We start from the raw sequence: 72,089 nt of genomic DNA, 5'->3' as shown, positions 1-72,089 counted from the left end.
TCCAAACAAAGATGAACTGTAAGTGGGGAACACCAAATTTTAAGTATTAGTATCAAAAAGGAATAGATAACATCTTCTTAATATTTTTATCTTAATTGCATGTTTAAATGATGAGATTCTGGACATATTAGTTTCCGTAAATATATTATTAATTTAATGTAATGTAATTTGATATCATTAATAAATGAGTTTAAGTAATTCAATTTAATATTAAATTATTTCAATTAGTGTCATCTATTTTTCCTGTTATTAACATAAATACTAGCACTGTTAAAATTATATATGAGCCTTGCATTATTTTTCTGTTGTTCAGTTGCCAAGTTGTGTCCAACTCCTTGCAACCCCATGGACTGCAGCATGCCAGGCTTCTCTGTCCCTCACTATCTCCTGGAGTGTGCCCAAGTGTGTGTCCATTACATCAGTGATGCCATCCAAAAGATGCCATCCTTACAAATGAGCAAACTGAGTTTCAAAGAGGTTACAAAGTTCACCCATTGTCTATTCAGTTTGTAAATGGCAGAGTCAGGATTAGGAGACTGGTTCCCTGCTGTTCCCATCCCACTTTCCTGCCTCTCCAGCGGGTTTAGAATCTGTTTCAACTTGATGCTGCAATTTCTTTTTAGTGCCTCCTTTGTCCCAAAGACCATACTAGACCTAAAAGAATATCCAAAGAGGAATTATTTTTCTGTTAGATGGCACTTATTTAGATTTTGGATCTCTTGAAAGTAAACCCAATATTTTATTCCTTTTTTGTGTGACCCAAAATGATTTTCACATAGTAGCTTCTCCATGATACATGCTGCATAAATACTTGACAAATAAGTTATTTTATTAAGAATATTTAGTATTGTACAAATACGCAAACGAGCTAAAATAGCAAATTTGCATTCAGCAATTTTTACCAACTCTATTTATGGTTACAAAAATAGTATTTTTCATCTGATAGATTTTCTAGTTGCCTTAAAATTAGCACTATTAATATATGTTAAAAATTAACTGTAATAGAGGTAGAGGGAAAGATGTTATGTTAAACAGTCTTGTACTATTTGGTCCAGTGGAATTCTTCCTTCGGGGACACAGCTTTTTCCTGCAAAAGTGAAAGAAAGTGAAGTCGCTCAGACATGTCCGACTCTTTGCGGCCCCATGGACTGTAACCTATGAGGCGCCTCCGTCCATGGGCTTCTCCAGGCAAGAATACTGGAGTGGGTTGCCATTTCCTTCTTCAAAATACCTACTTACTAATGAAACATTTAAGGCTGTGTGGAAGGAAATCCATTAGGCAGTGCTTCTCTTTTACTGTCTGAAAAGTACTCTGAATGTCCAAAAGAGGGAAAGCAGACTCATGAGTTGGGAAATGGAGTATTTAAGACCTAGCCTAGGGTTCTGCCCAAGCGCATCTTGCTCGGATTTCCTTTAACATCCACTATTTTGTCTTAAAAATTCAAGAGAATATTATATTCTATTTCATAATTTGTTTTAGCATAGAAGTATTGCTCTATAGTTCACATCCTCAAGTAAAATAGATACTCTGTGCTTTTGTCTGAGGCCACATGTGCCCTTGATGTACTGATCCACCCAGGGGCGCTGGTACTGCAAAGAGGCAAGTGTGGAATTAGGACTCATGTTCCAAGCCTTGAAGTTTTAGGGAACCCTTATATGGCTGTAATGACAGTGGTTGAACAGTGAGCTGGGTAGCAGCTGTGGGAAAAAGATGAAGTGGTTCTCCTAGTTGATGTGGAGATGGAGAGTGAAGAGAAACAAGAATAAAAAAACTGTTAACACAAATACAGAGATCAGCTCAAAGCCTGTGTTTATTGACAAGATAAATTGATAGATCAATCTTGTATCTAACCATCCTTCATTTTCTTCTGGCTTCAGGCTGCCTTTCGAATGTGTGTGTGTGTGTGTGCGTGCACACGCGTGCTCATCACACACCCTTTAAAGCAACACTTGGAATCTTTTTGTCTATATAAAAGTTGGGGGAAGAGGATTATTTTTCTAGACCATTCTTTCTCTTGCCTAAATCTGTTAAGAGATACCCTGACCCATCCTTCTTCTTTAGGTCACTGGCAATTTAGATACAGTGTATTATTTAATTCTCATTTCAGCCTTGTAAGGTAGAGATTGGTCATTACCATTTCATAGATGGGCAAACTGAGTTTCAGAGAGGTTACAAAGTTCACCCATAGTCTATTCAGTTTGTAAACAGCAGAGTCAGGATTAAGAGACTGGCTCCCTGCTGTTCCCATCCACTCTCCTGCCTCTCCAGTGGGGTTTAGAGTCTGTTTCAACTTAAAGTTACAATTTCTTTTTAGTGCCTCCTTTGTCCCAGAGACCATGCTAGACTTAAAAGAATATACAAAAATGAATAAAGATATGTTCCCTGCTGACTCCCAGGCCAGCAACATTTCCCTCCCTGACACTCAAAGCAGCATGTAAGGAGGATAGTAACTCTTAAATTACTTTCTGGGGGCAATTCATCCTGAGTAGCCCAGAGTTAAACATTTCTTATTTAACATTAGCAGATGGTGAATGAGGCAACAATGTCTGCACTAGAAACAAAACACAAGTAATAAAAAGAATTGGCACTTGAGTAGAAAAGATGAACCACCATCCCTGCAGGTCCTTTGTCTCAATCATTCAGCAGAAGGAAAAAACTCACTTCATAAATCAGTCGAAGCTGGTCTCATTCTGCCATTCACAAACATGGAATTACTTGCTTCGGCTGATAAATGGAAGTCTTTGCCAGAGCACTGTCACTGGGGCTGATATAACTTACGGTGCAATTATTACTTATGTCCTAGAGAGGACTTATTTATTTTAGCTTATATCATCTTTTCATTCTTGAAATGTGTTCTTTATGTATTTGCTTTTGAAAACTGGAGTAGATGCCAGTATAGAAAGAAGCTTTTCTATTACTGTAACTGAAATATAATTTTGAAAGTGAGTGATAGGAAATAATGTGTTGATTTTCTGCATTTTATCACAAGGAGCCAAAGGAAAACAGCAACTGCATTTTTAAAAAATGCAGGCTAATCTGAAATTATGGTTGGACTCTAACCAGTGCTAAATCCAGAGTGTGGAGTATACAAACCCTAAATTTGTTGGCCCACAGCAGATTGGTTCATTACATTTTAGTGGTTCGAGTCCAAAGAAGATAGGCACTATTTACGTTCTTGTAAAAATATACATATATATACGTATATATGTACACTTGTACAGCACGTATGTACATGTGCTGTGTATGTGTTTGCTCAGTCGTGTCTGATTCTTTGTGATCCCATGGACTAGCCTACCTGGCCTCTGTCCATGGGTACATGGAATTTTCCAGGCAAGAATACTGGAGCGGGTTGCCATTTCCTACTCCAGGGGATCTTCCTGAGCCACAGATTGAACCTGTGTCTCCTGTGTTGCATTCTTTACACATGTGCTGACTGGGAAACTCATACATGTGCCCACATACCACAAAAGCTTGTTTGGAAAAACAGATTCTATCTTAATCCTCTTAAAAATGTAAAAAACTGAGTCTCCAGTTTTTGCTCTGTGTATCCTACAATTTCAATGAAAACCTCTGGGGAAAAAAAGCTGAATTGCAGAAATAGTATGTAACCTGGTAATTGGGCACCACTCCAAGGCATTTTTTAAAGGTTCCCAAGAGTTTTGGTGAAAATGGAAAATTAATCTCTAAACCATTCGATTTTATTTTCCATTAATTTTTATATTTTTAACATGTGTGCTCTGAATCTTCTTCCTCCTAGATTATGACATGTCTAATTTTTAAAATGAAATCAGAACTGTAAGTTTCTCCGGGTCACCATTCTATTTTTTTGATATGCAGCCTGGGATTGTCCAATGGACATCTGACTCTCAAAGTCAACAGTAAATTATCTAAATGAGCACCCAATAGCTGTACCCATCTGGCTTGTAGCCAAGATGGCAGATTTGTGATCTTTTGAAACTAGAAGAATTTTCTGATGCTTTTTCACAGAGTATATCCTACACGTTCCCATGTTTCTTTTCTAATTGATAAGTAAATACAATGCTTCAGTAAAATCCAGGCTATATCACCTTCTTCCCATTTTAAAATTATGTTATGGTTTGGAAAATCATATTTGTAGCAATTTCTCCCCATTTCCCTACACTTATAACTACCATCCTTCCACCTACCATCAGCCAAGATATAATTTCTTGACTTTGTTGTTCATTTGTCTTTTTTTTACCACTTACCTCTTAAAGAAGGTAATATCTGATAATTTTGATAGATTTTAGGTAGTAACTCAAAAAATAGAAGGAGGAAGTCACATTTTATTTGTAACCTACATTAAACTATGTCACATGCACATTGTGGATTCATAGAAATAGACTTGTCCTTTGGCCTTCTTTTGCCTTATTTTTTTTCATCCTTCTTAATTTCACCAAGTGAAATATTATGCAAGCAACAACTGAAAAAGAGAAGGCTAGACACAGATCAAGACAACTGTGTGCTTTCTTGTTACTGTATACTCTCTGTCATGTTTGTTGGTGTTGATTTCAACTTTAAAATCTGGCAAATTTAATAAAATCTCTTTTCTCTCATTTGCCAAACTCTCTCACTCCATTGCTGTTCTGAAGACTCTCCTCTCCAATCTTATACTTTATCTCTCTCTCCATCTAGTTCAGTGAAGCTCTTCCCCCTGCATTCCTCCTTTCTTTCCTTTCACCTCCCAGATTCTATAACTAGTTCTAATTATTTAACTTGCTATACATTGTGAAAGTCTAGAATAGGCTAGTAAAAAAGAAAACTCCAGGGTGGAATGGGGAGATAAAACTGAATAGCAAAGATAAAATGCTTTTAGTGTGTAGGGTAGAAGGAGCATGCGGCAAGGTTGGGCGCATCTGCATATTAATTTTTCACCTATTGCAACAAAATTGAGATGTTCAATTTTCTTTTATTCCTGTAGACTTCTCCAATCCCAAACTTTGTATTATTTAAAATTCTAGAATACAAAGCTATAGCCTCCAACCTTCTAAAAAGGAATTAATTTACAGAATTTGAACAGAAATACTGCATACTAATATATATCGTATATTTGTACAAATTCTTTGCATTATTATGGGTCATGTGGCTTAAAGCTCAGCATTCAGAAAATGAAGATCATGGCATCTAGTCCCATCACTTCATGGGAAATAGATGGGGAAACAGTGGAAACAGTGTCAGACTTTATCTTTTTGGGCTCCAAAATCACTGCAGATGGTGACTGCAGCCATGAAATTAAAAGACGCTTACTCCTTGGAAGAAAAATTATGACCAACCTATATAGCATATTGAAAAGCAGAGACATTACTTTGCCAACAAAGGTCCGTCTAGTCAAGGCTATGGTTTTTCCTGTGGTCATGTATGGATGTGAGAGTTGGACTGTGAAGAAGGCTGAGCGCCAAAGAATTGATGCTTTTGAACTGTGGTGTTGGAGAAGACTCTTGAGAGTCCCTTGGACTGCGAGGAGATCCAACCAGTCCATTCTGAAGGAGATCAGCCCTGGGATTTCTTTGGAAGGAATGATGCTAAAGCTGAAACTCCAGTACTTTGGCTACCTCATGCGAAGAGTTGACTCATTGGAAAAGACTCTGATGCTGGGAGGGATTGGGGGCAGGAGGAAAAGGGGACAACAGAGGATGAGATGGCTGGATGGCATCACCGACTTGATGGATATGAGTGTGAGTGAACTCCAGGAACTGTTGATGGACAGGGAGGCCTGGCGTGCTGTGATTCATGGGGTCGCAAAGAGTCGGACATGACTGAGTGACTGAACTGAACTGAATAAGATGAATTCACAAGAAGTGGATATACCCATTCTGTGGACATAACTTGAAAGGTAAGCTTTTTAGAAAGCAAACATTTTCTTTACAATATATGTAGCATCTTCGGGTACTAAATATTCTGATAAATATTGTATAATGTAAGTTATGATGAACCCACACTTCTTAATAACCCTGTTCAGGCCAAAATTAAATATTTTTTTCTTAAGTGAAAGTCACTCAGTCGTGTCCGACTCTTTGCAACCCCATGGACTGTCCATGGAATTCTCTAGACCAGAATACTGGAGTGAGTAGCCTTTCCCTTCTCCAGGGGATCTTCACAAACCAGGGATCGAACCCAGGTCTCCTGCATTGCAGACAGATTCTTTACCAGCTGAGTCACAAGGGAAGCCATAGGTTAAAAATCTTCTGAAAATGAAGTCAATATCTCTCTTTCAGGATGTAAACATTTTTGAATCTATGCTTGGAGAAAATGTAGTTACACACAAAGAAATGAAGCCTAATCCATTTTTTAAAACTATGGAAAATTTACAAATTTTGTTAATTCTGAAATTCTGTCAATTGAAAACTGTACCATTACATCACATACACACATACAACTAAGATTAACACATCAGTTTTGGTTTTATTTTATACATTTTGAGAAGTTTCTTTGAAACTTAGAAATATATTAAAAAAAATCATACTTCAGTCTGTATACATGGGTTTGACATATATACACTATAGCTCAGTTGCTAAAGAATCTGCCTGCAATGCAGGAGACTCCGGTTCAATTCCTGGATTGGGAAGATCCGCTGGGGAAGGGATAGGCTACCCACTCCAGTATTCTTGGGCTTCCCTTGTGGCTCACCTGGTAAAGAATCCACTTACTCCAGTATTCTGGCCTGGAGAATTCCATGGACTATAGTCCATGGGTTCACAAAGAGTTGGACATGACTAAGCAACTTTCACTTCATTTCACAATGAGAACTTACTTTATAGCACAGGGAACTCTACTCAGTGCTCTGTGGTGACCTAATTCGAGGTTCATCCAAGGAAGATTAGATATATGTATATTCAGAGCTGAAACAGTTTTGCTATACAGCAGAAACTAATACAACATTGTAAAGCAACTATACCCCAATAAAATATTTTTTTTTAAGAAAATAAAAGCAAAGTAAAGTTGGTTGAGACAATCTTAAAATATGTTCACAACCAGACTCTGGCTCTTTAGGGTCAATGTTGCCTCAGAACTGCTGGGGTCATGATTTTTTCAGTCACTGTCACTCACTGGATCATCCAGGGTGTTGATCACACAGCATTTCTTATCAAAGTGCTCCCATATTGTCTCTGGGATTTTCTTTGAAACAGCCAATTCTAATATGCAAGTTTTGATGCCTGTGTTTTCTTGCTTGTACCAGAAGGTGTCAACAGAATATTTCCAGATAATAACTAGGACTCATATTCTTTCCTCAAATGAACCTTAAGTGGTTTGTTGACTGACATATTGAAGGGTTACGATTGTCCAGTTGCATCATGAGGGATAACAGCTGAGTTCAAACATACTCAGGTAATGATGACTACTTTGCATTTTACCCAGCTGACAGCAATTGTGAGGCACTCTGATTTTATAGATGTAAAATATGAAAAACTTCATCTCAGAACTGATGAGAAATGATAGACGTTTTCCTAGATGCCAGACATCATATTAGATTGATTATTCCACAAGAAGGAATTGATGAACTAATCACTCATTTTACCGTTATGTATCATTAAATATAGCCATATTTTAAAGTTCATTGACCATGATATTTTCAGTCACCTTACTTTCTTGTTGATTCCAGATCTTAGGGGAATTATGGGATATTGGAATCTTCTGTGCTAAAATTTCAGGCCTGTACCTTAATTAAGAGGAGACGTAAGCACCGATTAATAGACAATGCACAGGTCCATCCCCCAGAAGCTGATTTTTAACCTTGGGTTACAGGCAACTTATTAGCAGGGTGAAAGGCATGGATTTTGAAGACTAACCATCTTGGGTTCAAATCTTGGCTATGTAAGCAATAACTGGAAAACCTTGAGAGAGTCTTAATTTCTCTTCCTTTTCTTCATAAAGAGATATATTAAGTTATTTGCAGGATTATTTTAAACATTAGAATTATTAAAACCTGGTGAGTATTTAACAAAGGATTGCGTGCATGTGTGCTCACTCAGTCATGTCCGATTCTTTTGCAACCCTTGGACTGTAACTCACCAGGCTCCTCTATCCATGGGATTTCCCAGGCATGAATACTGGGGTGGGTTGCCATTCCCTTCTCCAGGGAGTCTTTTCCCCCCCTGAGATTGAGCCTGTGTCTCCTGAAATGGCAGGCAGATTCTTTGCCACTGAGCCACCTGGGAAGCCCTTAATAAAGGGTTAGCTGTTGTTGTATGAGGTCTATCCTTATCTGGGTATCAGGATGATGCTTTCAACTGTCATTTTGGTGTATTTAGTTCAGTCTCTTTGTTAACTTTTACTTCAAGTGATGTTTGACTTGTGATTTCATAAAGACTAAAACATTTAAACAGACTGGGGTAAACTATGTAAAGTTTTGAAAATGACTTATACCCAAATATACACATATGCAGGAACTTCAAATGGTGCTATGGATCAATTATGACATAGTTTTGGCACACTGACTTCCAGTTTCTTTTCATCAGACTGGGATGGTTGAACGCTTAGCCGAGAATGACAATGGCTGTATTTCATATCTGGTCTTGCCATGAACTCCCTTCCCTCAGTATCTGACTCAGTAGCATCTTCTGCTCCACTGTAGTGACTCTGCATGGATACCTGTCAATCTCTCTGATGGAGGGGCCATCATTTCCTTCTATCATTGGCTATGTACTAATGGCTGAAGGTTTTCATTTTCTGGTGTTCCAAGCATGGTTCTTGAACTTGCCATGACTTATCACCTATGTTTCTATTGTGCTAATTCTTCTAGCTCAATCCATTGTTGCATAGATTATTTTATGTATACACGGTCTATCAACTTCTCCTTAAAATGAATGCTGCAAATTGCCTTCAGCCACTCAGTGACAGAGGTTCTTTATAAGACTATCTCTTTTTGCAATTTTTGCACAGATATTTTTTCTTCTATGTTTGCTTCTTTCTTCCCACTCTTAGAAGTCCCCCTCGGCAGCTGCAGCGAGGGTCAAAATCAGCTTGTCTCTTTGGGTTTTCTCTTCAAGTTCACATGCACTTGAATTACATTTATAGAGAGGCTCTCTTTGAATAATGTCACATTGCTGAAATAGTTGTCTCCACACGTCCCAGGGGAAAGAATAGTGCCCATTAACTATTAATTCAATTACCTCTAATCATGAAGCAAGATTTCATAGTGAAAGGAGAATGGGGATTGGACTTATATAATCTGGGTTTGAGTTTTTACTTTGCCACTTGCTAAGGGCACACCCTTGGATATTTCACATATTCAGACATATCTCTGAATCTCAGTCTTCTCATTTAAAAAATGGAGATCATCTTACCTTGCCAGGATAATGTGAATACTAAATAAGATGGTATCTGTAAAGTGCTTGACACTATGAAGTCCTCAATAAAAATTGTTATTATGAGGTTTGCCAGCATCTTGTCTGATGAACAACCTGGCACTGAGACGTCCCCTTTGGAAGTTATTTCACTGCTCTAGGAAGGATGAGCTTTATGGATTTTTCCTTGGCTGGTGGGCTACAGAAGATTACTTTTAATACTGTGAATGATGCAACCATAGTACGTATATTTTTTTAAAAAGTAAAATCCTACTAAATCTCAATAATTTACTTCTCTGTGTTTGTAATTTAAAAAAAAATTTAGTCAGGGGGTACTTCTGAAATATTGGTCAGAATCCATGAAGACTAGCCTTTTACACATGGGCTAGACCACAAGTGTCAGATTCCTTCGCATCACTAACGCTAGCTCTTCTGATTAAAAGAGACTTAATTTTCATTGCCTCTCTTTAAAGCACAGCATGCTGCCAACACAGGATTCCTTTACAACCCACTTGAGCTTGAGATCTCCACCCTGAAGAGAGTGTTCACTCATGGAGCTGTGAAAAAAGATGAACAGAAATAGGTGAATATTTACATTTTCTCTTACTTTCTCCTTATAAAGATGGAAGAAATATGTCAGCAAAAAAAAAAAATTTTTCCTTTGAAGGATAAAACATTACATTAGATACATGAAAATGTTGGTACTTTATTTAGGAATTCATATTATACTCCAGTGCCTGTCAAGCATTATTCAAGCAGTTGTTTATTCTGTCAAGAATTCATAACATTGACCCTCCTCGTCATAGCATATAAAGATTGTGGCAAAAACAGGGTTTATGGTAGCAGGAGATTCACTTTTTAGAACTAATTTTGCTGATACATAATTGCTGGTATAAATGTTGGCACTTTCTTAACTAAAGGTGTGATAACAAGTGTTGCTTTAATGAAAACAAATGAGATTAATGATCTTTTCCAGGTTTTTATCTGGCAGTCACTGTGAGATTGAAATTCCTTTTTCTTTGCCTCAAACAGGGTTATTTTTACCCCCCAGTCTAAATAAAGTAATACAGAATTTACCTGCTTGGTATTTTTAGAATATTTCAAATGGTCTCAGAAGCACCATGGTATAAATTCGTGTTTAGAAGAACTATGCAAATGTAAAGTAATTTTAACAAAAAGGTTTTGAAAATTCAATGGAATTAAAGGCATAGATTTTGTAAAATGAGCATTATTTAATGTAAATAATAAATTGTTTTAAAAATACCCTTATTCCTTTCTCTAAATATACTGTACATTGCAGCCAGAATAATTCAGAATTTTAATGTCAAAGCATTGTTATTTTAGAAATGTATCTTGACTGACAAGTCTTTTTTTTTTTTATTAACAGAGGATGTAGATCATAAAATGACAGTGTGCAGCTCATGTCATAGTTTAATTAAATAATAGCACTTTGTATATTATACTGTTGCTTATTTTCAGTAATTCATGTATTACTGCAGCTAATTCCAGCGTTAGATATTGGCTTCCAATTAAGCAGTACAATCCGTCTACCTAAAAGATTTATTTAACTAGCATTTTAATCAAATAATGAAGATATCATAATGAAGGGATTTTTCTCCTGTGCTAAGAAATGATACAGTCCCTTGGTTTCTTTCAAAAACATATCATGAGATTATACATATTTTCATTACTGTATTCAAGAATATTGTTGAGTAAATATTTGCACTACTGTGTTGCCGTTTTAGGATTTCCTGGGGTGTTCATAGTCTCACAAGGTAAATAATTAAATGATCTGCCTTCTTGGGTAGCACAAAGCCATTCTTGATATAGGTTTGATTATTTCACTTGTCTCTTTGATAATCCATAACTGTCTTCTGTAATTATTTTCATTATCCAGCCAAGCAAAGATAAAAGATGGAACACGCTTCTTTTGCTTACTCCCAAGGAAACTCCATTATCCTTGAAAGGCCACGTGACTGCAGAAAGCCCAATCTGGGTGAAAGAAGCAATCCACAAGGACAAGCTGAGTGTGAGTCGAAAATGAAGTTGTTACCAGACAGCAAACTGTGGTCCACACTTCTTATGAATATTTGAATGAGTAACTAAAAACAGCTCAGTAAACTCTAAGCAACTGTGACAGCTGAAACTGCCTTGAAACCAGGAGTCCTCCAGGACCGTGATGAAAAGATCACCCGTTACCTTATGCCTCATCCTGCCAGGAGTCTGTAGAGGAACAGTATCAGATCTATTTTACTCAAATAGAAGTTATAAAAAAAATCTGATTTATCTCTGCACTTTCAGAACCCAAACAGTTTCAAAATCTCTTGAGTTATTTTGAATTCATTAAAATGCAATGATTTTTTTTAATGCAATGATTTCTAACAATTTTTTCAAGGCAAGAGAATGGCCATGTTTTTGCAGACCCTGAAATATTGATGTTGCTGTTGTTTTGACTCGTAGAAAATTGGCCCTACTCAATCTTTCATGAATATTTTTTAGCTTCTTCCATGTGAATAAAGCTAAGCACCGAAGAATTGATGCTTTTGAACTGTGGTGTTGGAGAAGACTCTTGAGAGTCCCTTGGACTGCAAGGAGATCCAACCAGTCCATTCTGAAGGAGATCAGCCCTGGGATTTCCTTGAAAGGAATGATGCTAAAGCTGAAACTCCAGTACTTTGGCCACCTCATGTGAAGAGTTGACTCATTGGAAAAGACTCTGATGCTGGGAGGGATTGGGGGCAGGAGGAAAAGGGGACAACAGAGGATGAGGTGGCTGGATGGCATCACCAACCCGATGGACGTGAGTTTGAGTGAACTCTGGGAGTTGGTGATGGACAGGGAGGCCTGGCGTGCTGCGATTCATGGGGTTGCCAAAAGTCGGACATGACTGAGCGACTGAACTGAACTGATGTGGGAAGAAAGACAACGAGGACAGTCCCTAAAGCCAGAGTTCTTGGAATAATTCTTCCAGAAGCTCTAATAAAAAGGGTAACCTGGTACCTGGCCTGACTTATCTATGCCCATTTATTGTTTTGTTTTCAAAAAAAGTGGGATAAATAGCTGCTTTTGTTGAAGTAGAAGATTCAGAAACGATTTGTCACACAGAAGACTTCTAGAAAATATTTTTAGAGGATACATTTCTAAAGAAAACCAAAAATGTATTCACTTTTACTTGACCTCCTTGGGTAGGTAGACCAAAGATGACTACTTCAATAATCATATTGAATTTACTGAGAAATATAGTAGTCTGTAATTTTTAAGTTGGTGTCTTTATCTGGAAGACGAGAGTCAGTTATTTAGTTCCTCTAAGTGTGTATAGTAACTTCTACTAAATCCACTAAGTTTTGTGCATTTTGATAAATAGTGTAAATAAAACAGAACCCTCTTATAGTCCATAACTTCCTAGTAGAGGAAGAAACTGTACTATGTGGATCTAATGTTGAAATTGCCTCTCCGATCTAATAATTGTGTGTGTGGTAAGTCACTTCAGTTGTGTGCAACTCTTTGTGACCCTATGGAGTGTAGCCCGCCAGGCTCTCATGTCCATTGTATTCTCCAGGCAAGAATACTGGAGTGGGTTGCCATTTCCTTCTCCAGAGGATCTTCTCCACCCAGGGGTGGAACCCAGATCTTTTGCATTTCAGGAGGATTCTTTACTGACTGAGACACCAGGGAAATCCTAACCAGTATGCTGTGTATGCTGTGCTAAGTCGCTTCCGTCATGTCTGACTCTGTAAGACCCTATGGACTGTAGCCTGCCAGGCTGCTCTGTCCATGGGATTCCCCAGGCAAGAATATTGGAGTGGGTTGCCATGCCTTCCTCCTGGGGATCTTTCTAACCCAGGGATCAAACCTGTGTCTTTTATGTCTCCTGCATTGTCAGTCATGTTCTTTATTACTAGCGTCACCTGGGAAGCCCTCGAACTGAGGGGGAATCTCAGTGAGGTTGCCATTCATTGAGTGGTTATTTATAAAACTTCCGTGAAACATGAAGTTTCAGTCAGAAAGCCTCTTCAGAAAGTTTCAGAGGATAGTGGGCATTGCCTTAATTCCTGAGAAGTTTGAGAGTCTTTTCAACAACAGTGGGGACCACAGTGACTGCTCAAGAGGTGACTGCTGGGACCTCTCTTCTCATTGTTGAAACTGAGAACTGTTTCCTTCTCAAGCTTTAACTTATAATTTCAACTCCTTGGAATATCTATCTGAACAATGATCGCCAGACCATGGCTGATTGCTACCTCCTTTCTCTTTGGTCATGTACGAATTTAACATTGGTATTAGGTAGTGCCAGATTTTCAGTTTTGCAGTAAGAATACCAAGAGACATACAAAGTGCCATTCTGGTTTGTGCTCATACAGTGAAGAGGAGAGCCTTTGAAAAGAAAGAAAGTGGACAGAAGGAATAGTGGCAACACCCGCATTAGAAACCCAGTCCCTTGCGGTGAATAGAATCAGAGTTACTATGAAGCAACACGAGGAGATAGAGACCCATTTTGATATTCAGATTTGTCAGACCTAAAGCCATTTGCAAAATCTCCCTAAACCCAATGGAATGGCAGGAAGGATGCTGAATCAGAGGTCAGAGGTACTGCTAGCTACGTGGCCTTCAGAAGGTCACTCGTGGCATCTGGGCTCTCAGCGGTGCAGTGTAGTAAGACTGAGTTGCCAATTGCAAAGGCAGTTCTGGGAACAGATGAGCATCGCTTTTAGAGTCAGAAGATCTGGGTTCGCTTTGCCAGTCTATCACTTACCAGATGTGTGAGCTTCCTAAACCATGTGAACTTCCATTGAGGAGAAGCTTCCTTTGAGCTTCCTGTACCCCTCTGGCAGGGTAAGAACAGAAGAGGTGATGGACACGGAGAATCTGCAATGCAGTTGCTCTGATAAACGTTTGTTCCCTCCCTTTCTTTACTTTGAAGTCTTTCTTCCACAGTTTTAAATTCTGCCAAGGAGTCATCAACTCAGATCAAGTTTCTCCTGCAGTATATTTGAATAGAAGTGGGATTAGGTTTGTAATTGCTGCTGTCTCTGGAGTGTATGTTACACATGGGGCATGTGAAAGATTTAAAATTTAGTGTTAGGGGTGTATGGGAAATATGAAGAGGAGTAGATGGTGAAGAAAAACAGGGCCAGTTTGTATCACCAGATATGATATCTTTAATACTTCCAACTCTTTTGTTTTGTGATGTAAGCCTTTCATATCAAGTGTAATATTTTAATTTCAAAGGTCATAACTGGATCAGTTTAAAAATGAAAGTCATCTCCAAAGAGTTATATAATTAGGCAATGAATATTCATTGACATGTACTCATTTTTCCTGCATTATTGTTGGTTTTCAAGATAAATGAAACAAACAAAATCCTATAATCAAGTGGTCTTAAAAGTGACCTTGGAAGACAAGAGACTAGACAAGAAATAAGATTGCACTCCACCAGGAGTGCAATCAGCGTCTAGCAGAAGTAGATGCTTAGAAATTTTACTTGAATGTATGGAAAAAAGTTGCCCCCTGAAAAGCAATCTTTATTTTAAGTCCTGTTAAAATGATTCTCAAGTATAAGACTCAGAAATCCTACTTTTAGATACTTGACCTGAAGAAATACCATCATAGTAAAACTGGTGAGGTTTGTTTGTTTATAGCAGCTTTTTCTCTAAGAATGAGTAATTGGAAATGACCCACTTTTCTCTCCATAGGAAAATAAATAACAGTATATACATATTATGAAATATAATATTACCATTAAAAACAAAGCAAATCTATCTCTGCTGCTATGGAAAGTTGTCTATGATTTATTGTTAGATGAAAAAAGCTAATTATTGAGCAATATGCTTAGTGTGTATCCATTTTGAGAAAAAAAAGTATTTTTTCATGTATATATATATATATGTATGGATGTATCATACATATATGTGCATTAAGCTAACAGAAATCTGTTTGAAGTGATATATGTGTAGCTATTTACAGAGACCTAGGGCTTTCCTGGTTGGAGAAGGCAATGGCACCCCACTCCAGTACTCTTGTCTGGAAAATCCCATGGACGGAGGAGCCTGGTAGGCTGCAGTCCATGGAGTCGCTAGGAGTCAGACACGACTGAGTGACTTCACTTTCACTTTTCACTTTCATGCATTGGAGAAGGAAATGGCAACCCACTCCAGTGTTCTTGCCTGGAGAATCCCAGGGACAGGGGAGCCTGGTTGGTGGCCATCTCTTGGGTTGCACAGAGTCGGACACGACTGAAGCGACTTAGCAGCAGCAGCAGCAGCCAGCAGCAGCAGGGCTTTCCTGGTAGCTCAGTTGGTAAAGAATCTGCCTGCAATGCAGGAGACCCAGGTTCGATTCATGGGTTGGAAAGATCCACTGGAGAAGGGATACGCTTCCCTCTCAAGTATTCTTGGGCTTCCCTTCTGGCTCAGCTGGTAAAGAATCCGCCTGCAATATGGGAGACCTGAGTTTGATCCCTAGATTGGGAAGATCCCCTGGAAAAGGGAATGGATACCCGCTCCAGTATTCTGGCCTGGTCAGACACGACTGAGCGACTTTCACTTTCACTTCTGGAGTTAGATATTTTAATTCTAATTCTGTCGTGGTGTAACCTGTTATTTTAAATTTAATATGTTTGCAATTAAAAAAATAAAACTACAATGTGAGTCTAAGGTTTGAAATAACTTGGAAAATTGACACATTCTTTCTGATTCTTTATTTTTCCCCTAGCAACTTGACACTGATACGCTTTAAAAGGGCTTCCCAGGTGGTGCTAGCGGGAAAGAACACATCTGCCAGTGCAGGAGACATAAGAGACACGGGTTTAGCCCCTGGATGGGGAAGATCCTCTGGAGGAGGGCACAACAACCCATTCCAGTATTCTTGCCTGGAGAATCCCATGGACAGAGAAGCCTGAGGGGCTACAATCCATAGAGTAACAAAGAGACTGACACGAAGGAAGCGACTTAGCACGCACATGCTTTAAAAATCTAAGGCCCATATGTATAAAGAATTTGTTCTTTGTGTTGTCTCTTATGTTTTCTGCCCTGAGTCTAATTTTGACTCATCCACTAGCTATCTGTGTAACTCAGAAAATTTGTTTCACCCCCAGCATCCTCATCTAAAAAATCAAAGATATAGAAATAAACGAAAAAGTTGGGCAGAGGGATTTCCTTCCAGCTCTGAGATACTCGGCTTCTGCTGAAACTAAATACATTTCATGGTCCTATGCAGAGTAATACTTTTTTTTCTCCCACATACTTCGTCTTTTACAGTAAACCCACAACTTTATTGAGGAAATGACTAGCAATTCATAAAACTTAATTTGGCCCTAAGTTTTTGTTCTGAACATCCTGAATCTCCTACTGTGGGCCAGAGAGATCTTCAGAACTTCACAGATCTTTTCATAAGGAAGGTTTTGAGGTCTGACCTTCTGTTTAGGAAATGGTGGCCAAGTGCGTCCCCAAATTCAGTGACAAGTACTGAGTGTCCACTCTGCTCTTCCGTGGGAGGTTGCATTTGAACCTTGCTGTCCCTACCCTACCCCACAGTGAGGGCCTGGATGTGGGTGGCAAAATTTGTGGGATATTGTGTCATAAACCCTGTTCATTTTATAGTTCAACTGGTCCATAGCATATATTAGTAGCAAGCTGGCCTTTCAAGAGGATGCATTCCAAATAAAGGCCACCATGAATTGTTTGACACCACTGAAGTGTTTTTTTTTTGTGTGTGTGTGTGCTTTTTCTGACCAGAGCGAGATCATGAATTATTTTTCTTCTCTGAAGAACCAAGTAAATGCTACATGACTCTTAGGATTATTCACTGTATGCAGGAGTGTGAGAGGCACAGAAGGCATTGTGTTTGACCTTGAAAGCATAAATTTGTATTGAAGGAGACAGAATGAAAACAAAATACATCTACAAAAGTAGAACACAATATGCCATTAAAAAAAAAAAAAAAAAAACAAACACCCAGCCAAGCTAAGTGTTCTGAATGGAGAGATATGGAACTATCTACCAAGGAAGAATTGAAGTGACTTCTTGAGGGCTTTAGAGAAGGCTTTCCCTGGAAACATAAAAGAGAAAAATCAGATTTTTTATTATATCACTATTATAACAGAATTTCTGAGATATGTTTTATAAAAGTATCTTAGACCACATTCAGGGCTTCCCTGATAGCTCAATTGGTAAAGAATCTGCCTGCAATGCAGAACACCCTGGTTCAATTCTTGGGTCAGAAGATCTGCTGGAGAAGGGATAGGCTACCCAATCCAGTATTCTTGGGCTTCCCTTGTGGCTCAGTTGATAAAGAATCTGCCTGCAATATGGGAGACGTGGGTTGGATCCCTGGGTTCAAAAGATCCCCTGGAGAAGGGAAAGGCTACCCACTCCAGTGTTCCGGCCTGGAGAATTCCATGTACCGTATAGTCCATGGGGTCGCAAAGAGTCAGACACGACTGAGCAACTTTCACTTAGACCACATTGGACTGATTTGTACTTATCAAGCTACAATAATGTTATTGCTTGTATATTTACAGAATATTAATATTAAATATGAGCTTTATGCAGGTGAACTAATTTGCTTCAGTCCTGTCTGACTGTGTGACTGTAGCCTGACAGGCTTCTCTGTCCATGGGATTCTCTAGGCAAGAATACTGGAGTGGGTGACCATGTGCATCTCCTGCATTGGCAGGCAAATTCTTTACCACCAGCACCACCTGGAAAGCTCATATAGGGGCACAGATAGCCAGAAATTGAAGTGGTGTTCTTCATGGCATTTGTTCCTCTAGTAGGGTCTGCACAAGGCCATTTGTTAGAATAAAGAAAGAGAAAGTGTTAGTTGCTGAGTCGTGTCCCACTGTTTGTGAACCCATGGACTGTAGTCCAACCCCATATAATGTAGCCTGCCAGGCTCCTCTGTCCATAGAATTCTCCAGGCAAGAATACTGGAGTGAGTTGCCATTTCCTTCTCCAGGGGATGTTCCTGACCCAGGGATTGAACCAGATTCTCCTGTATGCAGGAAGATTCTTTACCATCAGAATAAAGAAAGAAAATGCTGATATTTAAAAATGCATTTTAGTTTTATCTTTTACATTTTTATACTTTTATATTTGTTTTATAATACTCATGACACTTTATTAAGTATTACAAGTATATACTTTATAAGTAAATAAACATTCATGGTTGGGACTGCCTACTTAGACATTTGAATTCTTGAAATATGTATTTGCAAAATTCTACTTTAATTCAGTTATTTTGTACATTTTGGTGAATAGTTTCATTGACATCTACAGAAATACATTAGCCAAAGAACCTAGAAATTAATACTTTTGAGAAAAATAACTCCTACTTTAGTTTATGTTATAAACTGTAGTGTTTCTAAATAAGAAATCCTACTAAAAGCAGTTCTAGTGATTCTTCTGAATGTCTTACATAGTCAAATTCTTCAGTCTGAAAATATTGGTAGAAAGATCAGTGCTTAATAGATAAGTGGTATTCTTTTCAAATACTTCTGGCTTTTGAGCTAAGCCATTGGGATTTCCATGTGGGTGGAGTTCTGAATGTAAGAGATTTCTCCTTTATTTTTATGGTTTGAATATGATGCTTTTGGGGTTTGTACTTAAGTGGCAGTAAAGTAACTGTGGAGGGATGAGCAACCTAAAACTTTCTTGACATCGCACTGTTACAAACACTGTGGAATCCACTCTGTATTGTTCCTCTCCCACTCCATGTAGAGTGGGGTTTCCGTGTCATTAGCCTCATCTGTGTTATTCTTTGTCAGGTTCCCTTCCTCATCCTGCAGCAAGTGGGTGACTCTTAATTGAATTCCCACCTAATTTCAAGCAGTTTCTTGAGCACCAGTATGACATTTAGTTTCAATTAAGAGATTCTCTACAGATTGTGTGGCTCAAGGAAGAGGTGACGATTTCTGTCTTCTTTCAAGGATATTCATAAACAAGAAAGAGTAAGCAGGTATATGGGAAAACTGTTGCAGTTATAATGTGGCATATCCTTCTGATTTAAAAAATGAATTTTTCTCCATGAATTAAAAATAATCATGGTGTGAGATATACTTATTATCAGTATTAGGATTCTGATAGACAGAGAGAGAGAGAGAGATTTACTTTAAAGAATTGGCTTACACAATTATGAAGGCTATCAAGTTTGAAATCATAAGGGAAAATTGGCAGGCTGAAGACCAAGAAAAAGGTGATTTTCAGTTGAGTCTGAAAGCAGTCTCTTGGCAGAATTTCCTTTTCTTTTTTGGAGGTCAGTTGTTTTTCCTATTAAGGTCTTCAACTGATGGGGTTAGGCCCACACATATCAAGGAGGGTAAGCTGCTTTAATCAAAGTCTATGATTTAAGTGTTAATCTCATCATAAAAATATATCTTCACAGAAACATGCAGAATAGTGCCTGATCAAATATCCGGGTTGGAGAAGGACATGGCAACCCACTCCAGTATACTTGCCTGGAGAATTCCATGGACAAAGGAGCGTGGCAGAAAACAGTCTATGAGGTTGCAAAGAGTCAGATAAGACTGAGCAGATAGCACAAATATCTGGGTACCATGGCCTAGTCAAGTTGACACATAAAATTAACTATCACAATATGCTAGCAAAGTCTTGTGCTACTTGATGAATTATTCCTGTACTGTACAGATTTTACAAAATGCCTTCTTATGCACCCCTCTGAGCCAGAAATAATTATAGTTCAGTGATATCACACTCAGCTAAAGCATTGTGGTTATTTCCTTTTGAAAGAAGTCAGAAATAAGCTTTGATTACTGAAGACATGAACTCACTGTCAGTTGTTAGCCAGGTTCTGTTAGAAGAGACAAAAGGGGGAGTGTCTGATATGGATTGGTATGTTGGATGCCCGCTCATCTGAGTCAAGAAAACAACAGCAGGTGACACGAGGCTACGCGTGTCTCTCCTAGGCTGCTCTCCAGCGAACAAAGTAATCATTTGCACTTTTACCAGATCTATGTCTTTCCAAAGCAATTCATTTTTTAAAAATGTTAGTCCTTTTTAAATTGGAAAACACTTGACTACTCTGAGAAATTAATGTTATTAAACATCATAGCTGGTACTTCCAAAATATCTTCAAGAGTTCAACTTCAAAACTGTATCTCTCAAAGAGTTCACATTTCTTTTCTTTACATTAGACTTGCCTGTAGATCAGAATTAGCGAAAGAATATTCCCTCTATTTTTCTTTAACATTCAGGTCAGTTCAGTTCAATTCAGTCGCTCAGTCGTGTCCGACTCTTTGTGACCCCATGAATCACAGCACCCCAGGCCTCCCTGAACATCACCAACTCCCGGAGTTCACTCAAACTCAGGTCCATCGAGTCCATGATGCCATCCAGCCATCTCATCCTCTGTCGTCCCCTTTTCCTCCTGCCCCTAATCCCTCCCAGCATCAGAGTCTTTTCCAGTGAGTCAACTCTTTAACATTACTAGACTGTAGTGTCTTTTGGCTTCAAGTTCATATTGCTAATGCACTTGGAAATGCCAGATTCTGTTTCATTCTTCCTCCAAGAGTAAGACAAGCTCCCAGTCCCTTCAGTGGTCACCTCCTTTGGTATATATTGGAATACAGATCTGTTGATCTCTTGCTCTTCCTGAATCACTTCTTGGCAGCTGTTCATCCGCACCTCATGCTCTATCTCATGATTCACAGCTCTGCCGGGTACACTGCACAGTTCTATCCACTGCTTTTCATAGCCTGCAACTCCTGGCAGTTTCCTTGTGGAGGGATGCTTCCTTCTTGGGGCCAGGAGAGGGGATATATGGGGCAGAACCTACTTGCCCTTACTGCTTATTTCTTTGCTCCCACGCTCCACTATGCACAGATGGTTCTAGGGATCTCTCATATACTGTTCAGCAGGGGGAAATCAAAAGGATTGAACACACAAGTGGGAAATCGAGGCCTTTTCAAACCAAAGCCAGCCTATGAGTCTACCATGGTTCTTGGTTTTCTGTCTCCCTCCGGGATCAGAGTTGTTTTCCTCTGGAAGTAAGCCTTCCCTAACCATCCATCTTTTGGAAATTACTAACCAAAGATTTGTCTCACTTCAGGATTTCCTCCCTCATCAGTCTATTTCCTCAAGTTAGAAATAATACATTTAATATAATGTCTGAGAGACTCCAGGAGAACTGGATTCATGATCTTTGATACTCTGATTTATGCCCCACAGTACAGGTGGCTTCAGACATTTAAATTTTGTCTCTTTAAGAGTTTCCCACCAAAAAAAAAATTAATCTAATTTCCTTCAACCTGAGAAAACTTATTTCAGCTTCTACAATTTATTTGCTAATTCCCCCATTAAACTGAATAGTATTTGTCTCAAAATTTATATGTGAATGTTATCTTTTTACTTGAATTATAGGTATTTGACTTTACAGATAGTGAAGGACTCATCTATTTTTATCTCTGAAGTCTTTTGTCTTAAATTTTGAAAATTATTTTTATGACATATTAATTTCTTTGATTTAATTGAAAGGTTTAATAAAAAGAATAAGTATTTTAAAAAGTTTCCCAACAGCATGAGTTGCAGACTAGTCTTCTAGTTCTTCTGGCATCTAGTGGGTAACCGTTGGCAAGCACACACACACACACACGTGCACACATGCCCATCGAGGACAAACAATTCTCATAGATGGTGAGATCTAAATATATACGGAAGTGACATTTTTCTAGTTGTTCCATACTCCAGCTCTGCCCATAAATGATGCCAAATTTTTACATATGATGCAGAAATAGATACAGTCACTCTTTATTTTCAATTTCACACCATGCCCGTTGGCTTCCCAAGTCTAGGGACTGACTGAAAGTTAGTGACCGTAACTGAGCCATTTGCCTCTTGACATCTCTTAGCACAAAAGATCCAGCTTGAAGTTGCTCTGTGTCTAAGTGGGGCCAAGTCAGTAATTTAAAAATACATCGTTATTCCATTGTAGCTACATGAAGAAATATAATATGAGACTATATGATTGTCTGATATTAAAATGCCATAATGCTAATGGTGAAACTTAGGATGCTTTTCACTTAGAAAGCAAAATGAGAGGTTGTACTGAGATCCTCACAATTTTGTCTGAAATGGCTTAGGTTTTCAGAGTTTCCTTATATAGGGAAATTAATAAAATATTTTACTAACTGGTAGCTATTTCCCTAAGGGAGGGAATTATATTTGTTCAGGGAAGTACCTTGATAAACTCTTTGTAAGTGGAAGGTTAGATATTTAGGAAAAGATTAGAAGAAGGCAATAAAGACAGCAAAATTTTTCTTCCAATTTGTGATACATATATACAATGGAATACCACTCAGTCATAAAGGGAATGAATTTGAGTCAGTTGTCGTGAAGTAGATGAGCCTAGAGCCTGTTATACAGAGTGAAGTAAGTCAGAGAGGAAAAGCAAGTATCATATATTAATGCATATATATGGAATCTAGAAAAATGATACTGATGAACCTACTTGCAAGGCAGGAATAGAGAGGCAGGTATAGAAAATGGACTTGTGGATACAAGAGGGGAAGGAGAGGGTGGCAGGAATTGAGGAGTAGCATGAAACATGTACATTACCATATGTAAAATAGATAGCTAGTAGAAAGCTGCTCTATAACACAAGGAGCTCAGCCCTGGTGCTCTGTGATGACCTAGATAGATGGGATGAAGGTGGGGTGGGAAGGAGTTTCAGAGGAAGGGGACATATGTATACTTATAGCTGACTCACCTTATTGTATGGTAGAAAACAACACAACATTTTAAAGCAATTATCCACCAATTATGGCTGATTCATGTTGATGTTTGACAGAAACCAACACAATAAAAATGTAAAAAAATGTAAGAAAAAAATATAAAAGATAAAAAGACTTTTATTCAAAGAAATGAATTGGTGGGAAGAGACAATAATGGAGAGTAGAGGAGATATAATGATGTAGGAAGGAAAAGTAGGGGTTACTGTGCCAAGTTACGAATATTTGGATCTCCAGATGATAGCAATTATTAAAGGACTTATTAAAGAAAAAAGTAATGTCCAATTTTAAATAGTCTGTTGAAAATTTCAGTAGTATTTTTCATTCTTCCTCAGTAAATTTCTATCTCTAAGAGCTGCCTTGTATGAGTCAGATGGAGTGTGGTGGATTGAGAGGATAAGAGTACAGTAAAGAGATGTCACCAAGAAAATGGAAAGAGGCAGTCAATGGAAGCTGGAAACTGGAACCAGAAGTGACTAAGGAATACTGGAAATCTCTAGAATTTCTCCTTGCTTGCTCCTTGGAAGAAAAACTATGACCAACCTAGACAGCATGTTAAAAAGCAGAGACATTACTTTGCCAACAAAGGTCCATCTAATCAAAGCTATGGTTTTTCCAGTAGTCATGTATGGATGTGAGAGTTGGACCATGAAGGCTGACTGCCAGATAATTGATGCTTTTGAACTTTGGTGTTGGAGAACTCTCTTGAGAGTCCCTTGGACTGCAAGGAGATCCAACCAGTCCATCCTAAAGGAAATCAGTCCTGAATTTCACTGGAAGGACTGATGCTGAAGCTGAAACTCCAATACTTTGGCCACCTGATGCAAAGAACTCACTCATTTGAAAACACCCTGCTACTGGGAAAGATTGAAGGTGGGAAGGGAATGAAAGAGTCATTTCCTGGGCAGGTTGATAAGAAGTCTAAGGGTCCCCAAGGAGAGAAGGATCTAGAATTCTCAAGGAGGAAGAAAGGACAAACTTTTTTTTCCTCTTCATTCCTTAGGATTATATAACAATAATGTACCCCGCCTGAGGACAGTCTCTGGATTAAACCCTCTGGTTAATCCTGTTATCTTAAAATGTAAATTATTGGAGTAGGTCTGGTGAGGTCTTTACAACCTCTAGACATTCTTTTGATTCATTGGAGAGTGTATAACTCCATTGCTAACACTAGCAAGTGGGTACTCTTTCTACCCTCTTCTGATGTCTATGTCCGAAGCTTTCTCTATCTCCTTTATACTTTAATAAAACTTTATTACACAAAAGCTCTGAGTGATCAAGCCTCATTTCTGGTCCTGGATTGAATTCTTCTCCTCCGGAGGCCAAGAATCCTGGCGTCTCTGCGTGGTTCAGCAACAACCTTTCAGGAAGGGGATGACAGAGGATGAGATGGTTGGATAGCATCACTGACTTAATGGAGATGAATCTGAGTAAACTCCGGGAGTTGGTGATGGAAAGGGAAGTGTACGGTGCTGTAATCCATGGGGTCGCAAAGAGTCGGACATGACTGAGTGACTGAACTGAACTGAACTACAATTTCTAAATATTCCCAGTGAAGACTTCAAATTTTCTATAGGATGTATGATGGTGGTTGAAAATCATCTTACATAGATTTAAACTGGCAGGAGACCCAGCATGATACCTGGGTCTGCTGCCCAAGGATTGCATTTTTATAACTTGGAATAAATGCTTCAGGAGCACTAATTTAAAAATGTTAAGCTTTGGGAACAATTTGGGACAAAAAAGATGGTTTGAGTCAATGACTTAGGTGTACGTTTTGTCTAAGGTTCATTTGGTTGAAATGCATAAAGATGTGTCTAAGTAATCATAAGTCATTCTTTTCCAAAAATTCTCACCAAATTACCATTAATTACAGTATAGAGTGGTTTTCCCTGGTGGCTTAGTGGTATCTGCCAATGCAGGAGACATAGATTTGATCCCTGGTTTGGGAAGATCCCCTGGAGAAGGGAATGGCAACTAACTCCAGTATTCTTGCCTGGAAAATCCCATTGACAGAGGAGACTGGAGGGCTACAGTCCCTGGGTTGCAGAAGAGTTGGAGATGACTGAGCAACTACATGACAACAGTATAGAATAAAGGTACTCCCTCAGGAATCTGGAGCTCAGCCTCTGAGAGACCACTGCATTTCCTTTCTCTTCCCCAAGCCTTGAAGTTTCATGTTCAATCATGCACAGTCTTTAGACATCTGTATAAGGTGTCTGTATACTGTATAACACACTTTTTAGTTTTCATATTAAAATTCCTCCACTCCTGCACATGGCATTTACGGCAGAACCAACACTCTGACAATTTCCCACTCTTTTTTCTCCTATTATCAGAGCAATAACTAAATGGAAATAGTTCCTAAGGTCTTCTTTAATCTTAGTTCTCGGGAAGAAAAATGAAGTAAAATATGGCTCACATGTTTTTTAAAGATTGTTGATGGATTCTCAGAAGCACCTTAGAAATATCTTTTTACCTTAGGTATAAAAGTCCAGCTCTTCATATTAAACAACTTACCTATGAGGTGCAGAATAAAAATGACCCAGGAAATGGTCCTAGTACTATAGTTTTCAATTCTTCAAGTAAACATAATATGTATATCACATTCACAGTGTACACATCACATACCTTTTAATTTTTGTTCATTTTTATTCATTAATTTGTTCATTTGCTGCTTTCATATTTTCATTAAGACAATTTTCCATAAAAATTGTCCTTTTGTCCCAGGGATTCAGCATAATGAAAGATTTAATTCAGTGAGAAGGCTGGCTGCTTTCAATATACTTCAGATTTACATGATCAGCTTCTTAAATCCTTTTGTTTAACTGTAAGGAAAATTGTCAGGATAAAGGGAATAATATTTCTAAAATCCTTATTAAATCTTCTGAAAGAAGAGCTGTGAAAATGCAGAATACTGCTGATGATGTGTGTTAATGATGATATTATAGAAGGAAGACCATTGGCTGTTTACAAATTTGTTAATAACACTAGATAACATTGACAAAGACAATAATATTTTCTTATAAAACTGTATAATGTAATAGTAATTCCTCACAATTGCTGAACACTTTTTATTTTCAGAAAGTTGACAGCTTCTGCATGATTAGGGTCCGCCATTTTGGAAAGTATTTAGGTTCAGTTGCTCAATATCAACAACATCAGTTGCCCAATCAACATATTCACCAATGCATCTTGTTTTCCTTTTGCTGATTTCTGCAAGTCCAAGATTCTGGAGAGACTGTCAAAGAGAGAAAAATTCAGAGTCTGAGGGGGTGAGGGAACTAGCTTTGTTGAGAGTCTGTGCCATGGGGTGAATGTTTGTGTCCACAAAAAATCATATGTTGAAGCCTTAAACCTCAGTGTGGCTATGTTTGGAGATTCAGTCTCTATGGAGATAAGCCAGGTTAATCAAGTTCATGAGGGTAGACCCTAATCCAATAGGATGAATAGAATAAAATAGAGCAGAATAGAATAAAAGGTAACCGAGAGTTCTTTCTTTCTACCGTGCATACAGAGAAAAGACCATGTTGGGACACAGCAAGAAGGCAGCCATCTGGAAGCCTGGAAGAGATGCCTCTCCAGAAACTGAACCCTGCTGAATACTGGTCTTTGACTTTCTAGCTTCCAGAACTGTGAGAAAATAAATTTTCTGTTGTTTAAGCAGCCCAGTCTATGAAATTTTGTTATGGAAGTCTCAGCTGACAATTACAGTGTATTCTTGTCAATACTTGAAGACTAATGTGAGGTGTTCTCAAGAACTTGGAAGTGATGGAAACAAGACTGTGTTTATGGCTCCCAGGCAGCAACACTGGATTGAAACAACATCAGCAATATCAATGACGCAGTGATTCTATTTATTTGCCAGACACGACTAGGAACTTCACTACAAGTGTTAAATCCTGTAGTCATTTCAAAGCTCTATTAATGAGTTTGTTTATTTGCACCTTTTAAATATAGTCACAGAGTCTCAGAGTGGTGTATTAACACTCAAGCTCACTTAAGGATGACTTGGAGATCACTCCATTCAAACCTGGACTGTCTAATCCCAAATCTCAAATACTTAACCTTGTTCACACTGCAGCTGGGTTGGGTACAGCATTACTGACTCAATGGACTTGAGTTTGAACAAGCTCTGGGAGTTGGTGATGGACAGGGAAGGCTGGCATGCTGCAATCCATGGGGTCACAAAGAGTTGGACATGAACTGAGCAACTGAACTGACTGAATACTGACAGCAAGAGTGTGACTAAGAAGAGTGATTTGTCAGCAATAAACCACAGAAAATGAAAATTATAGACACAAAAGCTGGAATAAATCATCTTGGGACTTCTGAGAGATCAATCTTTTCTTAATGTTGTCAAATCAGTTTCCAAAACTGCAAAGCAGAAAACCAGGTTTGGGTTTATAATTAAAAAGAGTGAGCCTGCCTTCTATTCTGTTTTACTTAGATTCATTTTGTGTCTCCAAAGATTTTTTTATGACTAAGAGTTTGTTTTGAACCTCAGGATTGTCCATAGCTAGAAGCAATGTTGGATAAATAGTAAGTTCTCAGATGTGAGTTGAATCCCATTAATCTGAAAGCTTATAATGTTAGGTTTACTATAGGGCTTCAGAGATTGCCTTGGTTACTGCTCATCACGTTTCTTGTCTTCTGTAGGTTGGTTCAATAATGTCAAAACTTACTATTCTACACTGAATATTTCCTGGGTTTCTGTAGGCAGACTGCAAATAAGAAACAAGAAATTTTTGCCCCCAAGACCGTTTGAAACCCAATGTGTTTTGTAAGTTCCATTTCCACATAGCATCAAAATGTCACAAACATTAAAATTACAAAAAATAAATGTCAAGTTTTAAAAATAAATATGTATCCACAAAGATATATTCTGACATCATGGTTTTATCCCCTCTTTTATCAGCCCACATTGTCTACCTGACCCTTCATTTTCATTTTTCACTCCCAGCCAGCATACAGGGTCACACAGACTCTACCTCATTCACACTTTCCATTTTCAAAGTTCAAATGCATCTATTTCTTTTATTTATCAGGATTTTATTTAAATATGACCAAGACTTGATTCTGAAAAGTAAAATGAGTCTTTGAAAGATATGCCAAAGGTGTGCAAAGTAATCTCAAAAGTGGGAGGTTCACTATGTCAAGAAAATTTGAGGATGGTACACATTCATCTTTATGAAAGCTTGGTAGTGTGGATAGAAAGGAAAATTGTCTGCTACTTGTAGATTGGGGTCTAGGCTAGAATGTTAATATCACAATGCTTATTTGCTACCACTGTATAGATTTGGAGTTTGTGAGGCAAGTATCTGGACAAACTTAATCTCCATAGTTATCAATTCTGTCATTTTAGTATGCTGCTACCATGTGGATGAAAGTTCCCAGCACAAAAAGTAGGTATTCCATTGCTGTTGTTGTTCAGTCTCTAAGTTGTGTTCAACTCTTTGCCACCTCATGGACTGCAGCATACCAGGCTTCCCTGTCCTTCACTGTCTCACAGAGTTTGCTCAAATTCACACCCACTGAGTCAGTGATGCTATCTAACCATCTCATCCTCTTTTGCTTTCAGTCTTTCCCAGCATCAGGGTTGGTGTTCATTGGGTGAGAGCAAATATACACAGATTTTTGATGGACGTTTTCTACTATGCTTGTTGTATCCCTGTCCCATATTCCCTTGGCCCATTTCTAAGTGCATTTGGAGCCATGGAGGACAGTTCCTGTACACACTGACCACTTTCAGTTGGAGGCTTTTTCCAGAATTACAGGAGTTGTGCATTCTCATGAAGGCCATCGATGAGGGTGGGGGTCAGTATCCTAAAAGAGACAATTCTGCAACATGAACTTATTACATCTCAGTGGGTCCTGTAGTACTGAACCTCTGTTTCCTATGGCTGCAACCCACTCACTAATATACCTTTTATTGAGTTTTCTCTCTTAAAAGTGTTAATCACTCAGTCATATCTGACTCTTTGTGACCCGTGGACTGTAGCCTGCCAGGCTCCTCTGTCCAAGGAATTCTCCAGACAAGAATTTCTGGAGTGAGTTGCCATTCCCATCTCCAGGGGATCTTCCCATCCCAAGGATCAAACCTGGGTCTCCCTAATTGCAGGCAGATTCTTTACCACCTGAGCCACTGGCACCAATAGAGAGAACACAATACCTGATACAGACTTTTCTAGTCTGTTTGTTTCTAAAGGAAATCCTCATAAATGTCTCTTAACCAAAGCAATAACTTTCCTTTGTTGGCATTTTTCTTTGGCACACTAAACACACCTTTCTTTTTTTTTTTAATACAAAATATGCCTTCAAAAAAACATACTGAGGAATAATTTAATACCACAAAATTCACCCATTTTAAGAGAGGAGCCAGGGTGGTATGAGACCAAGGGTTAACCAGTAACCAGGCATAAGGGATTTTATCGGAATGATGAAAACACACCTTGCTTTCAACACTGCCCATGAGAGCTGGAACCACAGCTATGTTGTTTGTGTCTGTATCTCCAATCATATAATAAAAGACAACACGTGGTGGGCCCTTAATAAGTATGCTTCAAATGGGAATACGTGTGTATGTATGTATTGCACAACTCACTGGGTTTTGCTATATTCACAAAGTTGTGCAACCATCACAATTATCTAATTTCAGGATACTTTTATTGCTTTAAAAATAAACCCTCTACAAAAACCTTCTTTCAGTCCTCTAGCAGTCACTGAATTTACTTCTCTTCTCTATGGATTTACCTATTCTGGACATTTACTAAAAATGGAATCAAACACTATATAATATTTTGTGGTTGGCTTCTTTCATGAAACATAATATTTTCAAAGTTTGTTTGTATTGTAGCATATATTAATACTTTGTTTCTTTTCATAGATGAGTAACATTCCCTTGTATGGATATACCATCTTGTTTATCTCTTTATCATTTGATGAACTTTTGGGTTGTTTTAATTTTTTGGCTATTATGCATAATATTGCTAAGAATATTCACATATAAGGAGCTGTAATATTTTACATTCCTATCAGTAATGTATGGTTCCAATGTTTCTACATCTTCACCATTTGTTATTGCCCTCATTTTTAATATAGACTTCCTAATGTCATATTGAATTTGACTTGAAAAGTGGTCTTTAGAGATATCTCAGTGTTCTTTTTCTCTAGCAATTTGCTTTCCCATGAGATCTTTCTTCATTTTGAAGCAACAAAAGTTTCTGAAAAGCTGATATTGTTGATTTTTATGAAGATTATAATTATTTTGTAGTCATGGATTTTTTTTTTTTTTTTTTTTTGGTCACATTGTGTGATGTGTGGGTCTTGGCTCTCTTGACCAGGGATCGAATCTGCAGTCTCTGCCTTGGAAGGGCAAAGTCTCAACCACTGGACCATCCGAGAAATCCAAACATACATTTTCTATTGCAGCCCCTTTTCAAAGCTAATAAAATCAGAAGTAGTTCAGCATAGTACATTGTGCCCTTCTGACCTCATCAAGTTGTATGGCTGTGGGAAATTCACTTTTCCTCTCTGGATCTTAGATATTTTATCTGTATACTGAATATGGCATGTTCAATATCTTTCATGGAATGTTGCAATAAATTCTCTCAAAGTTTACTTTTGGTCTTGAAATTCAATGCATGATTTTTCTTCTTCTTCTCTTCTTCCTCCTGTTCTAGTTGGTAATTATTCCTCTTGTGTAGCAACTGATTTTAATGGAAATTTCAGAGTCAACATCATTCACTCCAGAAGTGTAGGCAATTGAAATACTTCTTCCTGGGCAGAGTGATCAGTCCGAGGATAGGTATATGGTTCAATCTAGGAAAACTAGAGTCCTTCCCAGGGTCTTATGGAGGATGCCATCTGCTCTGGGACTGCGGTGCAAAAGGAATATGAGTCTTGCACTGCTGGTGGCTATCATGTCCACCATATGGAAAGTATCTGTCTTAGAAACAAAGAGAAAGGTTGCATCTTTTGAGGTCCTACATCTATCTGGGCCTGTGCCAGATCTACTCTTGCATTTTTCAGTTATATATTTTTTGTACATGACTAATTTTAAGTTGACTTTCAACCACTTCTATTAATCAGAAGATGTCTGACTAATATATATACAAATATTTATTGAGTGCCCATGGTAAGATACCCTAGAATAGATAAAAAAGTATGAATCAACATTCTCAAGGCATTTACAGGCTAGCTGAATGGCGAAAATGGAGAAATATGAAAGCCAATTTTACAATGAATCTTTTTTATATGAGGAAAGATGCTTTGGCTTCTTATTTCACTGATCGGCATCCTAATCGGTGTACCATTTCAGGGGCTTAATGATTTCATAGTCCAGCCTCTCACACAGTTTGGGCATCCAATGGCCCTGAATGTTCCACCACACATTAACTCTGTAAATTTGGACATGTTTTTTTTAATAAATGTTCAGAGCCTCATTTTTTTCCTCATTCAGAAAATGTGTCTTAGTTTCTCAATCGTGTCCTACTGTGCAATCACCTGTCCTGTAGCCTGCCAGGCTCCTCTGTCCCTGGAATTCTCCAGGCAAGAATACTGGAGTGGATTCCCTTCTCCAGGGGATCTTCCTGACCCAGGGATTGAACCTGAGTCTCCTGCATTGCAGGCAGATTTTTCACCATCTGAGCCACTGGGGAAGCCATATCTATAAAATAGGGTAATATTATTGAGTTTATTAATTGCTTTAAAGATTAAATAAAACAAATTATTCAGATAACACAGTTCCTGATACTTACTACATCTTCATAGATTTGCTCCCTTTCTCTGTCTAGAAGGCACTTTCAGTTTTTAAAAAAATCAAATTAATTCAGAATTTGCCTTTAAAAATGCATTTAAATAAGAGAAACATTTTTTGAAACAGCAGTATAAAATAGTTTTTCACAAACATCATAAAATAATAGCCATTTATTTGGGATAATGAATTCACAAACACACTTAAATTATATAATTTAATAGTTAGTCCAGGTGTTGGTATAGTTTAAGAAGACCAGCAGGCAGAGATTGGTATTCACTGAATACAACTATTTCTCATTCAGAATAAAGAGCATGATTAGAAACATAAACAATAACAAAAATTTATTTATTATGAATTATTTTTCATAAAAAGCATGGATTTTTTTTCTGATTATGAGTGATAATTGTAACAGTCTCTATAACACATTGGTAACATAAACAACAAATCTACTTGTCACTGACCCCAGGCCTGGTTAGCACATAAATAAGAAATGAAAAGAATGTAGTAACCCAAAGGTCATCCTGGTGAATCACCCCCACATTGTTATTATTGTTTAATGGGTACACATGATAAATTCATGTCATGTTAATGGATAATCAGTTTATCTTCTATTGACCCAGGGCATGTAAAAGTGTTCATTTGACTTTAAGGTGCATTTCTAGTTTTTCCAAACCTCAGTCACTCTTGGTTGTCCTTGCTTCATGGACTTGACCCTAACTGCAGGGTGACCAAAATTTGCTGAAGCAGTAAAAAGCAATTGAAAATATTTAAAGTTGTTTCCTGAAAATAATTATTCATTAGCATACATGTATAAACTAAAAACCTGAAATAGGATAAGGGTTGCTGTTCCAGTCTAAAACAATAGAAAGTTTGTTCATAGAATAATCATCCTTTGAATCAATTATTTTTCTGATTAGATTACACTCATAAAGAAATGAATACAGTGCCCTTTAGAAATACAATATAGTTATGAAAAAAAAGCCCACCTTCTCCCTGTACATTTTAATGATTAGCAAAGCTATCTCATGGTTTGGATGGAAGCCCAGGAAATGATCCAAATGGGATTATATTTTCTTAATCTATTAGGATAATGTACAACTTGCTTCCATTCTCCACCCTACCCCATCTAACTTGGCAAGTATTGTTAGCAGACCCTGAAATAGTGATATTCCAGAGACAGACTCACATAGTTTATCATCTCCAGACGCTATGTCTGTCATAGCCTGAAATCTTAAGAAGAAAGTATTGCTGACTAGAAGAGAATTCATGTGTTTCAGAATTTGATTGATTATAGGCACCCAGTTAATAGTCAGTGTGATCAGCATTATGCAAACACATAAAGGTCATAGCCTTCATTGTACATATACACAAACGTACACTTTGAAAAGCAACAACAGGTATTGGGTTTCAAATTCATAATCACAATGCGGAAAAACCAAAGGTGACTTAGAGGAGCCATTGTTTTTCAGCATCTGTTCTTAATCGTCATGCTTAGCCCAATAAGCACTAACACTGGGGAGGAGAGATATGCTGGTTTACAGTCATCAGGAGGACCGAGGCAGCCAACCATCTGAAACACTTTTAGAATTAAAAAGGCCAGAAAGAAAAACGGGCAAGTCTGGCTCAGAAAAGAAATTGAGACCTTGCTTTCTGCCAAGATGTCTTTGCCTAGACATGACCATGACTCTTGAGAGATTCAGGGATAAAGGGAGAGGTGCCAGTCACAGCAGAGAAAGGGGATGTTGTTCTCTCTTTTCCCAACAGATATTTATGGTTCCCAATGGGCATCACAGGTTTCTGGGGGTGGGGGGACAGGATGCCACAAGCTAGGAAGACATCTTTATTTAGTTCCTCGGCTGAAAGAGGATGTTGAGACCACTTGGAGAGAAAGCCCTGCCTGTAGATCCTCTGCAGTGGAATACAGTGATCCGATCTGCCTGCTGGAAATACAAGCAATCCAGGAGGGACGGATATTTAGCCACTTTTGTGCCACTTTAGACCCTTGTGAATCTTTTGAGAGACTGTGGCACTACGGGCAATTTATATCAACCATAGATTGTTAACTGTGCTTTATCTTGATTTAGTTTATTTTGTGAGATACTTTGGTCAGAGAATTGACAGGCATAAACAAAAGACTGTCCAATAGGGCATTTACTGTCTGTTTTTCTGATGGGACTTAAAATGAAGAATCTATTGCTCATCCCTCTTAACTGAGGGGGAAAACACTCTGTAACTTCTAATATAGGTTAGCAATAGTTGAAAGTGAAAGTAAAATCGCTCAGTTCTGTCCTACTCTTTGGGATCCCATGGACTGTAGGCTTCTCCATCCATGGGATTTTCCAGGCAAGAGTACTGGAGTGGGTTGCTGTTGCCTTCTCCAGGGGATCTTACCAACTCAGGGATAGAAACTGGGTCTCCCATATTATAGGCAGACGCTTTTACCACCTGAGCCACCAGGGAAGTCACAGCAATAGTTGAGTTATCCTCAACTAGAGTCTTATTTTGTTGACTAACTTTGTGCATAAAAGATACCTCCAAAGAATAAGACAGGTGAAAAGACCATTTTCCCTTTTATGTTAAACACTTCTGTCTTTTGTTTCTTAAAAATAAGAATAGATAGCTTAGATTAAGATTTTTAAATTAAGAAATGGACAAAAATTAGCCCCACTGCGGGAATGAGAGCTATTCCTTACCTGTGAAGTAGAAGCCCTACTAGAGAGGACCTCTGGGGCCTGGCTTCATGAAAATAGGCTAGATTTAGTGAGCCTATTGAATTTAGCAAAGAGGAATTATTTGGAGTGTGCTGAAGGAAAGTGAATTGGGGATCTACTTGGCATTTACTTATTTATTCAAATAAATTTTTATAGAGCACCTTTTCTGTGCCTGGCCCGGCTCTGGCAATGGGTTCTAGTAGAGAATAAGATACAATTCCTATCTTCATGTAGTTAACAGTCAACAGATTAGCAAATGCACATTGAGAACATCTCATGTGCCAAGCAATGAGATGTTCTGGGTGTGGGGTGCAGATGAGCAGAAAGTGTCATATCTTCAACAAGCTTGCACATTATTGATGAAGTTGGATCAAAACATTCATTATCATTCCAGGCCGTGTTTGATGAGGGCTGTAATAGAGTCAAGGACTGGAGCACACAGAGTTTTTTTAATCAATTCTTGTTATTAACTTTTTATTTTTGGAGAGCTTTCCTCTGGGAAACACTGGTTTCATAAATATTAATTCCATCAGAAAGGAGCTATAAATTTTAGCTTTTGTCTTGACCGAAGCATAGTTCCACTGTGTTTATATAATATTCCCTGTGAATAGGATTCCTGAGGTTTCCTTTTGTCTATGAACATGCAAATGAAGCTTACTTACTCATGATGCTGGCTTTGCATGAGTTAAGCATGGTGACTGCCTGCTGCAGAGACCCTCTGAATGAATAGATGCAGGGAGGAGAAGGGAATATTATAACTTATTGTCATTTGAGGCTCCAGCACTGACTCTTAGGCCCATGATCCAAAGCCACTGCTTACATATCAACTTTTCTTTTTCTGCCCACAAGGCTATGACTGAGTTATCCAACAATTCCTAGAATGTCACAGGAATAACATTTTTGGAATCAACGCATTTATTTATAGGATTTTTCTAGTGCAAAGAAGCTAGTTAATTGCAAGTCATGAGCCTCTGTACAAAATTAAAGCAAGCTATAACGAACCTAAAAGTTTCTTACATCCTTACTGCTTACATTTTCCATTTGTTTGTTCATTCAGTTTTACAATATTTCTGGAAATACATGCAGCTACTAAGCCAGATATTTAGGAATCCAGAGGTGAGGTTGTTTAAATTATTGCGCTATGAGGGGTGATTTGTGCTTCCAAATATGTGTTTGTCCTTTAAATCCTTAACCTTTAGCCAATTCCATGTTTGTCATGATTTATTTTCTTTGTATGTTTTTGACCTTCTCTTGGCAGATGGCTTCAACATTATCTTTGTCGAGAATGATTCTGACACTGGCTAGAGAGACACAATTGTGTTCTGTTTATGCAATACAGAAAGCCAGAGCACTTTTTTTAAGCTGTCGTCATACATCACTGTCAGTATTTTGAACCACTAAATTGTTATTAAAAATTCAGGGACAATAATCCATTTTGAGAATACCATGAGAGAAGCAAATGCTATAATGACTGATTGACATTTCAGGAATAACATCATTCAAGACATGCTAATTTCCCTACAGCCCATTTCCTTGGATAAGTGTCTATTGTATAAATAAGTTTGGCTTCCAACCCTTTCCCAGCATTTGCTTTTGATGAGGGAGTCTCGATATTAAAAATGAAAATCATCTGAAATGAAATTTGCTTGTGTTCTGTAGGGTTCTACAGTAAAAAAAACAAAAAACAACACTGCTTCATAGCTAGAATAAATAGCTTTCTTTACCAGCAAGACATTTTATATTACATGGTTTCCAAGATTTTTCAAGAAACAAAATGCCATGATAAGCACCTCAATTGGCTTGTACCTTATTTCAGGAGTAATGAACTCTGGTAGGAACATACTAGATAGAGTCAGGTGATTGGAGAGTTCTGGTCCCAACTCTGCCAGGACAAAGCTGTCAACTGAGCTTGAACAGAGGATTTAATATCTCATAGCTGTAGTTGAATATGGGGTTTTGTTTCCTTGCCATTTTTGTTTTTTAATTAAGTATTCTTGGATATGTTCTAGCTATGGTAGACTATGATGTGATGACAAGGAAAAAACATAGAATGTTTCACTGATATCCTTTCTGTGTATTCGGTATGGAAAGATACTTTTTATTGTTCAGTCAAGAGTGGGAAATTGACCTTCTAGTTCCATGCTTTTCAAGGATCTTCATCCCATGAACCATCTTGATAAGACAAAAGACTTGCAGATGATTTATCCTGTAACTTTTTCTTATCACTACAAAAGAAAAGAAAAAATAAATGAGTTTGTTAACAAAAAATATGTTGCTTTTTCAATCAGATGCTAAGTGCTAATGTTTATTTATTTATTTCGTGCCAGAAAGCCTAGATTCCAATTCATGAGGATTGATAGTAATAATCTGCATTTATGTAATGTCCAAGTTTATAAACACATGCATTAAAAAAAAAACTCATTTGGCCCTCACAAAATAGACTATTATCTATCTTTTTTATTTGATAGATGAGAAAGCTGAAGCTGGGTTATGAGAAGTAGAGTTCAAAATTCTTGTTTTCTGTATCTTAATTCAGCTTGCTTTGCCTTGGACTATTCTGCTTCCATAATCTCATAGCAGGGTAATATAAACCATGAAGCTTTGAGTCCCTTCAACATTATTTTGTAATTCTGGGATGTATATTTGAACAAGAACCACTGAGCGAGGACAACATTAACATTGGAGCAACAATTTTGATAATAAAGAGCACCTAATATTTGTATAGAAATAGAGTTTACTTATTTCAGGGGATCCTTGAACCAAGAATCGGGCATGGACTCTTACTCTTTGGTTCCAGGTATGGAAACCTGTGATAAAAAGGCTGAATGTGTGCCTTACACAACTGGCATATGGCAGAGCTCAGACTCAGCCCAGGCCTGTCTGTGATGTTTAGGTGATCTGACACTATCTAGGTTTAGACACCACTGGGGAACACGGTGGGCTGTCCTTAATGACTGGAATTTTTCAAAGCACAACGCAATTAGCTCTTAACCAGCAATTCTTCTTCCATGGAAGAGAGGGATGTATAAGAGGCAGGCAATATAAAATACTGGTTAAAAGTATGGGCTCTGGAGTGAGATCAAATTCCACTTCTTGTTGACCTATTTACATTAGGATAACAGATAATAGTACCCATGTGTACTCTTGAAGAACCCCTTTGAGGAGCAGGCGTCTCTCTGGAAGGGGCTTCCTTTCTTGTTTCCTACCTAATTGTTATGGAATCAAATTATGATACTAGCACCTGATCTGCTCTCTCACTTTGCAAGGAAATGTATTTCTCCTTTATGGAGTCGTCAAAGCAAAAGTCAAAATCACCTGTCACTTAAGCAAGCACCTTTTTCTTAAAAAAAAAAAAAAAATCTGGAATACATTAATATCAGAAATGAGAAAGTAACAGTTTTTGGTCCTGCCCTCTCTTCAACCTTGATTATTGTGATTCAGTCAAGATTAGTCTGGAATCTGACTTTCAGAGTGCAGACTCAAGAACCAGGACTGTGATAGGTTGGATGCTGCTGCTAAGTGGAGTCAGTCGTGTCCGACTCTGTGTGACCCCATAGATGGCAGCCCAACAGGCTCCCCTGTCCCTGGGATTCTCTAGGCAAGAACACCGGAGTGGGTTGCCATTTCCTTCTCCAATGCATGAAAGTGAAAAGTGAAAGTGAAGTCGCTCAGTCATGTCCGACTCTTAGCGACCCCATGGACTGTAGCCTACCAGGCTCCTCCGTCCATGGGATTTTCCAGGCAAGAGTACTGGAGTGGGGTGCCATTGCCTCCTCCAGGTTGGATAGAAATGTATAAATCCTAAATATTAGGTTAGGCAAAATGTTCATTCAAGTTTTTCCACAACATCGTACAGATAAACCTGGATGAACTCCTTGGCCAACCCAATATATGTTTTGAATCATTTTTATGTGTACTGCATAATTAAATGACTCCCATTCAAGAGGGCAAGTGAATTACTGATTGGTCTTGTTATCTGATACTAATAACAGGTAACAAGAGAGATATGTGGACAGCAGAGAATCTGGCTGGGATTGGCTGCTTCATTTGCAATATTGATTGATATCATGAGAGAATAAGGCAAGAGGGAAGTTAGGATGTGTTCAAGAGGACAGAACGGATTTAGAAGAATGATGCCTATTCCTTGTTTGTCATTTTCTGTGTTGTTTCTCAAAAGTCCCTGGCTAAAATCCAAAATCACTTTCTTGTTTTAAACACCAATGTACTGGGGGTGAAGAACAGAAGTTAATGATGATACAGCACTAGTTTTTATACAAGTAGATGTCTATGCACTTGCAATACATTTGACATGCATTGGTAGACTACCACATATACTCACAGGTGTGTGAGAGTTAAATGAGATGTCACCTCTAATTTCTTAAATATCACACATAAAGCTGGAAATTACTTCTTGTAATAGCGATGATCACAATAAAAGCATGTCAATAAGTATTATTGCTCAAATTGAGACCCATATGGAAGAGCTAAGAAAATACAAGGCCCGCAGTCGGACTTAAGAAAGGCGAATGCAGGACCTTGCTTTGTTTGCTTTGATTTCTGGTCCCAATTAGTTCTGAGGTCTGGGTTCTCTCCTTGACTGCCACCATTAGGCTTTGTGATTTAACGCTTGTGTGGTTTCATGGCCTCACATGAAAACCAGAACCATATCTCCTCCCACCAAATGCCAGGAGGATCTGCTGAATGAGAAATGTACAGTGAAGTTGAAGCTGACTCCCAGCAATACAAATTGTGATTTCTGGCATTCTGAAGACTCAAAATGCAGAACTGAAAATCAGATACTTTGTGGGGACTGGACTCAAAGGCAAAACTAGCCTTATCATTGACTTCTGTCACGTCCTCAGCCAGAACCCCAGAGTTTCCTATCAGCGGCATAGAGACAAATCTCTTGGCCCTGGGAACCAATGGTCCTTTTCTAATGGGCCATCAACACAAAAGAATGCTTGTCATTTTGGGGTCTGCAGTGAAGGTTCACTAATAAATTCTTGTTAGCATTTTACAAAAAGAAAATGCTGTATAAATGAAAGTACTCATAAAAATGCCCTCCTCCAAAGAAAAGTCCCTGCCACTAATTCATTGGTCTTAGGTACAGTGGGTCATGAGGTCCCTATTCAATTAACTTAGGTGAGAGCAGAATTCATTCTTTGCAACCTTTTTCTTTTTCCCAGGGAAAAATGCTTTCAAATCACCATCTGCTTCTCTTGTATCCCTGTGTTTGCTACTCTTCAATACAACTTCGGCCAAATCCTACAGGAGAGCAGAGGGCTGAGAGGTAGGTAGGTGTCTGACAAGTGTCACAGAACCAGGACAAATGAAGGTGCTTTCCAGCATGCTCCCACTGGTTCAACATGTGTTGATTGCAAAGAAAGCACTGGTCACCTTCCACCCAAGGTGTCCAAGAATATAATTCTCAGAGATGATTTTTTTCTTGCCAAAATTACAAACACATTCAAAATAGAAAATCTTTTTTTCTTCCCTTTCTCCTAGATCCAACCTAATGAGTGGGATGATTTCAGAACTGCAGAGGAAAACAAATCAATTCTTTTTGGTTTTTAAAAACTAACAAGAAATGCTGAGTGAGTAAAAGGCATCGAGGCAGCGTTCAGTAAATGCGCCCACATCGGGAGGGAGGTCAAGTTAGAATTGTGTTTGACTGTTGGAGTTTACTAAAAAAATTTAAGTACCATTACTGGAGATAAAATATTGTATGTGTGCATTAGCTCTTGGCTAGGTAGCCAATACTCATGTACATGGTATAATTTTTATATATAAATGGATGCACTACAAATCAATGCTCTCTAATCTCAGCTGTGCCCCTGATGCTGCTCAGAAACACTGCTATTCATCTGATTTCCTATCACACTCCCCCTCAGGGCCAGTACAAGTCTTTTGTAACTCTGACTGGATCCACTCCCAAAACCCTCTCTAGCAGATGGCTCCTTCCCCGGAGGCTCCTTAGTTTTCCTCCCATCCAAGCAAGACCTGTCTTGTATGCCTTGGTTTTATAGCTTTCCATCCTTTTGGGGTCTTAGGATTGAAAATCTCCTTGTTTGGTCCTCCAGCGTTACGTATCAGAGCTTCCCAAGATCCTTGTTTTTACTTGCTTCTCTGCAGGAATGTCACCTAGCTAAGGTTCTTTGTTTTCTATGCTCCATAGACTTCCTTGCTGTTGGGACCATGGTTTTGATGACCCTAGGTAGCGTCTGACCTTGACTTACGCAGGAACATTCCAGAGTTTGTTTGCTTCTCTCCTGTGCACCTTCAGTGACATCTTCTTTGTGGAATGAATTCTTCTATTTCAAAATACCTTCCCTCACATCTAGTATTTCTTCCAGCTCCTAACCATCTCTCTCTTTTTTTTTTTCACTCCTAAATTTTTGACAATGGAGTTTTTATATGGATTGCTTTTGCTTTCTCACTTTCCATTTATATCTCGAGCCTTTCTTTGCATTCTGGCAAAAAAAGCAACCTTCCTTTGGCGTCTGGGATACTGCATTTTCCTGGTTTTTCTTCCTTTCTTGTAGATTCTTCTCATGTCCTTCATCTTTCTTCCATTCTCTAAAGGTAGATATTCTGTGTGATTAAATGTCAGGACATCTTGGAGATTTCATTTATTTTTGCATTTTAGCTAATGTCCTTATGCCAATGATTCCAAAATCTATGTCCCTACTCTATTCTCTCTCCTAAGGTCCAATTCCCTATTCTTAATTCCACTGTCAACATTCACTTGTATATCCATTAAGGCTCTGCCTTGATTTTTTTTTTTTTTTTTTTTTGAGAGTGGACTTCCCTTGTGGCTCAGCTGGTAAAGAATCCACCTGTAACGTGAGAGGCCTGGGTTAGATCCCTGGGTTGGGAAGATTCCCTGGAGAAGGGAAAGGCTACCCACTCCAGTATTCTGGCCTGGAGAATTCCATGGACTGTATAATCCATGGGGTCACAAAGAGTCAAACACAACTGAGCGACTTTCACTTGATATTTTTAAACTCTTCACGTTGTCTCCTTTTCAAAGCTCCTCCTCATCTTATCTTCCCTAATTCTGTTAATGACACCATAACAGTATTGTCATCAAAAATCTTAGTATTGGGGCTTCCCTCTTGGTCCAGTGGTTGAAACTCCATGCTTTCATTGCAGGGACAAGGGCTGGATCCCTTTTCAGGCAACAGAAATCCTGCATACTACAGAGCAAAAAAAAAAAAAAAAAACAAAAAACCAAAAAACCCTTAGTATTATTTTCATTTTCTCCTTTCTCTTGGTATCTTAGTTGGTCATGATGCTCTGAAGAACCAGCTTCCCTCCTGTATCTTGTCCATTCCCTCCGAATCTTCATTCCTACTCCAGCTGCCTTTGTCCAGGCCCTCCCCTTCTCCTATCTGCTCCACTGGAATTCTCACTGGTTCCCTGTCATCATATCTATCCTGGATGCATCCCCAACACGGCTCTTGGAGTTTTCTTCTTCATACTCAGCTACCATCATACCAAGTGAAGAAGAATATTCTGTATCTTCTGCCTGAAGAGTTGAATTTAAAACACATTTTATATCACTTTAAGTCTTTTACAACCTGGCCCCAGCCTCTTTTCCCTTTTATCTTCCCACTACTTTTCATTACTCATTCTATGATCAGTCTTTCCTCCCTCCCACTATTTCTATATGTTGGTATTGAACCCAAATTTCAAAGACCAGTTCAAGACGCAACAGACCATTATACAATGGCTTCTCTGGGCACCCTATTAGTAATAGCTTCTTCCTTCTCCTTCCAGCTTTTTATGCAGAGTCTTCTCACCTTACTCTCAGGTGAGTAACTCAAGTTTATTTTAATCTTGACACCCTCAAAGTACCTGGACCCTGAGGAGGCACTCACTGCTTCATGGAGTACACTGAACTTGGAGCTCATACAGATGGAAACAAGAACCTAATGTCTATCATTTTGAAATCATTGTAAAAAAGAAACATTTTCAAGGATTTTATTCATCCATGTCCAAATAAGGGGATGATTCATTTTTTATGGCTTATAATTTATTTTATCAGACAGGTGTAAAAAGGCTGTGGAAAGGCAGAGTTGCAAATTAATTAGCCACTTAACCTCTGACAAAAGAAAATAATCTGACACCTTTTCAAGAATCTTTCTTTTTCTCTCTTAGTCGGGATAATGATGTAAAATTTGCTGATGTCTTCAAGGACAGAGTCACATTTCTGGCCCTTTGTCACACAGTCTTCTGCAGCTGAGCAGACTGTGGGTTGGTGATAAGCATTGGCAAACAGCTCTTCTGAGAGGAAGAGTGGTTTGAATGTGATGTATAGTGATTAAGGAAAAAAACTGGGTGATTTCCGGTGGGACAAACATGTGAATTAACCTAAAGGAGGAGGGCAGGGTTAATGATTCTGAATGAGAAGAATAAGTAAACATAGATTAGAACTGTGTTTCAGGTGTTGACAGTGGGAAATTAACCAAGGCAACTATATACCATATGATCTCAATTCCAAAGACTTTCCTTGCTGAATTACATAAGTGTTCATTGGATGAATTAATATACACAGAACTTTGAAGAGTTTTCCTCCCTTGGTTCTTAGCTAAGAGAGAAAAACATTAAGCGTAAACCACTTATTTTAAGATTGCTTTAACAATATTGAGCACAAAGCTTTGTTTGCTTCCTGTCAAGGCAACAAGGCATTTTTTTGAAGAAATGACAGGAGGAGAAAAGGGAATTTTCCCTCAAATGGGTTTTTGAAGCATTACAAAAACACGACAGAGTCAACTACCTACAAAAATTTAATCACTGTAAGTGTTGGGAGTGACTGACTTCAAGCTCAGTATCTTGAGATATTTAGCTTTAAGCCTAAATTAACTTTGAAAACGGTCAGTTATTCAGTAGGAAAGCATTTAGAGCTTTCCTTCAAAAATTACATGTAAATCATCTACTTTTTTATGGAACTAGTTAGACAGTCTTAAAAATTGAAATTCTATTCTGCTTTCCTATTGGGTAAACACCAGCCCACAGAAAATCAGATTATTTGCAAACATCCTGTATTTAAACAAAAATACTGAAACTATAACCTAATGTAGGTACAGAGGGAAAAGTTGTCAGGAGATGAAAGGCTGGCTGAGATTATGACCCACATGGAATATCAGGCTGTGGTTTTCCTAAACAACTGCCAGTTCTAGCAGGGTTTTCAGGAGAAAACAAAAAATCAAGAGCAGCTACTCTACAAGAGAAATGGTCTAACTCCCCAAGCCTGCCCTAGAAGGGCAACCCCATGGGAAACCCAGGGCTGGTGTCCCCCAACTCTGGGCCTGAGACTTGGGTGACATCAGCCCTGGTTGCCCAGTATCAGGCATGCCTTTCTCCCCTCAGCTCTCCAAGCTACCCTTTGAAAATCCATCCCACTGCTTTCTCTTCTCATCCTATTCTGGTTACTGTACTTTAACTTGCTGCTTATTGTTTCTCATCGTCAACTTGAAATCAAACTCCAGCCTTCCCTGATTTACTAAAACTATTTATATGCAGAGTACATCATGAGAAACGCTGGGCTGGAAGAAGCACAAGCTGGAATCAAGATTGCCGGGAGAAATATCCATAACCTCAGATATGCAGATGACACCACCTTTATAGCAGAAAGTGAAGAGGAACTAAAAAGCCTCTTGATGAAAGTGAAAGAAGAGAGTGAAAAAGTTGCCTTAAAGCTCAACATTCAGAAAACGAAGATCATGGCATCTGGTCCCATCACTTTATGGGAAATAGATGGGGACACAGTGGAAACAGTGTCAGACTTTATTTTTTTGGGCTCCAAAATCATTGCAGATGGTGATTTCAGCCATGAAATTAAAAGACACTTACTCCTTGGAAGGAAAGTTATGACCAACGTAGATAGCATATTGAAAAGCAGAGACATTACTTTGCCGACAAAGGTCTGTCTAGTCAAGGCTATGGTTTTTCCAGTAGTCATGTATGGATGTGAGAGTTGGACTGTGAAGAAAGCTGAGCACTGAAGAATTGATGCTTTTGAACTGTGGTGTTGGAGAAGACTCTTGAGAGTGCTTTGGACTGCAAGGAGATCCAACCAGTCCATCCTAAAGGAAATCAGTCCTGGGTGTTCATTGGAAGGACTGATGCTAAAGCTGAAACTCCAATACTTTGGCCACCTCATGCGAAGAGTTGACTCATTGGAAAAGACCCTGATGCTGGGAGGGATTGGGGGCAGGAGGAGAAGGGGACGACAGAGGATGAGATGGCTGGATGGCATCACCAACTCGATGGACATGAGTTTGGGCAAACTCCTGGAGTTGGTGATGGACAGGGAGGCCTGGTGTGCTGCAATTCATGGGGTCGCAAAGAGTCAGACATGACTAAGTGGCCGAACTGAACTGACTGATGCTTCAGATCATCCCCAGTAGGCTCTCCAGTTAACTAGTCTAAGGTCTCCTTCCTCAGTCCTCATCCTTCTCCATCTCTCCACCGTATTTGACAAATTGGGTTAGTAGTTAAGTTTCTGTTCTAGCTCCCCTAATGGTAAAATGACAAAATCAGTCATTTTACAAGCAGGTCCTGTTTGTATATTTTAAAGTTAAAAAAGTAAAGCTTCTTTATGTAGTATAATATCATGTATATCAAGCTCCAGGAGATGGTGAAGGGCAGGGAAGTTTGGCGTGCTGCAGTCCATGGGGTTGCAAAGAGTTGGACATGACTGAGCGACTGAACAACAACAAATCATGTATATTGAGTAGATCAGTACATATGTGTTAGTGTTTCTCAGTCATGTCTGACTCTTTACAACTCCATGGACTGCAGCCCGCCAGCCTTCTCTGCCCACGGAATTCTCCAGGCAGGAGTACTGGAGTGGGTAGCTATTCCATCCTCCAGGGGATGTTCGTGACACAGGAACTGAATCTGGGTCTCCCGCATTGCAGGCATATTCTTTACCCTCTGAGCCATCAGGGAAACCCATATGTACATATACAGGTATGCATATATATGGGGATATATTAATTATAGATAGGGATACATGTGAAATGTTAGAAAATATAGTTAAATAGAAGTCTAGGAAGATGGTCATAATCTTACTCACCTACTGCTATTTTAAATACCTTGATTTATATATCACCTGACATATTTTATGCACCTTGATGTATTTATCTCCTGAATGTTAAAAATGAATATAAATATATACACATTTAGATCAACAGGATCATATATCCATGTTCTATAACTTTCAAAATCATTGATATTTGAAGATCTGTCCATGATAATATATACACCTGATGTGAAGAGCCAACTTATTGGAAAAGACTCTGATGTTGGAAAGATTGAGGGCAGAAGGAAGAGGGGGCGACAGAGGATGAGATGGTTGGATAGCATCACTGACTCAATGGACATGAGTTTGAGCAAACTCGGAGTCAGTGAAGGACAGGGAAGCCTGGTGTGCTGCAGTCCATGGGGTTGCAAAGGGTTGGACATGACAGCGACTGAAGAACAACTACCACCACCTACGTTGCAGGTGGCAAGTATTTTCCTATCAGCTCTCTGATCTCCCCACTGTTCCCCTGTCATGCCCTGTCTCTCAGGATCAGTCCCTATAAACCACACTTTCTCAAGAGCTTCCACTTAAGTTAGGCCAGTGGGAGGCAGTGGGAGGTTGCAGGATGGAAAGATGGAACAGCCTGAGTATTTATCTTCATCTCCCTGCTTGTGTAGCCTCTCTGGCAGGAGAGGCTGCATAATTTCTGGGCCCTGGTATAATATAGAAATGTAGGCCTCTTGTTTAAAAATTATTAAAACTGTTAAGATGACAGCAGAGTATTAAACCAAGTGTGCCCTGGGGCCCTTTGAGTGTGCTATTCCATGGGAGTGCACAGATCACAGACCAAGAAGCTGACTCTGGTCTCTAGCAGGGGCTCCATCTGTTCTGTGACTCTGGTTCACACCTGATGGCCTTGGCTACACAGCTCTTTGGGGGAACAGCCTGCACATACCTCTCTCATTGTCCTTCAGAGCTATGGGTAGCAGTGGGTTCCTGTGGTCGTCGACCATTGGGTTGTCTTGCTTTCCCTGCTTCCCCTTTTGTCTTTTCCAACACTTATAACTAGTTCTCCATAGTAAATTTCTTCTACTGAACTACCTGTTTTAACCCTGACTGATAGCTATGTCAGGGATGCCAAGAACCTAAGCCCTGTGTCACCATTTCCTTTATTCTACAATTGCTGCAGGCATCACTAATCGATAACAACATTCTTTCTGTGAGATTAAAATCAGTCTCAGGATCCTTCTCAACACAGTATTTGATTGTAGTGGACAAATGACATGAAATCTGTATGGCCTCCCAGCTATACACCATCCTTTTTAACAACTTCTACTGTGATTATGGTGTATTTTATTTAACTAATGCCTGACTGGTGACAGTTTATTTTTCATTTTATATCCATTCAGAAACACATTGTTTACATAGATATTTTTGTTTACTTCTTTGCTCGTCTTCAGGAGAGAGTCTTGGAAGTGGAATTGCTAGGCCAAAGGCCATGACCATTTTATATTTTGATGCATATTGCTACTTCGGAATGATTGCATGAATATTAGTATGTTTAAGTGTGAAATATGTCTATGATACACTAAGATTGATCTTTTTTCCCTTCGAAATTGTTAGAAGTCTAACATTTCCTTCAAGTCATTTTGGTAATTCTTAAAAACCACTTCCAGATCCAGTTTCAAAGGCACTTAAAAGTCACCCCTTTGGATTCAACTTGCAACTTATTTTTCAAATAAAAACAATTATTACTCAGCTTAATCACCTTCTTAATCTATGGACTTGCTTTCAATGGACTTTTGATTATTTTTCAGAAATAGAACTCTATTTTTATGTGCTCAAGTTCTCTCATTTTTGAAGATAGTCAAAACAATAGACTGCTGTCCCTGAAGGCTTGAACAGAAGAGATGGAAACTCTTTTAAGAAACTGTTGCAGCTTTATTGAAGCTTCCAGCTTCCCAAGGTAATTCCTTTGAGAGGAAGGCAATACTCATTGAGATGCAAAAGTTTGGCATATTTGTTTTGAAACTGTTGCTTTATATTATGGAGGAGCCTTCTCTTCATTAGTGCAGGTTACCGCTACCTGCAATTCTTCTAATCAAAATCTTTTGTCCAAAGCCCTTTTGTCAAAAGGGCTGTAAAATACTTGTTTAGCTTGGTTTCATCAATATAGGAATAGAACTATCTCATTTGTAAGTACCTCATCTTTCACCTGAAATCATTCTCACTGAGAACAATTTTTTTTTTTTTTCCCCCTAAGTACACAGTAAATCATGCTGCGGGAATTTAAAAGTTAGGCCACCCTGCAAAGAGCCCTGGGTCATTCCATTTTGTACACTCTATCCAAGGTAATTTCTAATTTGCCTTTTGCAAGGAGAGCCTGGAAAGGGACTCTTATAAGTTTGAATGTCTTCTCTTTCTTTTCTTTTCAAGAATGTCATGCACCTTTCAAATGATCACAGAACAAACAAAAGCACCTTCCCTCTCTCCCTCTGCTTAAAATCTGTCAGTTTAAGGGCAATGTTGGGTTTCACTAATATGAAATTCTTTGTTAACCTTAGAAATGGGAGATCAATGACTTATTCTTATAATCCTTTAACTCTTAAACAGTCTACCAGAATGCTGGTTTCAGAAAATAAGGCCAGGCTTTGCATTTAGATATAGACTCAAATGAGTCCCTGGGAACATGTGTGCTCCTTTCAGTGCTGCATTTTCATCCCATCAGACCAATAAATTCCTACAGGTCTCAGTTCTTTAATTCCCTTAAGGGAGGACTGGGATAAAGAATATCAGCCCATTCTAAAAAATCCCGCTGTTTTTATGACATACAGAAATAGCTACAAGGCATACCTTAATCATTTTTACTTGCTGGGCCATGTAGCATTTTTTTTTCTCTGAAGTTAATGATCACTAAGGGCCCGCACACGTGCACACAGAACCCTGGCCCTTGGGTCTACCAAGTCACCTTTGCGGTATAGCCCCAAAATAAAACTGTACCTAGTTTGCTGAATTTGGGCTCCTGCTGTACACTTCATGGTTTATAGGCTTCCATTTCATTTCCTCTGCTTGCCATGTTGCAGCTGTATTATTTCAGCTTCTGACCAAGGAACTTAGCAGGGCCAGACTAATCCACCTTAAATTTGCACTCATGGTGTAAAAGTGATTGAGGCCTGTCTCCATCAATCAGAATCCTCTAGATGGTTGGATTCCTCATTCTTACATCTATGCTTTTGTGGATTCTTGTGCCTGAAATGACCTTCCTCCTCCATTTCATCTAATGAAATTATTTCTTCCACCAAAGCTCAGACAAGTCTCACCTCCCTCCATGAGCCTTCTCCAATTTTTCAAAAGTAGACCTTTACACTACTCTTTTTTTTTCTTTGAACTCCTATAAAATAAAACATAATGTTTTTAACTTATTGTTGTTATTTGTAATTGTTTTCTAGAAGGGCCTATATACCACTTAATGTCAGGAGGTGTTGCCCTTCTTCCCAACACTTCCCAACCAGGCAAGAGTCAAAGGTCCTTGGCCATTTTCATTATCTTGTTGAGTAATTCAGTCTTCATGTGGTAAAGGATAAGAAAATACAGGTCTTATCTGATCTGTTCTGATAGAGGGCTTAACAATGACAGGAATTATTTTGCTCATTTTCATTGTTTTGATGAATTATTATATCAAATGTATACCATCCTCTTCATGAATTTTATGTGCATTATGCTGAACACAGGTCCACTTTCTTTCATTGTTTTCAGTTTTCAAAAACTTAAGCAAAATCACCTTTTTGGAAAATTTCTTTTTTTCTTTTCATTGTTTATTTTTTTGAGCTCCCCTTTTGTGTTTTCCATTTCTATCATATTCTCTATTTATACTCATTCTCAGGAATATAAAGGATTGAAAAAGAACATGTATATGTATTCTAAGCTTCCACTACTTGAAAACATTTTCATCAACAATGTAACTTCAAGTAAATTAACAATTTTAACAATTAAAATTATTACTTTCATTTTCCAAAACAATTAATTTACCTTCAAATTATTCGAAATTATCTATGGAGATTAAAAGGAAAACATAAACTATGAGTAAATATCAAAATTATAAATAAAATTAAGTTAAACTAGTTTAAAATTTTATTTAATATATATATTAAAAAAACTTTTAATTATAGCAAATTTCAAACATACAAAAGTAGACAGAATAGTGTATGGAACTCCCATATGCCTATTATCTAGCTTCAATAATTGATCAGCACTTGACCAATCTTATTTTAATCTCACTCTTCTATCCCCCACCTGATATTTTGAAGTAAATCCCACTTTTCATACAATCTGATCTATAAATTTTAGTCTCTAAATGATAAGAAACTTTTAACATAACCACACTATCACTATCACGCCTAAAATATGACAATATTTCCTTCACATTAACCAATAACTAGCAAATGTTCATGATTCCAATTGTCTCAAATGTTAACATACATTTTTTATAGTTTGAACCAAAATTCCATCCACACATTGCAATTCGTTACAATGTCTTTTAAGTCGATTTTAATCTTTTAGATGTTCCTCTTTCTGTCTCTGTTTCTCCTTTTCATTTTGTTTGTTGAAGAAACCACCTTTGTTTGCCCAATAGAATTTCCCCCCTGAGTTTTGCTGATTGCATCCCTTTTGTGTTATTTAACATCACTAATATCAACTTTATTTTAAATCTTGTTTAATATTTTGCACCGTTACAAGTATTTGCAATTTTAGCATCCAATTTTCAATTAGTTGCTGATATAAAGAATTCATGTATGTGTGCACAGAGTGAAATGAACCGTAATATTGTACACTTTTCTTCACCTGCTCCATAACCATTGTACTTAACCTTGTAAATTTACTATAGATCTTCCTCAACTAATGGTATAGGACTGTATCTTGATAAACCCATTGTAAGTTGAAAATGTGTTTAATAAACATAGTCTTCCAATCATTATAACTTAGCCTGGTCTGCCGTAAATGTGCTCAGATCACTTATATCAGTCTTGTTGTTTAGTCGCTAAATTGTGTCTGACTCTTCGACCCAATGGACTGTAGTCCCCCAGGCTTCTCTGTTCATAGGATTTCCCATACTGGGAAATCTGGAGTGGGTTTCCATTTCCATCTCCATGGGATATTCTTGATCCAGGGATCAAACCTGCATCTCCTGAGTCTCCTGACATGCTAATAAAGTAATGCTCAAAGTTCTCCAAGCCAGGCTTCAACATTACATGAACCGTGAACATCCAGATGTTCAAGCTGGATTTAGAAAAGGCAGAGGAACCAGAGATCAAATTGTCAACGTCCATTGGATCATCGAAAAAGCAAGAGAATTCCAGAAAAACATCTATTTCTGCTTTATTGACTATGCCAAAGCCTTTGACTGTGTGGATCACAATAAACTGTGGGATATTCTTAAAAAGATGGGAATAGCAGACCACCTGACCTGCTTCTTGAGAAATCTGTATGCAGATCAAGAAGCAACAGTTAGAACTGGACATGGAACAACAGACTGGTTCCAAATAGGAAAAGGAGTACGTCAAGGCTGTATATTGTCACCCTGTTTATTTAACTTATATGCAGAGTACAACATGCTAAATGCCAGGCTGGATGAAGCACAAGCTGGAATCAAGATTGCAGGAAGAAATATCAGTAACCTCATATATGCAGATGATACCCCCCTTCTGGAAGAAAACAAAGAGGAACTAAAGAGCCTCTTGATGAAAGTAAAAGAGGAGAGTGAAGAAGCTGGCTTAAAACTCAACATTCAGAAAATGAAGATGGTGGCATCCGGTCCCACCACTTCATGGCAAATAGATGGAGAAACAATGGAATAGTGAGAGACTTTATTTTCTTGAGCTCCTAAATCACTGCAGATGGTGACTGCAGCCATGAAATTAAAAGACGGTTACTCCTTGGAAGAAAAGCTATGACCAACCTAGACAACATATTAAAAAGCAGAGACGTTACTCTGCCAGCAATGGTCCATATAGTCAAAGCTATGGGTTTTCCTCTTACCATGTATGGATGTGAGAATTGAACCATAAGGAAGGCTGGGCACCGAAGAATTGGTTTTTGAACTGTGGTTGGAGAAGACTTCTTGAGAGTCTCTTGGACTGCAAGGAGATCAAACCATTGAATCCTAAAGGAAATCAGTTCTGAGTATTCATTGGAAGGACTGAAGCTGGAGCTGAAGCTCCAACACTTTGGCCACCTGATGCAAAGAGCTGACTCATTAGAAAAGACCCTGATACTGGGAAAAATTGAAGGCAGGTAGAGAAGGGGTTGACAGAGGATGAGATGGTTGGATGGCATAACTGACTTGATGGACATGAGTTTGAGCAAGGTCTGGGAGATGGTGAAAGACAGAGAAGCTTGGTGTACTGCATGCAGTCCAGGGGGTTGCAAAGAATTGGACATGACAGAGCAACAACGATAACAAAAATACATAGTATAGAGTATATATAGTTAATTACGATCAAAAATATATATATATATATCCATATATATATATATCTCCATATATATATGTATCTCCATATATATATATATCTCCATATATATATATATATCTCCATATATATATATATATCTCCATATATATATATATATACACACATGCACTCATTCACATATATATATATGTATACATTCATTCACATATATACTAAAATGTGGTAAATTTAAAGATTAAGAACATTAAACAATGGTCAAAGAAGATAGACTTCCTTTTTTTAACTTGTTAATTAATTGAACTGAGGTTTACCTATAACACTGTGTTAGTTTCAGTTTTGCAACATAGTTATTCAATATATTTATAGATTGTATACTCCATTTGACATTATTAAAAAAACAGTGGCTATATTTCACTGTGCTGTATAATATATCCTTGTTCCAAAGCTTGCTTTTAAAATTAGCCATTTTCAAAATTTTATTTAGGAAGCTACATTTGTTTGAAACTGCTTTTCCTCCCTGCCATAACCATCTACTGGCTACTAAGAGCAGCTATTTACTCAAAAAGCGCTCCATGATTTGTTCTGTTCAGGTACTGAGAAAAGAGGAACAAAATTCAAGAAATGGTCACTTCAGAAACTAAAAATCCATATGCAGTAATAAGAAATGATTGTAGGAAATATTTAAGTAATATAGAAAGACAAACATCTCTAAATAAGTGTTTCAGGCTATATGGACTTTATAATTTTAGGAAAAAATGGAGATTATTGAGGACTGGAAGGATTAGTTATACCAGTTCACATGAAGCATATCACTAGAGAGACAATAGCTCTCAAATGTGGCTTCACATCCCTTAACACTAAGATATATTGCCCTCCTTCATATCATCTCCATTGAATGAATAGGCAGAGATGAGTTTATGCCAAGGGCAACGCTCTCAGTGGAAAGTAGTAAAAATACATAGTCAAGAGTATTTATATCTGGTTGTGTGTGTGTGCTCAGTCATTCAGTTGTACCTGACTCTTTCTGGCCCCATAGACTGTAGCCCACCAGTCTCCTCTGTCCATGGAATTTTCCAGGCAATAATACTAGAGTGGGTTTTCATTTCCTACTCTATATGTCTGGATAGGAAAACTTTCAAAGCCAAAAAAGGTTCAGCATATCAGTTTTAGGTGGAGAATTCCCCTCCACCCCCAAAAGTCACCACTTGGTTTGTTATGGAGCAACGGGCAAAACCAGGCAAACACTTGAAGATGAGAATAAGCAGTTCTCCTGTTGACTGTCAGATAAGTGAGTTACAGGACAATAAGTCTGCAGAGCAGTCCAAAGAGAGAGATTTGACTTCTTTCATGTATCTGTATATGTATTATATGCACATTTGCCAACATAGGTATCTGCAGATTTTATGTGAAGCCAAAGATGTTTGGGCAGTGACTAAGAGTTAGATTATGAAAATAATCAGACCTTGATTGTTCTTTGTTGTAGGAAGTGTTTCAGTGCCATAAAGATTATACAAGAGATTTCAGTTCAGTTCAGTTGCTCACTCGTGTCCGACTCTTTGTGACCCCATGAATCACAACACGCCAGGCCTCCCTGTCCATCACCAACTCCCAGAGTTTACCCAAACTCATGTGCATCGAGTCGGTGATGCCATCTAGCCATCTCATCCTCTGTTCTCCCCTTCTCCTCCTGCCCCCAATCCCTCCCAGCATCAGGGTCTTTTCCAATGAGTCAACTCTTCCCATGAGGTGACCAAAGTATGGGAGTTTCAATTTCAGCATCAGTCCTTCCAATGAACACCCAGGACTAGTCTCCTTTAGGATGGACTGGTTGGATCTCCTTGCAGTCCAAGGGACTCTCAAGAGTCTTCTCCAACATCACAGTTCAAAAGAATCGATTCTTCGGTGCTCAGCTTTCTTCACAGTCCAACTCTCACATCCATACATGACTACTGGAAAAACCATAGCCTTGACTATACAGACCTTTGTTGGCAAAGTAATATCTCTGCTTTTGAATATACTATCTAGGTTGGTCATAACTTTCCTTCTGAGAAATAAGTGTCTTTTAATTTCATGGCTGCAGTCACCATCTGCAGTGATTTTGGAGCCCAAAAAAATAAAGTCTGACACTGTTTCCACTGTTTCCCCATCTATTTGCCATGAAGTGATGGGACCAGATGCCATGATCTTCATTTTCTGAATGTTGAGCTTTAAGCCAACTTTTTCACTCTCCTCTTCCACTTTTATCAAGAGGCTTTTTAGTTCCTCTTCACTTTCTGCCATAAGGGTGGTGTCATCTGCATATCTGAGGTTATTGATATTTCTCCCGGCAATCTTGATTCCAACTTGTGTTTCTTCCAGCCCAGCGTTTTTCATGATGTACTCTGCATGTAAGTTAAATAAGCAGGGTGACAATATACAGCCTTGACGTACTCCTTTTCCTATTTGGAACCAGTCTGTTGTTCCATGTCCAGTTCTAACTGTTGTTTCCTGACCTGCATATAGGTTTCCCAAGAGGCAGGTCAGGTGGTCTGGTATTCCCGTGTCTTTAAGAATTTTCCACAGTTTATTGTGATCCACACAGATTAATGGCACTATAATAAATACTGAAACACATAAGGAAATATCTGACCTACTAGACTTTTCCACTTTTATCCTAAGTCATAAAGGACAGAAAAATCCTTATACCAAGAGACACTGTTAGCCTCAAGTCACATTCTCTTTCACAGTAAACAAAAAGGTATATTTTGATGAATAATCTTCAAGATAAATAAGATTTACTCAGTTGTAGAAATGTAAATATATTATTTGGTTTCATTGATACCAAAGTCCTTCACTCTAAAACTATTTTGATTACCATATATTCAACAAGTGGTTGTTTACTGTTATTCCTAGGGGCAGTATTTCCTGATGTGGCACATGAGCCTTAGGGAAATGACATAATTTTAGGGGATATACTGATAAAAACTTCTTATTTTTATTATATATTTATACTAGTGTGTGTATGTGTGAATATATATGTATGTTAGTTGCTCAGTCATGTCCGATTCTGCGACCCCAGGGTCCTCCATCCATGGGATTTTCCAGGCAAGAATACTGGAATGGGTTGCCATTTCCTTCTCCAGGGAATCTTCCCTATCCAGGGGTCAAACCCGGGTCTCCTGCATTGGAGGCAGACTCTTTACCATCTGAGCCGCCAGGGAAGCCCTAATATAAAGACATATATAAACATGCACACAAACGTAGCACATTAAATGTATGGTGTGTGAAAGTCGCTCAGGAGTGCCCAGCTCTTTGCGATCCTATGGACTATACAGTCCGTGAAATTTTCCAGGCCAGAATACTAGAGTGGGTAGCCATTCCCTTCTCCAGCGGATCTTCCCAATCCAGGGATCAAACCCACGTCTCCCGCATTACATATTCTTTACCAGCTGAGCCACTAGGGAAACCCAAAATCTATATGGTATAAGCTGTATATGGTGTAAAGCCAAAAAGTATATGGTATAGATTTTTACAAATCTGTTCAAGTTTAAAAAGTGAGTTGATTTAAAGAAAAAAATGCTAAACAAATGTGGTTGGCAGAGTTCTCAGGTGACCTCTAAGAGTCCCACCTCGTGGAGAATATGCTCTTGATATATCCTCTTCCCTTGAGCATGATGGGATAGTCACTCTCAAGACTACATTATGTTATTTATGTCTGCAGTGTCATAGTAGATTAGGAGGAGCCTCCTGTTGGCCTTAAAGAAGGAAACTATGGTGTCGTGAAGAGGGCCATGTAACAGGAGGTGGCAACAACCTCTAGAAGCTGAGAATGGGTATCAGTTAACAGACAACAAGAAAGTGGGGACCTCAGTTCTATAATCACAAAAAGTGAATTCCTCCAATGACCTGAACAAGCTTGGAGGAGTTCACCAGCCTTTAATGAGACAGAGACACCTGTGACACCCTGATTTCTGGCCTGTGATACTCTGAGCAGAGAATTCAGCTTAGCTGAGGCCCCTGAGTTTGTGATAATAGGTTCCTCAGCAATAGAAAACTAATATAGTGGGTAACAGAAAAAGTGGTACAGAGCAACAGTGGAAATCATAAAGGTGGTGGTTCAACTAAGTGAAAACATTCAGTTCAGTTCAGTTCAATTCAGTCGCTCAGTTGTGTCTGACTCTTTGCGACCTCTTAGAGTGTAGCACGCCAGGCCTCCCTGTCCATCACTAACTCCCAGAGTTTACCCAAACTCCTGTCCATTGAGTCAGTGATGCCATCCAACCATCTCCTCCTCTGTCATCCCCTTCTCTCATCTTCAATCTTTCAAAGGTTCAGGGTCTTTTCCAATGAGTCAGTTCTTCACATCAGGTGGCCAAAGTATTGGAGTTTCAACTTCAGCATCAGTCCTTCAAATGAATGTTCAGGATGGATTTCCTTTAGGATGGACTGGTTGGATCTCCTTGCAGTCCAAGGGACTCTCAAGACTCTTCTCCAACACCACAGTTCAAAAGCATCAATTCTTCAGTGCTCAGCTTTCTTTATAGTCCAACTCTCACATCCATCCATGACTACTGGAAAAACCAGAGCTTTGACTAGACAGACCTTTGTTGGCAAAATAATGTCTCTGCTTTTTAATATGCTGTCTAGGTTGGTTATAACATTTCTTCCAAGGAGTAAGCGTCTTTTAATTTCATGACTGCAGTCACCATCTGCAATGATTTTGGAGGCCAAAAATATAAAGTCTGTCACTGTTTCCACTATTTCCCCATCTATTTGCCATGAAGTGATGGGACCAGAAGCCATAATCTTAGTTTTCTGTTGAGTTTTAAGCCAACATTTTCACTTTCCTCTTTCACTTTCTTCAAGCGGCTCTTTAGTTCTTCTTTGCTTTCTGCCATAATGGTGGTGTCATCTACGTATCTGAGGTTATTGATATTTCTTCTGGCAATCTTTATTCTAGCTTGTGCTTCATCCAGCCCAGTGTTTCTCATGATGTACTCTGCATATAAATTAAATAAGCAGGGTGACAATATACAGCCTTGAGGTACTCCTTTTCCTATTTGGAACCAGTCTGTTGTTCCAGGTCCAATTCTAACTGTTGCTTCCTGACCTGCATATAGGCTTCTCAAGAGGCAGGTCAGGTGGTCTGGTATTCCCATCTCTTGAAGAATTTTCCATAGTTTGTTGTGATCCACACAGTCAAAGGCTTTGACATAGTCAATAAAGCAAAAATAGATGTTCTTCTGGAATCTCTTGCTTTTTTTGATGATCCAATGGACATTGGCAATTTCATCTCTGGTTCCTCTGCTTTTTTAAAATCCAACTGGAACATCTGGAAGTTCACAGTTCATGTACTGCTGAAGCCTGGCTTGGAGAATTTTGAGCATTACTTTACTAGTGTGTGAGATGAGTGAAATTGTGCGGTAGTTTGAGCATTCTTTGGCATTGCCTTTCTTTGGCATTGGAATGAAAACTGACCTTTTCCAGTCCTGTGGCCACTGCTGAGTTTTCCAAATTTGCTGGCATATTGAGTGCAGCACTTTTACAGCATCATCTTTTAGGATTTGAAATAGCTGAACTGGAATTCCATCACCTCCACTAGCTTTGTTCGTAGTGATGCTTCCTAACACCCACTTGACTTCACATTCCCGAATGTCTGGTTCTAGGTGACTGATCACACCATCATGATTATCTGGGTCATCAAGATCTTTTTTGTTCAGTTCTTCTGTGTATTCTTGCCACCTCTTCTTAATATCTTCTGCTTCTGTTAGGTGCATACCATTTTTGTCCTTTATTGTACCCATCTTTGCATGAAAACATTGTCCACCCCAGAAGACAGGCCTACTCTGAGACGCAGACAAGAAGAGGTCCCTGCATATTAAAGGGCAACAAGTACCACAAATACACACGAAATGAGCATGCACATAGGCTCCTTTCCCACTGGGATCCAGTGCTCAGTGCTGGCCCAGTACAATCTGTAAGTCTAAACATCCACTCTTATGGTTAATACCGTTCACACCCCAAGGAAATGCTCCTACTCATTTTATACCCAATGACCTTGAAACAAAACGTGATGCTGTGAGGCTGTCTGTGTTGTCCTGCTTCTGACAACAGAGACAGACAATGCCAAGAGAGAGGAGTGAGGGAAGTTCAGATAAGATACCAGTCAAATAGCCTGTGAAATCCTCCTCTCAGCATGAATACAAGAGCTTCTTACATAATGAAGTATAGTTTGCCAGATGTCAAGCATCTCTTCAACTTCTCTTCAGGTTCCAGTGTGTGGTTCAGGGGAAGACAACAGAGTCTCCAACCTATGATGGTTCGACCTACTAACTTTGCAATGACGCGAAAGTGATATTCATTTAGCAGAAATGATGTGCTAAATTTTGAATTTGCTCCTTTCTAGGACTAGTAATGTTCTGTACAAGACTTTCTAATGATGCTGGGCAACAGTCGTGAGCTGAAGCTTCTGATCAGCCACGTGATCCCAGGATAAAGAACCAAAGCACTTAAACCCATTCTGTACCCATACAACCATTCTGTCTTTTTCTCTTTTGATAGAGCATTCAATCAGTTACATGAGATATTCAACAGTTTATTATAAAATAGGTTTTGTGTTAAATGCTTTTGCCCAACAGTAAGGGCTTCCCTGGTGGCTCACTGGTAAAGAATCCACCTGCCAATGCAGGGAGATGGGTGCAATTGTGACGTAGTTTGAGCATTCTTTGGCATTGCCTTTCTTTGGCATTGGAATGAAAACTGACCTTTTCCAGTCCTGTGGCCACTGCTGAGTTTTCCAAATTTGCTGGCATATTGAGTGCAGCACTTTCACAGTATCATCTTTTAGAATTTGAAATAGCTCAACTGGAATTCCATCACCTCCACTAGCTTTGTTCACACTCCAGGATGTCTGGCTCTAGGTGAGTGATCACACCATAGTGGTTATCTGGGTCATTAAGATCTTTTTTTTTTTTTTTTTAATTTTTTTCTGTGTATTCTTGCCACCTCTTCTTAATCTCTTCTGCTTCTGTTAGGTCTTTGTCATTTTTTTTCCCTTTATTGTGCCTATCTTTGCATGTAATGTTCCCTTTCTATCTTCAGTTTTCTTGAAGAGATCTCTAGTCATTCCCATTCTATTGTTTTCCTCTATTTCTTTGCATTGTTCACTTAAGAAGGCTTTCTTATTTCTCCTTGCTATTCATACTATGTGTACTAAATTCTATAAATTTAATGATTTTATATATATATATATAAATGTATCATCTATATAGTATGTATATCATTATAAAGTACATATTACACATGATACATAGGGCTTCCCAGGTGGCTTAGTGATAAAGAATCCACCTGCCAATGGAGGAGACACAGGAGCCCCTGATTCAGTCCCTGGGTTGGGAAGATCCTCTGAAGGGAATGGTTACCCATTCCAGTATTGCCTGTAGAATTCCATGGACAGAGAAGCCTGGTGGGCTACAGTCCATGGGGTTGCAAAGAGTGGAACTTGATTCTTCGAATGACTGAGCATGCATCCACACACGCATATATATGGTATATAGCACATATTATATGTAGTGTATACAGTATGTCATATGTTGCATATATTATCTATAGTACGCTGCTGCTGCTACTAAGTTGCATCAGTTGTGTCCAGCTCTGTGCGACCCCATGAACTGCAGCCTAACAGGCTTTTCCATCCATGGGATTCTCCAGGCAAGAACACTGGAGTGGGTTGCCATTTCCTTCTCCAATGCATGAAAGTGGAAAGTGAAATCATGTCTGACTCTTAGCAACCCCATGGACTGCAGCCTACCAGGCTCCTCCATCCATGGGATTTTCCGGGCAACGGTACTGGAGTGGGGTGCCATTGCCTTCTCCCATCTATAGTATACATGGTGCATATTATATACTATTATACATAATACATATATTAATATAAGTTATTTGCCAGGTCCTGGCATAGGCAAATTATCCTTCAACCTTACAACCCTTCTGTATAGTAAATATGATTACCCATTGTACAAATTAGGGGGCAAGTAAGAAAAAATATAATGAAACTGTCTTTGACAATAAGTAAATATACAATCTCCCAGAATAAGGAGCCCAGAGGTATGGCAGAATCAAGATGCAATACAATCTTTAGCTCAGGGATATTAGCAAGAACCCAGGGACTTGATAGCCAGCACCTCTCCACCTTCCGCACTGTATCAGCTTGTCACTCACCTCAGGCTGGCTTCCCTCAGTGGTGTAGGATGGCTGCCACAGTTCCAGACATCAGATTCAGATGAGAAAGCCCAGAAGAGAAAAGGCTGTGGTTAGCTATGTACCTCTCAACAGATAATTCCCAGTCTCATTGACTAGCATTCTGCCATGTGCCCATGTCTAAAGCAAACCCTGAAGAGAGGAAGGCTATTATCACCATGGTTTAAACTAATTAAGTGTGATAGCTAAAGCTAGGATGGGTTCACTTTCTCTTGACTCCTTCTGGGAAGGGAGAGATACATGAACAAAACGGTATTTTAGTGGAGAAGGAAGAAAGGGAAGACCAAATAAAGTATCTGCCACAACTATCTTGCTAAAAAGAAAAGGAAGATAAATTAGGTGAGACCTCAGATATGCAGATGATACCACTCTAATGACAGAATGAGAAGAGGAAACTAAAGAACCTCTTGATGAGGGTGAAAGAAGAAAGTGAAAATTCAGGCCTTAAAACTCAACATTCAGAAAATTTAGATCATGGCATCTGGTGCCATTGCTTCAGGGCAAATATTAATAGAAGAGGAAAAAGTGAAAGCAGTGACAGATTCTACTCTCTTGGGCTCCCAAATTACTGTGGAGGGTGACTACAGCCATTAAATTAAGACACTTGCTCCTTGGAAGGAAATCTATGACAAACCTAGACAGTGTATTACAAAGCAGAGACATCACTTTGCCCTCAGAGTTCAGTATAGTCTAAGTCATGGCTTTTCCAGAAGTCAAGTATGGATGTGAGAGCTGGACCATAAAGAAGGCTGAATGTCGAAGAACTGATGACTTTGAAAGAACTGATGCGATGCTGGAGAAGACTCTTGAGAGTCCTTTTGACTGTAAGGAGATCAAACCAGTTGATCCCAAAGAAAATCAACTCTGAATATTCATTGGAAGGACTGATGCTGAAGCTGAAGCCCCAATACTTTGGCCACCTACTGCAAAGAGCTGCCTCATTGGAAAAGACTCATGCTAAGAAAGATTGAAGGCAAAAGGAGAAGGGAGTGGCAGAGAATGAGATGATTAGACAGCATTGCTGACTCAATGGACATGAATTTGAGCAAATTCTGGGAGATAGTGAAGGACAGGGAGGCTGGCATGCTGCAGTCCAAGGGGTTGCAAAGAATCGGATACAACTTAGCAACTGAACAACAACAACTAACAAGGGTATAAGTAAGATCAAAATCCAGGATGCAAAATTGCCAGAACATAGCTTAGAGATCATATGGTTTGACCTTAGTTTACAGCATAGGACCTGGCAGGCCATTAAGTTTAATCACTTCCTTCATAACATAGAAATCTAACACCAGAGGTATGAACAAAACTCAGTTCAGCTGCATCCCCAGCCCTGTACTTATTCCATTCCTGCACACTGGTTCTATTTGTGCTAATTCATATCCAGCTTATGGAGATATGCAGAAGTGAGAAACACCTAAAACCTAGCACATAATAGGTTCTAATGTTTCTGTGTTGACTGAATATTTCCTAGGTTACATGAGTCTAGATACTTCGTGTGAGTTCTAAAATACCTCCTATACTTGCAATCATATAGTCCATATATTTTCCCCATTCTATCCCTATTCTGTTGTCATTTTGGGACCATTACTACATATGGTTTCACCAAGGGAAAAAAGAAACTGCATGTTGAGTGTGGGGAAGCACTTTATAAAGATGAAATTTGAGTAATTAGTAATCAATTATTATGCAAAGAATTATGCAAGCTCAATTAAAGGGAATACCACAATGGTGGTTTTTCTAAGCTTTCGCTTGTGTCAGCCTGAAAAAAGTCAAGAAGTGCTATGTTAAGCTAATATTGGTCTGCACAATCCTTTTCAGAATAAATATACAGAACCTATTTACCCATCAAAAGCTATTTATGAAAATAAATAATGCAGCAAGATGTCACTTGTTTCCCATTAATAATAGGAGTTTAATAATTATAGAATATTTTGGTAAAATTACTTGAGTCTTTTATATCAAAATAAATATATTTTATTCTCTTCATATTTCATTACATTTTACAGTTCTATTATTCTCTTGGGCTTTTGTTCCCTGGATTTCGATCACATTTATTTCTCTTAATACCTTTATCCTCCCATGCCACTTTTTTAAAAGTGAGCTGTTTTTACTGAAGTGTGACATAAATACATACAGAAAGGGGCACAAATCATTTTGTGTAGATCAATGAATTTTTACAAAGCTAACACAAGTGTAACCATCACCCAGATTGTTATGTATAGGCTATAACAGTCCCAGTTATTCATTTGCTCTGGTCAAAGGTAATCAATATTCTGACCTCTACCACCATAAATTGGGTTTCCTTTGTGGCTCAGTGGTGAAGAATCCACCTGCAATGCAGGAGACATGGGTTCAATCCCTGGGTCAAGAAGATTCCGTGGAGAAGGACAAGACAACCCACTCCATTATTTTTGCCTAGAGAATTCCATGGGCAGAGAAGCCTGGCAGGCTATAGTCCCTGGGATTGCAAAGGAATTGGGCATGACTTAGCAACTAACGACAAAAACCACCATAAATTATTTTTGACTGTTTTTGAGTTCTGACTATATGAAATCATCCAATAAGTGCTTCGGGGGACTGGCTTACTTTGCTCAATATTATGTTTGTTCTTACAAACATAAAAACAACTTTCCAGGTTGTTGTATTTCATAGTAGTTTGTATATTTGTGTTGATTTTACAGTGTTTTGTTATATAGACGCCACGGAGGTGTAAGCACAGCCTTGAGGAGTGCAGTTAGCCAGTGACCTCCAGTCACTAAGATTATAGCATCTGGTCCCATCACTTCATGGCAAATAAATGGGGAAAAAATGGAAACATTGACAGACTATTTTCTTGGGCTCCAAAATCACTGTGGACAGTGACTGAAGCCATGAAATTAAAAGATGTCAGGCTTTCCTAGTAACTCAGATGGTAAAGAATCTGCCTGCAATGCAGGAGACTTGGACTCAATCCCTGGGTCGGGAAGATTCCCTGGAGAAGGGAGTGGCAACCCACTCCAGTATTCTTGCCTGGAGAATCCCATGGACAGTCCATGGGGTCACAAAGAGCCAGACACAAATGAGTGACTAACACTTTCACTTCCTTGGAGAAAGCTATGACAAACCTAGATATCATGTTAAAAAGCAGAGACATTACTTTGCTGACAAAGGTCCATATAGTCAAAGCTATGGCTTTTCCAGTAGTCATGTATGGATGTGAGAGTTGGATCATAAAGAAGGCTAAGTGCTGAAGAATTAATGCTTTCAAATCATGGTGCTGGAGAAGACTCTTGAGAGTCCCTTGGACTGCCAGGAGATCCAACCAGTCAATTCTAAAGGAAATCAACCCTGAATATATATTGGAAGGACTGATGCTAAAGCTGAAGCTCCAATACTTTGGCCACCTGATGCAAAGAGCTGACTCATGGGAAAAGACCCTAATGCTGGGCAAGATTGAGGGCAGGAGGAGAAGGGGATGACAGAGGATGGTTGGATGGCATCACTGACTCAATGGACATAAGTTTGAGCAGAGTCAGGGAGAGAGTGAAGGACAGGGAAGTCTGGCATGCTGCAGTCCATGGGGTCTCAAAGAGCTGGCCACAACTGAGTGACTGAACAACAACAACTCCAGCCACAGTGCCTTTGGGATTGGCTGCAGCATTCAAACCTAGGACATGCTACCCATGGGCAGTATCTAACCAGTGACTGAGTATAGTAGGAGGGGCCTAGAATTAGGCTGGAGGATTTCTGTTCAGTGTGGGACTGCTCCATAGACATTATTTGCCCAAGAACTTCCCACTGAACTAGCTGAGACTTTCTCAGAGACACACGTTAGTCTGAAGCTCCTCCCTTCCTAAACTTTCTTATTTCTCCCTTACTTCCACAAATGTTAAGCCTGCATTGCCTTCCAAATATACCCTGCCTACTTCTGCTTCTTCTATGTCATGGGCATTACTGTGCTCTTAATAAACATCGAGTATTCAGAACTCTATTTGCTTCCCAGAGGATATGAAGTGACACATTATACAATTATTATACCACAATTTATTTATCCATTCTACTGTGGATAAATGTTTTGGTTGTTTCCAGTCTTGGAGCACTATGAATAATGCTATTGTAAATATTCTTACACTTGTATTTTGGTGTACATTTATATTTGAATCAGTAGAATCCGTGTGAACTTGCTAACCACAATAGGTTTAATTTTAGTAGGTCTTGTCAGAGTTTAACTAGATGGTTGTACTAGTCTATGTTGTCATCAGGAGGATATAAAAATTCTAAGTGCTCAGGAAACTTTTCCACACTTGGTATCATCAGTTTTTTCTTTTTTTTTTGCCACTGAGATTCTCTGTTTTCTGATGTTGAACACATTTTAATATATGTTTATTGATGCCAAGGAAGGAGTGATTGTGATGGTTTAGTCACTCAGTCATGTCCGACTCTTTGCAACCCCATGAACTGTAGCCTGCTAGGCTCTTCTGTCCATGGAATTTTCCAGGCAAGAATACTGTAGTGGGTTGCCATTTCCTTCTCTAGGGGATCTTCCCGATCCAGGGAATGAACCCACATCTCCAGCTGGGCATGCAGATTCTTTGCCACTGAGCCACCTGGGAAGCCCAATATGGTGAATTAATTTGATTTATTTTTAAATTTTAACTCATCCTTTAAAAAAACTCATCCTGTAACAAATCTCACTTGGTAATAATGTGTTATCTCGATTTTATTTTTACTGAGTACAACTGGCTAATATTTATTTTAAATTACCATATCAAAATTCACAAGAGAAATTTGCCTATAATTTTTCTCTCTGGTAATGTCCTTTTCAAGTTTTGGCACCAAGGTTAATCTTACCTTCTAGAAAAGTTGTGAAAGATTAAAAAAAATATTCTTCTATTTCCAGAAGACTTAATTTAATATTGACATTGCTGCTGCTGCTAAGTCACTTCAGTCGTGTCCAACTCTGTGCGACCCCATAGACAGCAGCCCACCAGGCTCCCCTGTCCCTAGGATTCTCCAGGCAAGAACACTGGAGTAGGTTGCCATTTCCTTCTCCCACGCATGAAAGTGAAAAGTGAAAGTGAAGTCGTTCAGTCCTGTCTGACCCTCAGCAACCCCATGGACTGCAGCCTTCCAGGCTCCTCCATCCATGGAATTTTCCAGGCAAGAGTATTGATTCCTCTTTAAATATTTGAGGAATTTTACCAATGAAGCCATCAAGATCTCTGGTTTTATTTATAGGTGAATTTTGAAATTATCAAATAAATTTACTTAATTAAAGTAGGCTGTCTAGATTTTTAGTTTTTGTGTGTGTCAGTTTTACTAGGTAAAAATTGTCAAAAATATTTGCACTTTATTTAAGACTTCAAATTTATGGGCAAAAATATCCTCTTAATGTTTTCTAAAAATTTCCATAGGATCTATAATGATGTTCCATTTTACTATCCTGATATTATTTGTGCCTTCTTTCTTTTTCTTGCTATATATTTCTGGTGATTTATTATTTTTATTAATATTTTTAAAGAAATTTTCTCTATTTTTTTTCTGTTGTATATTTGCTGTCTATTTGATTGACTTCTGCTCTTATCTTCCCTCATTTTTTGAGATTAATTATAACTTTTCCATGTATATATATATGCCTGTACCTTCAGAAAACATTTATTTTATTTCTTGTAGAAAGTCAGCATATGCATAGATCATCTTGATCCAATTAGGTATTGAGATACTTCAAGGCTTAGATTCAAATTTTGTGAAGAATTTTCTATTTTCAGTTTTCTCTAATTCCTAGGATGTTGCTATTCAGGAATCTTAACTAAAAACCAAGAATGTTAACCAGAGCCCTTTCTCCTTGGCAGGCCCCGAATGCCATTTTTTTTCTCCCTAGCTTTGTGGGATAGTTGAAAGCTCCTCTTAGCTTTTCTTAAAAAGTTAATAAGTGACTATTTGGAGAAGTTTTTGTAATGTGTTAAGACTCCTTTCTCTGAGATTCTCTTTTCTTTGATATCTCTGCTCTTAAGCCTTAGATACTTTGGTTTTCTTCCAGTCTTAAGTAACTGCTGTTTTATTTTGCTTTGTCTTATATTGTATGCAGTTTTTATGTTTTTTTCTTAGAGATTTTATCTGATACAAGCTAGTCCTCCAGCTAAGTCAGCTTTGTAGAACTACTAATGTAATTGTCTCCATCTGAGTTAATTTTGTTAACATACAAAGAACACAGAGTTGTTGCTGCTGCTGCTACTGCTAAGTCACTTCAGTCGTGTCCGACTCTGTGTGACCCCAGAGATGGCAGCCCACCAGGCTCCACCATCCCTGGGATTCTCCAGGCAAGAACACTGGAGTGGGTTGCCATTTCCTTCTCCAATGCATGAAAGTGAAAAGTGAAAGTGAAGTCACTCAGTCATATCCAACTCTTAGTGACCCCATGGACTGCAGCCTACCAGGCTTCTCCATCCATAGGATTTTCCAGGCAAGAGTACTGGAGTGGGGTGCCATTGCCTTCTCCAACAGAGTTGTTAGACTTTAGAAAAACTTCACTCATGGTTAATGTATCTTTTATTCCAATAGAGACCACCTAAGCATTCATTGATTCTTCATTCCTCAACAAATATTTATTGAATATACTTAATATGCTTATATGAAATGTAAAATATGCTAGATTCTGGGAACACAGAAATATATTTAGCAATGGTAACTGGATTTGAGAATATTTCATCCCAGTAGATGGCATGAGCAAAAAGATTAGAAAGTAGAAAGATATCAAGTTTTGGATTTAGATGGACTAAGATTATTTTAGCTGTAATCTTGAACAAGATTTTCCTATATTCCCTAGCTAAGAGTCGGACACAACTGAGTGACTGAACTGAACTGAACTGAACTAGGGAAAATATAGAGTGTTATAAGATTAGACAAAAAGGATGAGATATGCCTATTATTATGTGTGCAATATAATATGATATAAATAATTTGTATTTTTTTTTATTATTCCAGGTTTGGAGATATAAAGTGTAAAGTCCCTGGGAGTATTTATGGAGGAAATAGGAAGAGTTTATTGAGGCTAAAATATTCAAGGAATTTAGGAGATCACCATCCAAATTGTGTGGTAATGGTTGACCTACTCTGTGAACATTAGCCTAGGGTCAAAATGGATTTGGGAGATATGAGGAAGAAAACCATTGATATGGAGAGAATTATACAGGTCTCTCTTTCTTTCTTTTTTATCACAAACTGAGCATCTTTAATGTGCCTGGCACAATTTCATTAGAATACAATTGTGAATAAGATAGACATGGTAGATTGACTTACTTGTGCAATGCTTACTAATAATCAAGGATATAGACAAGAAAGTAGGCAATTGCAAATAATATGGTACTATATATTTTGGGGGAGGGTAATAGTTGATCCCATAAAGCCATTGCTCTTGTCTCTATAATGGGCCTTCTGTTAGATGCCTAACTTAAATAGAGTCAAAAGGATTATGGAAGAAATTTGGGATTGTCATTCAGGGACAGTTTTCTGCATGTTGGCTAAAGCCATGACCTCTTATATTCTTCCTTGTGGCTAGAGAGCAGAGAAAGTTGGTGTGCAGAAACCAACAGGAAGGAAATAGATATACAGATGGCAGCAAAAAATGTGAGGGAGAAGGAATTCTATCAACTAGCAATTTCTGGTTCTAGTCCTTTCCTAAGGTCTGATTCCAATCCTGTCTTTACCTGGGAACCCCTTCCCCCACCCCCTCCATGGTCTCTCAGTAAAATCAAGGATAGTTATGACTTTAAAAAAATCCTGCCTTTAGATTACATAAAATAACACAATCTGTATATTGCCTATATCCCTTTAAGTTGACTTCCATATCTTGCAGCCAAAAGTATTACTAGACTTATGATATGTGCTAAGATAGAGGGTACATATTTTGCTAGAGCATCACATATGAAGGGTGTGTAATGACACTTAACTGGAGGGACAGGGAAGGTTTCTGGAGGAAGTGATGTCTAAACTGAGATCAGAAAAATCAGCAGGACTTACTCAGATGATGAGAAGAAACAGATTGCTCTAAGCAGAAGGAAAGGCATGTGTGAACTGGAGAGGAGAGTGGGTGGTAGATGAGTAACCACACAGAAGTTCCTCTACTGTAGCACAGGGCTGAGAGGCTGGGAGGGAGAGGGGAACACATCAGGTCATGCAGGTCTAGTTGAAGGGGATGGATGTGATGTGCGCCTCTCATCCTCCTACTTGCATGTGGAGACAGGTCCCTATAGTCTAGGTCTGTTACCCCAATCCTACTTACTTCTCCACAGAGGAAAACCAAGATATCCAGAGTCACTGATTGGATAGATGCTCTAGATTCAAATCTGGACAGTAGGCCTCATTCCTCTCTTCTCTGCTTTCCTTTCTAACTGGATTTTCAGAATATATAGTTTGTGACTATCAGAGGGTGGGTGACCATTGCCAGGATGGCTATTGAAAGGAGATTTAGATACTCTGTCCATGGAATGGGAAATCCAAGCATGGTGAATGGTTAAGATTTTGATAAAGGATGCTATAGGCTCCATGATGTCATCTAGCATTGATTTATTCTAGGGACTGCCAAGCCACATCAGAGAAGTGAGTTAAAAATTAGCAGCCAACCCCTCTGGTTTTATTTGAGTAAAATCTTCTCTTTGGTGTTTTTTAGCCTCTTTATAAACAACTTGAGTTATTTGGAGATATGTGTTAAATAATTACTCAGTTACAAAATACTTCAGTTTTGTAATTGTCACTTCTCTTAGGCTGGTATTAAAGTGTGACTTTTTTATTTTAGTAATTTTGGATGTGGGAGAAAGCAGTGCTGCATGGTACACTGTTGTGTCCCTTAGGCTCCATAGCCATACTCTTAGAAGATCGCCATACTCATAGAAGATCGCCACGTTGTTGAACATTAGGGACTGTGTTCCCATTTCTTCTTCCTCTTCTAATAAAAGACATCATATTTCTCCATAAATCCCTTCCCTTTTATGCTGCTTAATCAGAGACAGGATAAGACTATTCTGGTGTATTTCCACCTTACTTGGAACTCTGTGTATTTGACCAGACTACAACCCAGATGATCCATTAGTCATTATAGATGGCCTTACTGCTTATCCCAAGGTAAAACTCATTCATCTGGAGCAGCCACTTTCCCCCCAATCAACATCTAATATCAAGTGACAGCTAGCCTGAGAAGGATTTGGAAAATGATAAATTAAATGGAAAAATTAATGACAACAGGGAACAAGGAAACTTTGTAATCACTGCAGGTGCGTGGGAACCCTCAAAGCTATACTCAAAACATGCCACACTTGTGAGGATAGGAGACTATGAAAACCGGTGTGTTTGGGAAGTATTGGTGGTGGCATCAGGTTGCCCTTAACAGACAAAACATTGAAGTGTTTATGATGGGTGTAGTGCTTTGCATGGGTCATATTTAACACAGGTATCCTGATGACCTAGATGCTGCCACTAGTTCCATTTAACAGAGAAGTCATTCACTGAGGGTCCCACTGGATTGCAGATGGCAGGGGAAGAATGTGAGCCCTGGGCTGTGTGATTTCAGGCTGCATGTTCTCCCCCTGCCCCATGTTGTGCAGCTTGTGGGATCTTAGTTCCCCTGACCAGGGATTGAAGCTGTGTCCCCTCAGTGAAAGCACTGAGTCCTCACCACTGGACCATCTGGGGATGCCCATGGAAGCCCCATCAGGCTGCATGTCTTTAATAATATACTGTACATCCCCATCGACCACTTTGTCTAAAGGACAAAGTCCTTAAGCAACTTGACTTTTTACCTCCTGTTTATTTGAGCCTGAAGGACATTCCTACCTTGTGATTTCTCAGTGTCCTGCCTGGTCCCACCTGCTACCTTATTATTCCCTAGCACTAACTGGATGCCAGTGTCTTCAAGCATGAACAGTTATGTTATGCCCCAGAAGGTAAGCCTGCAGAGCGCCTAGACTTTGTTCTGTGTGATTCCCGTACTACTGCTGCTCCTTACACTTCTCTTGCTTAAGAAAACAGTGTTAACATTACCCGAATTTGTTCTTGGCTCTCGCTACCGAGCAGCCTGGTACCACCCCCCAGCCTCACGACTGCAGTCTCTCAGTCCGGCTGTTGGTAATGTCAGCTCTCCCAGTCCCTGTGACTTCTCCCCCAACCCGCCCCTTGGTGGGGCTTTAGCAGTGCAACCCAGCTGTCCATCGGACAGGCCTTGGCATGGGCAGGGGGAGCTAACAGGGGCCGTGATAAATGGGTGAATTCTCAGGCCTTTGTCCATTCCTCTCCTTCGCATTTTAACATCTTTGCTGAAATGGAATTTGAATTTCAAAAGGCTTAAAGAACCTTTCTCAAACCCACAATTTCCCAGCAGCTTGAAAACCTCTGAAAACATTACCTTCAATCTGCTGCTGGTGCTGAGTGGATGTGAAGCACTTCTGTGAGCTATGTCGTGCTGGTTAGTCGAGACCTGCCTCCCCCAACCCCTTGGCTCACCCACAAACGAGCATTCAAACCAGCGAGGCTCCCTTTGGTTTCTGGGAAGAACAATCCAATTCTCAGAAAGCTGATACCTATAGAGACTCTGCGGAGGAGTAATTCCCTAACTGCATAAGGGATGCTCATCTAAATAAGGAAATGGGGGGCTGGATTAGAGGGTGCAGGAATGAAGGGAGGATTTATGCCGGAAGCACAGGGAGGGGGTTTCTTTTCCCCCTCTCTCTCCGCTGGCTTAGATATCTTGGTGATGACCTATCTTTGGCAACGCAGTCATTTTTATTTAGGGTGATTGAGGCTGCTGTGAGGGCTTCAGTGGGGGGTTTCCATTGTCAATTCTGCATTAAAGAACCATTAAAATCAAGTGTTACTGTAAGAAGCTCTGTCTGCTGGGTATTTCTCAGAAGAGTTTGTGCCCACTTCTGAGGGCTGCTCGTTTCGTCTTTCCATTTTCGGGAGGGGGAAAGAAACATGCCCCTAATGAACTGAACCTTTTTAATTGATTGTAAAAAACAGAAGAGAACACAGCAGTGGGAATTGTTGGCAGTGCTTTACAGCAAGTGGCGAATCACTGCATATTCATTTGTGTCTCATTGGCCAAGATGAATCCTCTTTTGGTATTAAAGCAAATGTGCTGTGAAGTTGCAGAGGAGAGGGTTTAACAACTTTTCCTGGCTGGAGGCCTGGGTAATTTTTTTTTTTTTTGGTGGAATGGTAGGAGGGCCAGGAAGTGGTGGGGGCAGGGAGCTGAGCGGGGGAGGGGAACAGTGACGTGGAGGACGGTTTTAGTGAAGGCAGGAGCTGCGTAGAACGGAAATGGTTTTGATGTAGCTGAAAAGAATGGTTTTATTTGTGTATGTGTCAAGTGGGAGAGTTGGATTACAGTGGGGTAACTGCAGAAATAATCTGATTGCAGAAGAGTTGTGCTTGGTATATAACTCAGGTTGTCCAAGAGCGAAAGTGAAAAGTGTTAGTCTCTCAGCTGTGTCTGACTCTTTGCCACCCCATGGACTCGAGTCCACCAGGCTTCTCTGTCCATGGAATTCTCCAGTAAGAATATTGGAGCGGGTAGTCAACGCCGTCTCCAGGGGATCTTCCTGACCCAGGAATTGAACCCAGGTCTTCTGCATCACAGATTCTTGTCCATCTGAGCCACCAGGGAAGCCCCACTCCAGCAAATAGGACTGAACTGAATTTTTTATTTTTGACAGAAGAAAGGAAGTAGTTCATCTGACCTCAGGTTTTTTTTTTTTTTTTTTTCCTACCATGTAACTATCTGGATACTCATGTAGTTGAAAGGGAACCTGGCTACATGTTATAGCAACCAAGGAGATCTTGCTTCCTCACCCTCTCTCATCTA

The sequence above is a fragment of the Bos indicus genome, chromosome 2, assembly GCF_029378745.1.
Source record: "Bos indicus isolate NIAB-ARS_2022 breed Sahiwal x Tharparkar chromosome 2, NIAB-ARS_B.indTharparkar_mat_pri_1.0, whole genome shotgun sequence".
NCBI classification, from domain to species: Eukaryota; Metazoa; Chordata; class Mammalia; order Artiodactyla; family Bovidae; genus Bos; species Bos indicus.
Note: the sequence above shows the minus strand (reverse complement) of the source record.